The sequence below is a fragment of the Ruditapes philippinarum genome, unplaced genomic scaffold, assembly GCF_026571515.1.
Source record: "Ruditapes philippinarum isolate M1 unplaced genomic scaffold, ASM2657151v2 ctg154_1_1_1_1, whole genome shotgun sequence".
Classification (NCBI taxonomy): Eukaryota; Metazoa; Mollusca; class Bivalvia; order Venerida; family Veneridae; genus Ruditapes; species Ruditapes philippinarum.
In genome coordinates, this window is record NW_026861602.1 from 438145 (window position 1) to 510233 (window position 72089).

At 31.8% G+C, this 72089-nt stretch overlaps 6 protein-coding genes across 10 annotated transcripts in view; 3 read left to right on the plus strand and 3 right to left on the minus strand.

Moving 5' to 3' along the window:
• Positions 1-843: 843 nt before the first annotated feature.
• Positions 844-14995, minus strand: LOC132716287 (26S proteasome regulatory subunit 6A-B). Its single transcript, XM_060699529.1, has 11 exons — positions 14852-14995; positions 12748-12828; positions 12111-12236; positions 11542-11649; positions 10986-11048; positions 10343-10480; positions 7356-7514; positions 5085-5208; positions 2702-2808; positions 1879-2106; positions 844-1309 (listed from the first exon to the last, which is right to left on the minus strand). The coding sequence occupies exons 1-11, from the start codon at positions 14891-14893 to the stop codon at positions 1199-1201; spliced, it is 1287 nt and encodes a 428-aa protein (XP_060555512.1). The 5' UTR covers positions 14894-14995; the 3' UTR covers positions 844-1198.
• Positions 14996-18558: 3563 nt separating this feature from the next.
• Positions 18559-22513, minus strand: LOC132716296 (homeobox protein Meis1-like). Of its 3 annotated transcripts, XM_060699544.1 has the most exons (3): positions 21997-22164; positions 20110-20373; positions 18560-19677 (listed from the first exon to the last, which is right to left on the minus strand). In XM_060699544.1, exons 1-3 carry the CDS (start codon positions 22016-22018, stop codon positions 18806-18808), a joined length of 1158 nt encoding a protein of 385 aa, XP_060555527.1. In that variant the 5' UTR covers positions 22019-22164; the 3' UTR covers positions 18560-18805. The 3 variants fall into 3 exon arrangements, with proteins under 3 accessions (XP_060555526.1, XP_060555525.1, XP_060555527.1); XM_060699543.1 differs by lacking the exon at positions 21997-22164 and adding an exon at positions 22173-22513 and having other exon boundaries at positions 18559-20373; XM_060699542.1 differs by having other exon boundaries at positions 18559-20373.
• Positions 22514-28218: 5705 nt separating this feature from the next.
• On the minus strand, positions 28219-44226 carry LOC132716288 (neuronal acetylcholine receptor subunit alpha-10-like). 3 transcript variants are annotated; one of them, XM_060699530.1, is made up of 9 exons: positions 43925-44226; positions 35851-36008; positions 35198-35242; positions 34035-34144; positions 32900-33114; positions 31217-31555; positions 30713-30818; positions 29877-29961; positions 28219-29294 (listed from the first exon to the last, which is right to left on the minus strand). In XM_060699530.1, the coding sequence occupies exons 1-9, from the start codon at positions 43989-43991 to the stop codon at positions 28920-28922; spliced, it is 1500 nt and encodes a 499-aa protein (XP_060555513.1). In that variant the 5' UTR covers positions 43992-44226; the 3' UTR covers positions 28219-28919. The 3 variants fall into 3 exon arrangements, with proteins under 3 accessions (XP_060555513.1, XP_060555514.1, XP_060555515.1); XM_060699531.1 differs by having other exon boundaries at positions 31217-31543; positions 43925-44224; XM_060699532.1 differs by lacking the exon at positions 43925-44226 and adding an exon at positions 42403-42609.
• Positions 44227-46411: 2185 nt separating this feature from the next.
• On the plus strand, positions 46412-55182 carry LOC132716292 (glucose dehydrogenase [FAD, quinone]-like). The gene is made up of 12 exons (XM_060699535.1): positions 46412-46545; positions 46858-46994; positions 47809-48017; positions 48478-48667; positions 49013-49141; positions 49939-50063; positions 50355-50522; positions 51158-51308; positions 52975-53141; positions 53599-53785; positions 54076-54304; positions 54491-55182. The coding sequence occupies exons 2-12, from the start codon at positions 46871-46873 to the stop codon at positions 54654-54656; spliced, it is 1845 nt and encodes a 614-aa protein (XP_060555518.1). The 5' UTR covers positions 46412-46545; positions 46858-46870; the 3' UTR covers positions 54657-55182.
• Positions 55183-57195: 2013 nt separating this feature from the next.
• LOC132716291 (glucose dehydrogenase [FAD, quinone]-like) lies at positions 57196-65678 on the plus strand. The gene is made up of 12 exons (XM_060699534.1): positions 57196-57346; positions 58874-59012; positions 59388-59596; positions 60064-60253; positions 60613-60741; positions 61513-61637; positions 61932-62099; positions 62343-62493; positions 63144-63310; positions 63717-63903; positions 64217-64445; positions 65001-65678. The coding sequence occupies exons 2-12, from the start codon at positions 58889-58891 to the stop codon at positions 65164-65166; spliced, it is 1845 nt and encodes a 614-aa protein (XP_060555517.1). The 5' UTR covers positions 57196-57346; positions 58874-58888; the 3' UTR covers positions 65167-65678.
• Positions 65679-66504: 826 nt separating this feature from the next.
• Positions 66505-72089, plus strand: part of LOC132716289 (glucose dehydrogenase [FAD, quinone]-like) — a 9892-nt gene continuing 4307 nt past the window's right edge. Inside the window, exons 1-5 of the mRNA XM_060699533.1 lie at positions 66505-66873; positions 67303-67441; positions 67907-68115; positions 68619-68808; positions 71202-71330. Coding sequence (XP_060555516.1) covers positions 67318-67441; positions 67907-68115; positions 68619-68808; positions 71202-71330 — 652 coding nt within the window. The 5' untranslated portion in view covers positions 66505-66873; positions 67303-67317. The remainder of the gene's footprint in view (positions 66874-67302; positions 67442-67906; positions 68116-68618; positions 68809-71201; positions 71331-72089) is intronic.

The window sequence follows — 72089 nt, forward strand, 5'->3', positions numbered from 1 at the left end:
GGTTTTTAACAGGTATAATTACTGGTTTCTTTCATATCAAATATTGCTGCTATGTAAAATAACTTGCCTAAGCAATCTGTGTGTAATGAGGCCAGCTTTCCCATCTTTACAGTCTGATCACACTTTAAAATTGTTGGTGGCTTAATGTAATGATCCATTCACCCACTTAGCTCATTAAGGAGGCCATCAGATTTGTAATTCAGAGATCTCTGCTTCGATCCCCACCTTCATCGGCAAGGTGACAATTGATCTCCGACATTGACTTTAATGGTCATTTGTCTCTCACCGCCAATTTAGAAATCATGTGGAACTAGTAGTCTATGTATGAATTCTAGGGTAAATGAGGGTCTATCCGCCCTTTCAGGCACTGAGAGTACGGACCGGGACTAGTAGTCTGCCACTTTTCAGCTATATATCTGGAGGAAGACCTTGGGTACTCTTTAATGCATTATTTTAGGCATGAGCATGCACCTGAGTAGAATCACCACTTCAACGTATCTGGCAAGCTTCATTGCATAAGATATCCAAAGTCCCTAGTGGGTTTCAAATCCATAGCCAATTAATGACCTTAACAATCAAGGAACTAGATTGCCAACTTCACAAAAACCATGTTACAAATGCTCAGACCCATGCTGATAAATTTTACATAAAAATCCTTCAAATCATGACGACTACATAGTCCAGACACACAGATTTTCATTTCATTTTTAGCTTAATTTTTCCACACAGAAAAAGTGGATGATGATGTTTAAGGCCATGAAATCAATGCATTGTTTTATGTATGAAAAACACAAAATTATTTTGAGCAGCATAAACAGTGCACTAGTTTAACAACAATTGAGATGAAATAACTATTTTTATTCCTCTATTTTAACATGTACAATGTGTTACTCAATTAAATACAATGCAACAACTAATATAGTGTCTCCATGAATTTTGTATAATAAATATATCATTGAACATCACAAATTACATGTACATGTAGCTAGTTATCAACATTTTCAAGCACTTTTATATCAGAATTTTTACAATTCAATTGCTTCTTTGAAAAATGGAAAAAAACAAAACATTTTTCACAGAATGACAATGGTCGATATTTCAAGTTTTAACTTCACTATGACAAAGAGTCAATCAAAGAATATTCAATGTTCACATTTAATGGAACTCATCCTCTGGCACCAGCAAACCACAGGAACAATTAAGCGTAATATTGTAGATTGGCTTTCTTCTTCGCCTGAACTTCAATGATACCATCCATATAATCTTCATGTTGTAACTCGGTAGCTCCTCGTCTCAATGCAATCATTCCCTGTAACATATACAAACATAATAATCAATATTTACATGCTATATTTCAACTCTTATCCCAATGCATCTAAGTTTAGGAAGCAATGGAATAGTGGTTAAGGTGTCTGCCCCTCAAACCAAATATTGTGTGTTCAGGTCCTACAGTGGCAATAACTGTGCTTTTACATATTTCATGGGTAGTTCTAGAAAGCTTTCTTTTGCTGTGAAGAGGATTTTACTCATGTTCTTAAGAAGAGTGAAAGCATGGAGTGTGATCTAGTAAAGAAAAATCTAATAGACATACTTTATAAAGGTCCACTTGTTTTGTTTTACTGAGCACCAACATAGTTGAGGTCATATGGCACCAAACTTAAAGCAACACCAGGGGTCAAAACCACCTCACCTGCTGGAGTTTAGAGATGTACAGACTCCAGTAATATGGACCCTCTTACAATCATGCAGGGTTAATTCTGATGCCTCAACCCATAAAAGCTGAAGTTAATACTGATTATTCAGGTTTATTAATGTTGTAGATACTGCCGTTTGATGGTAAGAAGTGACTTAAATATGAAAGAGAAATTAGTTTCTTACAGCTTCAACACAGACAGCTTTGAGCTGTGCTCCATTAAAATCATCGGTACATCTGGCCAACTCCTCGTAATTCACTTCCTTACTAACGTTCATTTTTCTGGAGTGAATCTGTAAGATTCTTGCCCGAGCCTCTTCGTTAGGGTTGGGGAATTCAATCTTTCTGTCCAATCTACCAGATCTTAGTAAAGCTGGATCCAATATATCTACTCTATTTGTTGCTGCAATAACCTATGTAAGAACAATTACAGATAAAAATATACAATAAAAGAAAGATTTTCAATATTCCTTACTGCAAAGATACAAAACTTAAAGGCCTTTATAGTAACCATAACAAATTTAACTGATCAAATGGGGAGTAAAATATATCTGCCAGAATTTTCAACTTGTCATATGTAATGAGAATAATGATAGATTATAACACTTTTAAAGTTTCTAGGAAATCCCTACAGTCTTGTAAAAGATGTAAATTTAAATGTTTCAATTCAAATGTTTAATTCAATTTTTAAACATACATGTACAAGTTTAGAGTCTTGCTGGACAACTCTTGAAATGAAGGTGCAATAGTTATAAACTTTGACATATGATGTGAGAAACTAAGACATTCAACTATTTAAAGTGGATGTTGATTCATTAAGCAATACAGAGAAATTCTCTTAGCCAATAAAGAAGATGCGGTGTAAAAAAAATGTCACTGTAATGACTGTAAATCTGGCTGCAGACAAGTTTGTTTAGAATAGTCTAAAAATTCTTCCATACACTTTGTTAAGTCTAGTTGAAAAAAATAATGTACAAATTGAAATACAGTTTGGTCTGTTTATAATACCTTGATCATTGAACTGGGCTGGAAACCATCCATCTGGTTAAGTAACTCTAACATAGTTCTCTGTACTTCACGGTCCCCGGCTTTCTCACTATCAAATCTCTTTGTACCTGTATCATAAAAGTTAAGTGAAACAAGATCCTAACAAAAATTGTACCAATGAGCCATTTTATAAAAATTGAAATTTCTTGGTCAAAATATTATCATTCTAAGAAATACATTATACATAGAGAATATTGAATGAGTCAAGATTCAATATTAATTTTATTCAATATGTTAGATATTAAATCTACAAGAATATAATATTCTATTCAAATATCTAAAATAAGAACAGTTTTCAGCTACCAATGATGTGCCTATAGTGTAAGCTAACATTAGTGTGCTTTAACGCTATGTTTGCGTATAATGCAAAGGACATCACATCAAAGTGTTAGTAAACTAGCATAACATAGTTGTTATCAAATGGCTTTATTACACTCCTGCATAGTGGCTTATGTGATAAATATATTTATTGAATAAAATTAAAGATATCAATTTATAATACGAAAGTTGACACATCAAAGACACTTCAGCTAAGTACATTTCAACAATTCATAGTTACACTAGAAATGTGTCCATAGGACACGGGTGCCCCCACCGCGCCACTGTTCTGTCAATCTTTTTACTAAGTCAAGGGAAATAACTCTACAAATACTGGATAAATCCACAAGCGAAACCCCAGGTGCAAATCTAAATATGCTGAGCAACCTGCCCATAAGGTTTAATGACTATGTCAAATCCTTTTTCAGTAACTTGAGACACAAGTTGAAAATTGCAAAAATTTTCTAAGTGAAGGGCAATAACTCTAAAAATACTAAATACATCCAGACGAAAATACCTGGTACACAACTGCACATGCTGATCAATATTCTGTAAAGTTACATGACTCTAAGTCAAATACTTTTTGAGTTACATGCGACACAAGTTGAAAATTGCAAAATTTTACTAAGTCAAGGGCAATAACTCTGAAAATACTCCACACGAAAATACCCAGGTGCACAACAACACATGCTGATCAACATTCCTGTAAAGTTTCATGACTCTAGGTCAAATACTTTTTGAGTTACATGCGACACAAGTTGAAAATTGCAAAATTTTACTAAGTCAAGGGCAATAACTCTAAAAATACTAAAAATATCCACACGAAAATACCCAGGTGCACAACTACACATGCTGATCAACATTCCTGTAAAGTTTCATGACTCTAGGTCAAATACTTTTTGAGTTACATGCGACACAAGTTGAAAATTGCAAAATTTTACTAAGTCAAGGGCAATAACTCTAAAAATACTAAAAATATCCACACGAAAATACCCAGGTGCACAACTACACATGCTGATCAACATTCCTGTAAAGTTTCATGACTCTAGGTCAAATACTTTTTGAGTTACATGCGACACAAGTTGAAAATTGCAAAATTTTACTAAGTCAAGGGCAATAACTCTAAAAATACTAAAAATATCCACACGAAAATACCCAGGTGCACAACTACACATGCTGATCAACATTCCTGTAAAGTTTCATGACTCTATGTCAAATACTTTTTTGAGTTACGTGCGACACAAGTTGAAAATTGCAAATTTTTACTAAGTCAAGGGCAATAACTCTAAAAATACTAAATAAATCCACATGAAAATACCCAGGTGCACAACTACACATGCTGATCAACATTCCTGTAAAGTTTCATGACTCTATGTCAAATACTTTTTGAGTTACATGCGACACAAGTTGAAAATTGCAAATTTTTACTAAGTCAAGGGCAATAACTCTAAAAATACTAAATATTATCCACACGAAAATACCCAGGTGCACAACTACACATGCTGATCAACATTCCTGTAAAGTTTCATGACTCTAGGTCAAATACTTTTTGAGTTACATGCGACACAAGTTGAAAATTGCAAATTTTTACTAAGTCAAGGGCAATAACTCTAAAAATACTAAATATATCCACACGAAAATACCCAGGTGCACAACTACACATGCTGATCAACATTCCTGTAAAGTTTCATGACTCTAGGTCAAATACTTTTTGAGTTACATGCGACACAAGTTGAAAATTGCAAAATTTTACTAAGTCAAGGGCAATAACTCTGAAAATACTAAAAATATCCACACGAAAATACCCAGGTGCACAACTACACATGCTGATCAACATTCCTGTAAAGTTTCATGACTCTAGGTCAAATACTTTTTGAGTTACGTGCGACACAAAAGTGAACGGACGGACGGACGGAAGGACGGACGGACGGAAGGACGGACGGACAAGGGTAAATCTAAATGCCCGCCACTAACGTGGGGGCACAAAAATTGTAGAAAACACCAAGTCTTAAAACAAAATCATTACCTATAGCATCTAACTCATCAATGAATATAATAGCTGGAGCCTTCTCTTTGGCCAGTGCAAAAGCATCTCTAACAAGTTTAGCTCCATCTCCTATAAACATCTGAACTAATTGTGGACCTGCAAGCTATAATCAATAATATTATAAATTTGAGGTAAATGATGGACTGAAAGCTAAAACTCCCGACACTTAATACCTAAACTAGAACTCCGCGAGTCGGATGTGTCGCCTTGTGAACAATGTAGTTTAGGGGAAATGGCCAGGACAAAAATGAAATATGAAAAATAACAAAGGGCAATAACTAAAAAAATAATACGTGCAGAGCAGCAGTTTCTGTACACTGCACTTCATATCAATAAGATCTATCATTCTATGATGTTTCAAGTCCATAACTTTTATACTTTCGGAGAAATGACCAGGACAAAAATAAAGTAAGAAAATCAACAAAGGGCAATAACTCAAAAATAAGAAATGCAGAGTATCAGTTCTTATGCACTGCACTTCTTTTTAATGAGATCTATCATCCTATGAAGTTTCAAGTCCATAACTTTTATACTTTCGGAGAAATGGCCTAGACAAAAATTAAGTATGAAAATTAACAAAGGGCCATAACTCAAAAATTAAGAAATGCAGAGTACCAATTCTTGTGCACTGCACTTCTTAATAATGAGATCTATCATCCTATGAAGTTTCAAGTCCATAGCTTTTATACTTAAGGAGAAATGGCTGGATAAAATTGAAGTATGAAAATAAACAAAGGGCAATAACTCAAAAAATAAGAAATGCAGAGTACCAGTTCCTGCGCACTGCACTTCTTCTTAATGAGACCTATCATCCTATGAAGTTTCAAGTCCATGGCTTTTATACATTAGGAGAAATGGCCCGGACAAAAATAAAGTATGAAAATTAACAAAGGGCAATAACTCAAAAACTAGGAAGTGCAGAGTACTGGTTCTTGTGCACTGCATTTCTTCTTAATGAGATCTATCATCCTATGAAGTTTCAAGTCCATAGCTTTTTTAGTTGAAGAGAAATGGCCCGGACAAAATTAAAGTATGAAAATTAACAAAGGGCAATAACTCAAAAAATAAGAACTGCAGAGTACCGGTCCTTGTGCACTGCACTTCGGGTTATTGAAAGAAGCATGCATACCAAGTTTGAAGTCAATCAGACTTATAGTGACTGAGTTATGCTCCGGACAAGCTTTAGGGGACGCCGACAACGACAAAGACGCCTCCGCCGCCGACACCGCCGACAAAAGTAACCCCTATATGTCACCTTTTCAAGGCGACACAAAAACCTACTTGAGGACACCAGTCGAAATTAGAGCCAGTCTGTACCCGAGGCCACTAAATCTATCACCGGACCTGTGATTATTGACAGGTTGGTGGTCCAACGGCTCAGTGTGTGTTTGAGTTTGTTTACCCTCGCCACCGGAAAGAGACCAAATGGGCGAGCACAACGGCTCAGTAGATGTTTTGGCCATAAAATACTATTTTACAGGCCCAAATGTCTGCTGCTTTTTAAAGTTTTTCATAAAGACTGGGAGATGCAGGCTAAAAGATTTGAACAATATAAAAACACGCAAGCAATCATCAATACCCCCGACAATAAACATCTAAATTTAAGTTTTTAAGTTTGACACTTTAACTGTAATGCAAGACACTACATGTCACATCATGGTTAAATAAGGACTTGAAAGCTCAAATGCTTAACAATATAATTTATACATCTGTGAACTTACTGAGGACAACAAACATCATATATTTAAGCGTAAATACACATATATGGCCATAATCTGTACTAATAATAAAAATAGTTTTACACTGTAAACACATTATTAGTAATATGAATAAAGTTTCATATATTAACAATAATGAATTGAGAAATTGTACATTTCAAAACAATACCATACTTTTTTAATAAAAAAATATTAGTCCAAGCCTGTTACAAATTGTATATGAACATTGCAGATTACTGTGGATTTACTTAATTTCATGAACATGAAATTTTGTGGTTTTGTCATCAAGAGCATTGTCATTTGTGGGTACTTAAATTTGTAGACTGTTTATTTTTCAAATAAGCTAAAATGTTAAAATTTTGTGATGCAAAATAATCTTACAGCGGACGAAATGAAATTTTGTTGGATCTTAAATTCATGGATTGACTCACCCACAAAAATAAGTGCCCAACGAATAATTATAATAATATTGCAGTAACATAACTAATTAACAGCACATAGCACTAACTTGTCACACATTGTAAATACAAACCTTTAAGAAAGTGGATTTAGTCTGTGCAGCACAAGCTCTTGCCAATAGTGTTTTTCCAGTTCCTGGTGGGCCGTATAATAGAACACCTTTAGGTGGCTGTATACCAAGAGCTTCAAACCTCTCTTTGTGTGTCATTGGTAAAACTACAGCCTCAATCAGCTATATAGAATAGAAAAACATTTCAATTAACAGTGTTATAATGAGATGATACTGGAAAAACTGATTAAATTACCATCTACTGGGGGCTTGTCCCAAACTAGTATATACATTATTGGTCTTTTTTCACAGGTTGGGTAAGGAGACTATCCTAAATATTTGGAGAAAAAAGGGAAGAAAAACGCGGCATTAATTGAATATTTAGGGGAATACTGCATGATTTTAAAATTTTCCTGTAAGGGAATCCTTTCAAATTGCCCTTGCTATAAAAGGAAATGACAGGCCTGAATTTTATTTTATTTAGTGTTTGTTTTTTTTTTCTCCATAGAAAAATGCCTGGGCAATAATTTAACTCAATAAATTGCCTGTCCAGCATTGGTCATCTTCCATCCATAAAATCAATTGATGACAGTGTGAAGGACCTCACTGTTGTTTAATGTTACTATTTTTAATCCCTTTCCATCAATTCTTTTTCTTTAAGGATATTAAAATGGAACAAGATGTCTGAGTGCATCTTGAAATTAGACTATCATATAGCAAACTTTGCTAGTGAAAATATGGTAGATCAAATACTATAGTATATAACTCTAAAATTAAAAGATTAATACTTGTTGAAGCATAAACAATTCCCACAAAATAGATGCTATGAAAAGTCAAATTATCATTAAAAGTATGGACAAATCTAGGTTGATACAAAAATCAACAAGAGGGCCATGATGGCCCTGAGGTCGCTCACCTGTATATAGCCCCCCCCCCCCCCCCCCCGCCCAACGTTGCAGGGCCAATTTAACCCAAGGGCTTTTATTTGCACAAACTTGGTAGACACCCATAAGAAGATGTTTCATGCTAAACATCTAAGCTCTAGCTCATCGGGCTTTTTAAAAGAAGATTTTTTTAAAGTTTTTACTATACACATATAGTTAAAAACAATGACACCCCTGGGGCCGGGCCAATTTTGACCCCAGGTCTTTTATTTGAACAAACTTTGTAGACACTCACTAAAAGATGTTTCATGCTTAATATCTTAACTCTAGCTATTTGGGTTTTTTCAAAGAAGATTTTTTAAGTTTTTGCTATACACATATAAGGAAAATCAATGACCCCCAGGGGCGGTGCCAATTTTGACCCCAGGGCTTTTATTTGCACAAACTTGGTAGACACCTATTAGAACATGTTTGATGCTAAATATCTTAGCCATAGCTCTTTGAGTTCTTTAAAAGAAGATTTTTTAAGTTTTTACTATATGCATATAGGGAAAATCAATGACCCCCGGGACGGGGCCAATTTTGACCCCAGGGCTTTTATTTGAACACACTTGGTAGACACTTATTAGAACATGTTTCATGCTAAATATCTTAGCTCTAACTCTTTTGGTTCTTTAAAAGAAGATTTTTTAAGTTTTTACTATATGCATATAGGGAAAATCAATGACCCCCTGGGGCGTGGCCAATTTTGACCCCAGGGCTTTTATTTGAACAAACTTGGTAGACACCTATTAGAACATGTTTGATGCTCAATATCTTAGCCATAGCTCTTTGAGTTCTTTAAACGAAGATTTTTTAAGTTTTTACTATATGCATATAGGGAAAATCAATGACCCCCTGGGGCGGGGCCAATTTTGACCCCAGGGCTTTTATTTGAACAAACTTGGTAGACACTTATTAGAACATGTTTCATGCTAAATATCTTAGCTCTAACTCTTTTGGTTCTTTAAAAGAAGGTTTTTTAAGTTTTTACTATATGCATATAGGGCAAATCAATGACCCACTGGGGCGTGGCCAATTTTGACCCCAGGGCTTTTATTTGAACAAACTTGGTAGACACCTATTAGAACATGTTTGATGCTCAATATCTTAGCCATAGCTCTTTGAGTTCTTTAAAAGAAGATTTTTTAAGTTTTTACTATATGCATATAAGGAAAATCAATGACCCCCCGGGGCGGGGCCAATTTTGACCCCAGGGCTTTTATTTGAACAAACTTGGTAGACACCCATTAGAACATGTTTCATGCTAAATATCTTAGCTCTAGCTCTTTGGGTTCTTTAAAAGAAGATTTTTTAAGTTTTTACTATATGCATATAAGTAAAATCAATGACCCCCCGGGGCGGGGCCAATTTTGACCCCAGGGCTTTTATTTGAACAAACTTGGTAGACACTCACTAGAAGATGTTTGATGCTCAATATCTTAGCCATAGCTCTTTGAGTTCTTTAAAAGAAGATTTTTTAAGTTTTTACTATATGCATATAAGGAAAATCAATGACCCCCCGGGGCGGGGCCAATTTTGACCCCAGGGCTTTTATTTGAACAAACTTGGTAGACACCCATTAGAACATGTTTCATGCTAAATATCTTAGCTCTAGCTCTTTGGGTTCTTTAAAAGAAGATTTTTTAAGTTTTTACTATATGCATATAAGTAAAATCAATGACCCCCCGGGGCGGGGCCAATTTTGACCCCAGGGCTTTTATTTGAACAAACTTGGTAGACACTCACTAGAAGATGTTTCATACCAAATATCTAAGCTCTAGCTCTTATGGTTTTTTAAAAGAAGATATTTAATGTTTTTTCTTTCAGTTGCCATGGCAACCAGAGTTCTGCATGGAATTAAATTCTTTGAACAATTTTTAAAGGTGACCACCAAAGGAACATTCCTGTGAAGTTTGGATGAAATTGGCTTATTGGTTTATGAGGAGATGTCATTTAAAGTAAAAGTTTACGGACGGACGGACGAAAAGTGATCACAAAAGCTCACCCTGTCACTTTGTGACAGGTGAGCTAATAAAATAATAAAGATATTCAGTTTGCTGACTAGAATGAATGACAAGAAATTACCTCCTGAATTTGTTTATCGAGACCACCAATGTCACTGTACTGTTCAGTTGGTCGTTCATCTACCTCCATAGCCTTCACACGAGAATCATATTCTGCTGGTAATGTCTCCAGTATCAGGTACGAGTCTTTATTTACACCCTAAACACACATCAAATACTTCAAATTATTAATATTTTTAACAAAACAATACTTTTATGAAGTTTAACAAACTTCTGGATAAGTTAAGAGTTTGCAAAGAGTAAATCAAGTTCATAGATATTTAATTTTCTATACATTTCTGTAATTTCAGACATAACTGGTAATATCAACAACAATAAAAATATTAAAATTTAATAAAAAAAAAGTTTAGAACTCAAAATCTGTAATTCCATATTACAATTATTTTATCTTTAGCTTTTAAACGTTCTACTGAGTTTTGAAAAAAACCCTGCTTTCTGGTTGCCTGATAGAATTAAGTACACTGTCCTGATAGGGAGACCAGCTTAAAAAAGCATGTTTAATGTAAATCTCAGGAGAAAAGGGTAACAGTACATATATAATGCAATTCTATCTAAAGTCAGACTAACAGATTAAATTGTCTTGATGTAAAAGTTGCAATCGTAGAAATATATACATACAAGTTCGGTAGTAATAAAATACCTACCACAAGATCACCAGGTGTCAGCTTTTCAGCATCTACTAGTCCAATGACAGGTAAGAAGTAAGTCTGAAATATATGACTGAGTGTAAAGCTAAAAAAAATTAACCTGTTTGAAATCTTTTATAGAAAATTATAGCTGTCAAAGAAAAAGATCAGATTCCAAAGATCCAAAGATATGTCATCAATATAGTAAAGAAGAATATTGATGAATTTGTGTCAAATTTACATCGAAGTCAAGAGAGATTGTCCTAGTTTTTAATGTGCATTTATCTGCAATTTTAACTCTAACTGTAAATAAACTAAGTTGTATAACAGGTTAAATGGTTTGTTCCATCATTTTTCCATGGGTGTATTCCAAGATACATAATGTACCATGAGCTATGTATCACTATATACCTTATGAAGTTATGTCATGATATAAATGTCCTTATCACAGTATATAAACATTGTATCAAAATATAAATGCCTTTTATTATTACTTGAACAAACTTTCACACCCTTTAAAATGGGTATAAGAGGAGAGTGTTGTTTAGATTTATGATAAAGGGAGATATTATACCTGTCTGGTAGAAGTTTTAATGACAGCACATTTGCCTTTCCTCTGAGCATCCAGATCTATATTAGCCCCATCTTCCTCTCCCTGGTCTTGAGGATCCATATCTAGCAACTAAAATACAGAATAATGGTATGGTATGGATTTAGACTTTAAACATGAAACATCTTATCATAGTTTTGATGTATTAAAAATTCAATCTTTGTTTATATTCAGGTCCTGATGTCAATGTTAGTAATAGTTTTTTAATAATTTAAATTATCAGGTAATTTTTTCAAGATTAATTTTATCATGCAATTTATATAGTATTCACTATTAGGTTGTAATATCTTTATCTTTATTTTATTCACCGAATCTATTAAATCTAATTAAGATTCAGCCCATACAGAAATTGTTTTAAATTCACAGTGTAGGAAGCTATTAGCATACATACACTCTCGCAAATCTGTTCCTGGAACCAACCAGTACTAAGAATGAGTGTAAAGTCAGTCAGGAATTAAAATACTAGTCTAATGTATAAACTACTTTGCCATACCAACACTACATATAATTTTGAGAAACATTAAAATACCTACCTCAATCACATTTGATACCAAGTACGGTAGTGTTTTATTCACTTTAATCTTCTCTGTGTTTTCCTTGATTTTCTCTTTCTGTGCTTGTAGTTCATGTGAAATTCTCATGATTTCAGACTTCATTATCTACAGTATAAAAATAGTTATTTGGAACAGATTATTTTTTCAAGAATTTAGTCAACTAAAAACAGTCTAGAACTGTCTTCAGAATTTCAGTAAAAATCAACTAGAAGAGGCAATTTCATTATATTAATTTTGTTTTTATATATTTCTTTCACTTTCTTTTTCATTGTAGCAAATATTTAGAAATACCTATTTACTAAATAATTTTGTTTTTGAATTAGATAACTTTTATGAATTACTTTCATCAAATGATAATTTTGTAATTAAGAAAATCTCTGCTTATATTTACCACCTCATGATCTCTATAGCGTAATATATAATTCAATGTAATAAGAATTTATCATGACTTATGACACAACCTTAAAATGTTAAATATTACTTTTTTTGTGATGTGTATTTTGGGCTGATTGCCTTTATAAATTTTACTCAATAAATCTATTGAATTGACTTTCAATTTTGCTTTCATGCTAAATGTGAGCTATAGAAAGACAACTACCACATATATATGATATACCTTTATTTCATTATCTAGGAGTCGTGTTCTGCTAACTATTTCATCATTTGACATTCGTAGCACTTCTTCACCCAAAGACTCCTATAAATAGAACAAATAACCAAATGTAAAAAGGAACGTAATTATGTCACTGTGTGATTAAACAGTTACCACTTGGGCTTAAAAAAATATGAAAAATTATCCGTTTAACGGCGTTATTAATATGTAGTGATATGTCTAAATCACAATGCAGAACATCACTGAACAAACCAGAACAAATTTAAAATTTTCATAAAACTTCTAAAAATAATTTAAACTCTTTTAATTACTTATGTTGACACAATTAATGACCTAGAAAACTTGTGAAACTATGTTGACACAATTAATGACCTAGAAAACTTGTGAAACTAAGTGTTTTGAGCCTATAATATGCTGCTGAAATTGATTAGCATGGAATAGAACAGATTCATGACTGATTTTATCAATAATATGAATTTTGTTGCTGTGGTTGAAACAAAAAACACCATGGATTGGACATGTATGGGGATTTTACTCAAATTTACTTGACTGCGAAAGCTGCTGTAAGTGGCTTAACAGGGAGATGGAGACTCATTAGGCATAGACATCATAGGTACTGTAGTATATCACTGTTTCAAACTGTATTCAACAGTGATAAGTATCCATGGGCCTATTAAAATCTAGATTATCAGGTTTTTTTTCCAGAATTTTGGTAACATGATATTGGGAAATTCAGCGATGTTTTGTTAAAAATTAATTATTTTCAAAGATTTTAGAAATTGTCGTTTAATATTTCTTTTTGTAACTTTCAATTTGGAATTTTTCCTGTGGATACTATTTTCAATTGGCAATATGACCGAATATCGGCTATAAATTAAGCCAAAAAATCCTTGAGACACTTACAAACTTTCGCTATATGTATATGCAGCATTTCAATAGAGTGGAAGTCAGTGGGCGAGCATGCGCTTTGCCATATCTCGTTCAGTTACTGTTCACGTTCTAAACTTGGTTGCTATGAATTGACACTAATATGGCTTTTACAACTAAAATATCGGCCAAACACATTAAAACAATGCACATGAACTACAATAGTTGTTTTCCATATTAATATTTTGCATTTTGAACTGATAGACAAACAAATATCTCAATATTCTTCGTGGTTTAATGTATTGTTTACATGTGATGTGTGTTAGATTACTTCCGGTCTAGAAAATTCCCTTGTTTACCATCAAAACTCATATGTTTACCATAGCAACCATATATAGATAGAAAGCAAATTATACAAGAGTAATGAAAAAATTCTCCGTTTCTAGAAAAAAATCGAATAAATAAATACAAAATATTTTAAAAAGATCCCTTCTTTGAGTTCATTTAAAAGGGGCATAATTTGGTGGGATTTTAGACAAAGAAACAGGTGTTATCATTTGTGGCTAGGGAATATGGCTGACTGAAATCATGCAAGCAAGTTTGTAAGTGAGAGATTGCCGATAGCTTCACCAGGATACTACAAAAACGGACTGAGTCTGCTATATATATTCGGGGCCTCCGTGGCCAAGTGGTTAAGGTCGCTGACTTGAGATCACAGGTCCCTCACCGCTGTAGGTTCGATCCTCACTGTGGTCGAAATCTTTCATGTGAGGAAGCCATCCAGCTGGCTTATGGAAGGTCGGTGGTTCTACCCAGGTGCCCGCTCGTGCCTGAAATAATGCCCGGAGGGGCACCTGAGGTCTTCCTCCACCAATAAAGCTGGAAAAAAATCGACGAAAAAATCTCGGCAGGACGCTCTAGGATGGCCCGACTAGAGTGTACGGTCACCCATGTGGGCTTTCCAGCGGCGATTAAAAAAAATAAAAATATATATATTCCCGGTTTAGACCCCGACGTCTTATCTATGATATCGCCGAATTTTCATAAAGGGACAGTCCGACTAAATGTTGGGAAAATACATGTCAAAATTTGCAAAACAAATACCCCACCCACTTTTTTGAATGGATGATTCAGCATAAGACATGGACTAAATTTACCAAATTTGGAGGATAACTAAACGCTTACATAGAATTTTATACTTAGAATTCAACTATAAATTAAACTGAAATAAAATTCAAACCTCTCCATCATCCCAAATCGCTTTGTCTTCAAGCGTCGGCATTTTCGCTTTTTCTCGTCACCGTAAAATCTACTAAACTGTCACATTTACTAAATCATTTAAATGCCGGTAATCGGTATCCCGTATATTTTTTATCCGGACTATAACCGGATTATTAAAGAAGAATTTACAGTATTGATTTTTATAATTCAAATGTGGACTATATTACCGACCACAGTGTTTTAATATATATATTCAAGAACACTTCAAGCTTGGAATTTTCTTTCATCGCTCTGTACGATCAATAAACACGGACTAGCTTATTTCCCAGCCGATCCATGCTGGCCATATATCCTTTTGATTTAAATAGTTAAGTGTTGTCTTTTTTGCTTTTCCAGTTAAAAGAACAGTCAGAAATTTAATAAAAATTTCATAGTATACATGTATTTACTATGTAACTTGGGTCATTTTAAGTACCAGATGTAACCATGGCTTTAATTACGGCTTTAATTACATTTTGATATTATTTTGAACCAGAACTGGCTGCACACAAGCGTTTAGCACTGAGGGGTTGACTTATGTAACATACTCTGAAAAATTAGAAATTGCGCGATATCCGACTTACTATGCAATATTTTATTTAAAAACTTATGTCCGTAAATATTATTATATATAATAAGTTTATAAAGCGAAATGACAAAAAAATATATAACTACACACAAAACAGAAACTACATTTGCTGTCATAATTATAAACTAGCTCACTTGCGTGCATTTATGTGAATAGAATACCTCTGGTACAATTAGACACACTTATGACCACTGGATAACGTGCATTCATAGAATTGTCACTTAAATTTACTTAACTCGCTTCAGATATTTTTCCTAAAATTGTTACAATTAATGTATATGTTTTGCAATAATACAAAGTATATTTAAAGCTCAAACAAGATCGCCGTACGAGCCCAGTACTATTCAACTTGTATAATCGCATTTAAAGGAACTCGATTTCGGTACAGGCTTGGGGGGGGGTGGGGGGTACATCCATGTGAAAAACGATAATCAATATTGAATTTTTAATATGCTACTATCTTAACTATTCAAACTTGTCCTTAAAACGAGGGTTGTCCCAAAAGTTTGCATAAAAAATCCATTATGAAAAACTATAACGCATTATTTGCATCAAAATATCTGGCCACAAAGCAAATTTAAAGACTTTTTAAAAAAAATTATATTTAAAAAAAAACGTAAAAGGCTTCGCAGCACATAGATAATACCAAATGTACCAGTACTGCATTCCTGAGCGACGAAGAATCGTGCTGCGTTTTAACATGAATAAGTAAATGTTACAATGTACATAATTTTTATTATACTCATATTTGTTGTTCTTAATACATGCTATTGTTTTTTGTTGTTTTGTTTTGCTTTCTTTTACAATTATGCTACAATTAATATTTTGATAATGTCATAGTGTTATTATATTTACGTACGTTATGACCGTGACATCTAAATAAAAGCATGTCGCCAAGAAATTAAACTTACATTGCGGAAGAGTCCACTTTACGTCATTTGCTCTATTGACGTCATATCTTACGTAAGATATCTTACGTATCAACATTCCGTTACAGGTCAAGGGTAATTCACTCCATGAACTAGCACACACTAACTGTACGTTAATGCACGAACTTGAATTGTTAGTTATTTTATTGTTTTTCATGAGCTGTATCGTTTTTTCGGCACTGATTTGTTAAATACAACCTCGCTTCGACAGCGAATCGTAGAGCTCTAAATGTATAAACGGTTTTAACAAACATATTTAATTTTGTTTACACTAACTAACAATTCAAGTAAGGTTAAATTGTTGAAAATAGATTTTGTTCTATAAACTAAAAATCTATTTTCAACCACTTATCCTATAAAAAAGAAGTATGTTAGAATTTGACCTTGAACAAAGCGGATTCAGGCACTTTTCTAATTCTGAAATTCCGAAACGCTATCATATTTAAAAATGTTTTATGAAATAATTATAAGTAACATAATGGCAATGGCATCAATTTAACAAACTATTCAATATGTTAATGAGTTGACTAAGGACGTATTTCAAAGTTGTTTAGAAAATCAAATTATGATTTTCCAAAACTGTAAAGTTTCAATGCTTTTGTAGATGAAATTTGTTATTGATATGCAGTTTAAGATATTTATGTGTGTGCTTTTTTTTTTTAAAAAATGTAACCAATAAGCAATTTGTTAAAAAGTATTTGGAAGTTTATCAGTTGTGCATTTGTATTGATATCATTTTACTATTAGAGCACAGTAGTAAAATACACCCAAATTGAACATTAGAATCAGTATTGTTTATGATTGGTCGAATATCTAATGTTCTATTTAGATCTAATGCAATAAGGCTGTTTAAATAGAATGCCATATACATAAACAATAGACGCTTGTTTACTGGCAAAAAAGTCAACCTCGGCAATAACTTTGTAAAGGAATCCGTGATAAAATTTTGACATATATCATATTGACTATCTGAATGACATGAAGTTTGCAAATTTTGAGAGTTATTGCGGCTTTTTAACATTGTCATTAATGTTTTGCTTATAAATCACGTTGTGTCCTTTTGATTTTATTAAAGCACTTTACTTTGACATGTATACTTTTACGTTTATTTGTTGATTAGTAAGTAATTCAGAAGAAGGATGTTCCAATTTGACAACGTTTAACGGATAAAAATAATATACAAAACAAATGTTTTTTTACTTACGATTTTCACATTAAAAACGTATAAAAAAATACATAAAAACTGAACTTTGTAACGGAATTGTAACAAATGATCAACATAGAAAAGCTCTTTTAAGAGTTAAAGGCCCATTATGCCTCAGAAATGCTTTTCTTTTTTCTTGTCAAAAGCTTTTGTATTTTTGGTATAAAGTTTCCAAAAAAGTTTCTTATAGCAAATTACCACAACCAGTTCGTTCACACACATGCTGCTGTTTTGCAGGCAGAATCTAGCGATTTGGTATTTTGAATGGAAGTCAAAATACTACTTTGTTTAGAATTTGCCACTTTTATGACACATTGTTTTACATTTATAGCTAACAAGCATCTTACTTGCTCTTAAATCATTATTTAAATGTTATAAAACTCATGTTTGCCCTTTTAGAAAATAAAATATGTATTCGTTTTGTGAGGCATAATGTGCCTTTAATGTTTGGTACACAGGTTGGGTATACAAAAACTTTAGAAATATAAACAATAAATTTTTTGAACACAATGAAATGTGAAAGTTATTAAAAATGAGTATCATCTTTGTTTTCACGCAAATCTAAGATCTTTACTTGCACAATGTTCCAAAATAGTAATATACAAGGCCAACTATAGACATGTAAGTTAAAAGATATGAAATCTGCACAAAAATGTACTAATAAGATCAGCTAAATGCACATGACTTTTTTTTAAAGGGGATACGATAAGCAACACATCGAGTTCATACCATGGTACATGTTATTTTAAACTACAATTGAATCACGTTAAATTGTTACCATACCTTAAATATTAGCAATTATTATTTTATAGCATGTTTTGTAGACAAATATTAATATTAAAAGAGGAACCACCATCAATGTGGTTATTTGGCGATAGACACAGAATTCGTGTCAATCTTTTTTTGACTTGAATTAGTAACACTATGAAAAGTGAAATTTGATTATGTCCAGGGAGAGCCTTTATTAAAAAAACAGCAATCATATTTGTATTTAACCTTTTATTTACACATAATTAAAACATATATACATGAAATGCAATTTATAAATAAAGCGTAAATAATCAAGCACTTAGTCAAAATAATGCTACACAACACTGTCAAATATTTGAAAACACTAGTTAAACAATTACACTTTTAATGCTGCTCACAGATATTTTTTTCTATCTGTATTTGGACGTTTGCAACGATTTCTTGATTCGAATATAAAAGTTATTACAGTTCTGTTGGTGGTATGTTGTAATAGGAATTTCCAAGTCCTGGCGGTGGGTACATTTCATTTCCGGTGTAACATGGCATTGAACTAATCATGTTATATCTAGAGAGCGACGAGTCCATGTATGTTGGTGTTGGATATGCAGTCTTCATGGGGTCACTGTACGGGTCACTATGACTTAAACTACTAGTAAAACTACCTGGCATGTGTGACACTACATTGTGTAAAGATCCATATCCGGCTTGAATAGAACTACCCATAGATCCTGGTGCACTTCCGGTAATTTGTCCAGGTAATCTATGCTGTCCTAATTGTGGCATGCTATGACTGTCAATTTGAGAAGCCGGGTCGGAGTAAAAGCTAGGATGTGGATGGGAACCAGGACCACTTCTGTTGGTCTGATCAATCATTGGTTGAACAATACGCCTTCTAGCATTTATAAACCAGTTATTAACTTGAAGAATTGTAAGCCCAGTTTCTGCACCGAGTTGTTTCTTTTGTTCTTCAGACGGGTATGGATGCTGAAGATGTTGAAATAACCAAGCACGAAGTATATTTGTGGCAGTTTTAGAAAATATGCCACGTTTTTTCTGACGTTTAGTTCCCTTACCAGTGGGTTTAGATGCACCTTCACCATCCTCCAGCGGGCTCTCCTCAGACCCTCGACTACTCTCATCATTATCTGGTTCCCTTTCTCTTTTAATACCTTTGGATTTTGGTGCCTTTGGTTCCTTTTTTACCGGTCCTGCAGCCGGCGCCTTGCTGGGTGCTGGTGCCTCATTCGAATGAAGAGAAGCTGCGTCATCAAGTTCCGTCAGCTGTATGGAGCCAGTGGATGAGGGTCTGTGGTCTGAGCCGCTGTCGGTGTCATCTGTAGGATCAAAATTACTATTTGAAAGTTTAGATGTATCATCATCATCTCCTTGAGAATCGACATTAAGATCATTTGGCATTTTGCCTTTTAAACAAGTGATATATCGTTCACAAAAGTTATCACAGAGTTCATGAACTTTTTCCAATTCTAGTAAATGAAATCTAAAGTTTTGAATAGCTTGCACCATTATATTGTCTATTTCTTGATTATGTGTGAATATTGAACCTTCATTTCTTTCAGAAAACTGTTTACTAAACATAAGGAGATCTTCATTAAACGATTCTGATGAACATATAGGATCACCAGCAACTTTACGTGCACAAGTAGCAAGTTCACATTTTTCGAAAATTATTGCTAACAGAGGAAACAAAGGATGTCCGTATAATGCTTCTTTGTCACGTGACGGATCGTTTAATTGAGTTGTCATACCTGACATAGATGGCGCTCCACTCATCAGAGGATACTGTGACATAGATGATGAAGTTGAAAGCGTCTGCGAGTATCCACTCGTCATCGGAAGTGAACTAGCATTTGTCATGGCTACAAGGTGTGAGGCAAACATCGAGTCAATATCTTCTTGTGGCAATCCGAGTGTAGTAATGTTAGGAGGAGGGTGCCCCATTGATGACATCAGTGATCCGCTGTCGTATGTCGGAGGTTGGAGAACGTCATCGAATCTATCAGCCATTGTATCTATAAATAGACAATTTGGAACAATGTATAAATATATTATTAAATTTTTTTATATATAAACGTATGCATTAGTATAAACTGTGGCATATACACGATAAAGGTGATATGTTTCTTTTAAATCTTAACATCTTAATTTTCTTATATGAACTTGTCTTTCTTTCAATCTGGACAAAGCCATTCATCATTTTAGGGATAATTTAAAAATATGTACCGACTAAATAGCTAACAGTGCAGACCAGAATAAGACGGTTGATCTTCGTCTGCTGGTAGAATGATTTTGCCAGCAGACTATAAGTTAATGTAAATCAAAGAAAACAGTAACGGAATGTTTTCATGTTTATTAACATAAATAAAAAAATATTTCTATACTTGTTATATAAAAACTGAATCAAAGATAATTATAACAAAAAATATATCTTTGTAAATGAAACAAACAACAATATATTTCCATGTAAAAGAAAAGCAAAGAAAACAGTAACTGAATGGCCACGTGTATGCTAACATAAATAAAAATATTTCTATGCGTGTTGTACAAAATGAATTAAGTATAATTATAACAAAAAATACATGTTTTTAGTGAAACAAACAACACTATCTTTCATTTTAAACAAACCATTTAACGAACAATATAATACACGAATATTTGTGGGAATGACGAAGACACACATTTTCCCGCATACATAAATAATTTGTATTGACCAGGTAGAGGAAATAACATGATCATGTTTTTTATATATAGAAGAAAGTACGAAAATCATTTATTAATTAATGTAGATATACCTATTTTTTTTTTAAAAATCATTACCGAATATGATACAAAAAACGTGAACTTCCATGAAAAAAAGAAGCGTTTCAAGATTTGGCCTTTATTTCTCTCAATTGTATTTAGAAATAACTTTACCAGGACGGTCATATTAAAGCAAAGACATTAAGTATGGTAAAATGTACGTAAATGACAGAATAGGTAGTAAAAAACCAACAAAATTATTAGAGCGTTTGACATCATATATACTCGCCTGTTAATGAGTATAATGTTAAAATCCAACACAAGTACGTTTATGTGTTTTAATATTAGGAATATATTTATAAAGTAATAAAACTTTTCATTACGTATTGTCAAGGAAACCACATTTTAATGAAATGTTAAAGTACCTTTAATTGTAAAAACTAGATATTATTCGGGATTAAGCGACAATTTTAACTCTCCTTTATTTTTACAACTTCCGCGTTTGTATAAATGTGGTCAAATTTTATTGTATTTAGTTTCTATAGTGACGGGTTGCTCTGACTCCCAAACTAACTTCACTAATTGCCTCTAGATATAAAACTATTTAATGAAATAATTTAAACAACGGACAACAATTTAACAAGGTTTCATCTAGAATAAAATTGTTCGCCATTTTCTTTGTAACTCAACATGTTGGTTTATTTTAAACTTAAGATATAGTTTATGAATAAATTGTTTTGTTAAAGTGTACATTATATTAATAAATCATAAAACTGGCTTTTGTTTTTAGTTTTTTTTTGTTGTTTCGTTTGTTTTTGCTTCATTTCTTACAATGTATGTAACTACATACGATATAATAAATAGAATTAAATAATGTACATGAAGGCAATATTTACCATTTGAATCTAAATCAAACATAATCCAGCTATAACGTTTCTCGCAATTATAAGTTAATTTCCATATGTATGAACGTAAGTTATTTGCAAGTAAGTTTATTCCACGACACAACAAAATATATAAATAGACAAGTGTCCATTTACTATACTATATACATGTAGTTTTGTTTACCTACCAGTTATGAGTATATTCCAGATTTCGTGTTGTATCACTATATTTGTCAGCAGCTGTCGAGTTTTGACAGTGGAATGACGGTTTAAAACACCTCAACCCCTTATATAACAAGTTCTTTAACTCGTCCGCTATGTATATCCCTATCTTTTTTTACATCGGTCACGGTTCCTTTCAGCGGCGCCAATTTCTTATCTGTATCATATAATTTAATAAATTATATTTAGTGTCCGGCCATTGAAAAATAAGATCAAATCCTGATGAAAATCAGTTTAAATTTGATGATATCTTTGAATCATCAGTGAAAATCGTTTAAATTAGTTGACTCTACGTCTTATCTAATCACTCGCGTCGATGACCTCAAGCCCTTAGGGTCCAGAAGAAAATTTTATTGCAGCTATAGTTAAGGGCCTTGAAGCCTGGTAGGGTCAGTTAGACCGATGACATTTATAAATGAGGTACCCTCAGGGTCTCAAACAAACATTTACTTATCTCATCTAACGTAATAATGCGATATGAATCTGTCATAACTCGTGCCATTGTTCCATTTACCCGTGCCATTGTTTAAATTGAAATTAAGGTGTAGATAGGAGGTTAAGTCATTTAATGTGATAAAAAAATTTAATGACCAAATCATTGTATTTTTTATCACCTCAAAACATATGTAAATGTTTAAACTTTAAAAAATATATTTCTTATTGACAGTGACTAAATAAATGAGGTCAACATATAACTAAGTTTACTGAATAATCAGTGTTATACTTTAATATCTTTAAATTAAATTGTAATGTAAACAATGTATTTTAAATGTTATGAAATCTCAACCTTAATACATTTTTAAAGTCTCAGTTTTGATTAAATGTTACAGAAAAAGTAAATAATTTAATAACTTTAAAATGTTACAATAATCATATATACCAAATATCTATAAATTATGAGAAAAATTCATGTATATATTGTCTCCATTTGTTTTTAAATATTTTATGTATTTTAAAATTTCTTATATTCTGATATATATGTACTCGTAAGACTTATATTAATTTGTTACATTATTTCTTCTTGAAATTCATTGATATGTCAAAGAAAATATTGAAATATATTTTGATAATTTTAGTAATTTCATGTATAATAAAAATGATATCATGATGAAATTTTACTTAAAATTCACTCGTTTTGCATTTTACTCCCGATGTTGCCTTTATTAGACTTTTTTTAAAATTGCTATCCACAAAACGCACATGTTTTTCAAGCTTTTTTTGGCATGCATATACGTAATATGTCGTTTACGATTCATTCATTGATTCAATGGAAAAACTGCCATTTTCTCTAAAAAATACTGTTATATACATCTTGACCTATTACACTGTATGAATTATTTTTCATGTTCAAGTTTTCAATGACCACTATCTTTACTTTATTATGTATGTAAGACATTCAGGAGTGTGCAATTTATTGCAACTTAATGATTATAAAAAATCCTTAAAGCTGTATTTCAAGAAAATCAAACTTTAGAAAAATGTACTAAAATTTTAAGAAAAGTAAAAACCTTCCATATTCTAGTAATAATTTACATGCTTAGTGCAATTAATGACTGATTTTTCAGAGTTTATAACCATATTCTACTGCGTGACTACCGCAGTAAGGGGTATTTTTATATATTTTGACCTCTCCCTTTTTGGTGACTTACGTGGATTGTATGTGCTATTTGTAATATGTAAATTACCTTCTTCTTTCACTTCATAAATACATTTTCAAAATTTTCACGAAAATTAAGCATGAATCTGGAGGCATGCTGCTTTAAAACTGTACCATAACATTGGTTTATACAGAATTTATTTTAGTTCGATTATGTAGGAAGCTATAAGCTTATAGACACACTTTCGAATCCGTTCCTGGAACCAACCAGTATTGAGCAATAAGTGTAAAGTTTCTTGCTCAAGGAAACAACGACTTGCCCCTGACGGGGTTTGAACCCATGCGGCTAGCGATCAATAGATTACTAGTCCAAAGCGTTAACCACTCGGCCATGCCGCCACTACCATAACATTAGTTTTATAATTGGAAGAAAAAGTGTCCGTAGTACTTAACGTACAAGAATCAGTTGTGAAATCAGACTAACACCTGTCTTTAACAAAATTAGAAGGTTTGTAGCAATGATTTCGTATACATGTATTCAATAATCACAATATCTTTTTCATTTATGTACGTTTTTAACAAAATATAGCGATTAAAGACCACCTCATATAGCTTTCCACTTATGAAATATATATGTTAAATGAATTTTGAAAACTATAATGACATTGGGGGTGTAAAAACAATGTCATGTTGAACTACGTTGACAATTCGCAAACAAGATAGCAAGTTTTACGCTGATTATGTATGTCACAGTTGTCAGAACGACGCTATATTACCTCATGATAACTTGTGTATTCATGTCCTGATATGATATGTACATACATGTTAACCTCTGCTAAGCAACAGCCTTTTGGATAGAAGATTATATGGTTTTTATTGAGAGGTGTTGCTCTGAAAAGGTGACGTCATACTTTGGAGTAGCTCTGCAGATGCCACATGACATAAGCTGTATTTCATGAAATATAAATTTTCCTCTGGAGATTTATTATTCGACCAATTAATAATAACACCTTAAAATGGGATTTAAAGGCCAAGAAACTTCAATGTTTACCGTTAATTACTGTTTCTGTTCCTAGGAGTTTGGTAAACACAACAAAAACAACAAACAAACAAACAATGAAATCAGATAAATATATGCACTTATCATTTCTGATCGGTCACTTAAAGAATGAAATGATTTTCCTAAATTTTATTCCTATAATCGCACATGTATTATAAGTAAAAGTGTCACCTATTTCCGCACTGAACATAAATTGAGCGTGAAAATCATATGCATAAAAATTTAGAAAAAAATGTCTACAAATACAGTTAAGAGTAGATCTATATAGACGTAACCTTTGATGAAGTATTTGCTGTACTGTCGTCATGACTAGCGATCACATTAAAAAATCTAATCAGCGCGCTATGTTAATAAACATACAAGTAATTAGAAACTTATATGTTCGATTTATGTTACACACATTCCCGGTATATATGTTCTACTTAAGTTACAAAAATATATGTTCAACTTAAGTGACATTTTATATACATATGTTCGAATTGTGTAACCAAATAAAAATCACAGCTTGGCAACAGAATCTGAATTAGTGAAACATATCACCTCGTTGAAATTGAGCGCATGCTTTAACCATTACTTTAGTATCTTATCATAAACAATAGTCATAAAGAAAGGCATTTCTTAAATGTACCACGATGCGATGTAAGTCTATATATTTTGTTGACCTGCGGTCGACTTCTAATGAAAAAAAACTTTGTCCACTACATATTCATAAAGGACAATGTAGCGTGACTTATTTTATTTACTTAACAAAATATTATGCGAACTCTTTCTTTATTTCATGATTTACACTTGTCGCCAGACAAGTTTGATGGATGTGTGGTCCATAAATTCAGGTTTGATTACGGGGACGTTACGCAATACGGCGTTTAGACTCCCCGGGCATATCAAAGTATCATTTGTCACTTGTCAGCGGCAACCTTTAGTTAAGAAAAACAACAATAGCTCACATTTTCATTATCAGATGAAACTGTCTGACTCTATTATTTGTTGTTTCAACAAGTTCTTAAATATAAAGAACAAATAAGGATCAATGCAGCAAAAAGTAGAGTAAAGTACATCCCAGACCACCTTATTAATAATCATTCAAATCAAATGTAAAACATCACATTACTTATTTCCCATGCTTCTTCATAGAGATAAGAATTCGACCGTTAAAGTCTTAGATTTCATTCATACATCATAAGGGGCCTTTTAGCGATATAGCGACGTAATATTCATATGCATGGATGGTCGTTCGTTTGCTTAGAATGTTGACAGAGTCCTTAAGATTTTAATTAAATTTTACAGAATTTATCATATAATAATAAATATAGTTAAACTAATCAAACTAAAATAGCCTATGAGCGAATTCGTTGCAATGAGCATTATTATCGTTTAATCCAAATTGACCATCATAATGTATACATAAAAATGAATAGTTTTACGTAGAATATGTTGATACGTATTAACTGGAACATAGTACATCCCAGGTATTAACATTGTTTCCGTGGGAAACAACATATTGTTTCCTTGGGATACATATAAACATTGTTTCCGTGGGATAAATATATATTGCTTCAGTGGGATTCACATAAACATTGTTTCCGAGGCATACATAAGCTTTTAAGGTTTGTTAAGTACCGCTTGCGTGATTTTGTGCACTTATGGTTAACGAAGACCACGATGAATATGATATCTGACTACAATAAAATTAATATCTATTATCTTCGTTGTTACTAAATTGTTTTAATGATTAACTCTTTTCTGTATGTGCTGTACCTGTTATCTAAACATCCCTTAAACAATAGTTTAATCTGTGAGTACGTGTACAACCAATACAACATGCACAAAATTAAAACTCTGAATGACTTTGATGATGGTTGAAGCTCGCGGCGCAATGAATGGCGAGTGTGTACATTTGTGTGCTTTACATGCTGAGACACAGAAACTCAGAACGAACATTACAATAATCAAAGATGGCACTAGTATTTATTTAGTAATTTCATTTATATTTCCATATAAAACATATGAGTTACCAAGACTGTTAATCCCTTTTTTCATCTCGCACTAACATTCAGTGTACAAATACGGCCTATGGGACCCTATGACTGACTAAAACAATAATGAAATTTTATGTAAAATATTCATGAATAAAAGGTGATTAAAGGTTGGTAGCTTTGGTCTTCTCACTTGACACACTTTTCGTGGATTTAAAAATCTTGTTTATTTTATGTAGCATTTATGTTTACATCCTTCGTGGATATAAAAGTCACTTTTTATTTTCCGTTACATTTATCAGATAGATCTTCTTATTTAAGTTATATAAAACAAACAGATGTTCGTTATCACTTGACAATTTTTTGTTTAATATTTGACTCATTTTAGGAAAAGTGATTTTTTAGTGATTTTTACTCGTATTTAGAGATTGTCATTTTAGTCACAATTAACGAAGTTATTTCAGTACAGAGGTTGCAGTTTCTATAATATACTTTTGAGACCATGATTAAATAGACAGGCATATGAAAGACGAAATGTGGTGTGTACGAGTTGGGCTCAATATTCTATTTAAATGAACACTGAAGTCGGCGGATAATCAGGTCACATGATCGACGTCCGGTATGTGGTCAGATGACGTCTACAGCGTTACATATCTGATTTAGACACTTTATTTAATTAACTTATCAATGGTGATGTACATATTGTACGGCTGAACGTAGGTTATGGAGAAAATAAATTTGATTTCAGATTTCCATTCCGATTCCTTATTTCCATTTTTTTTATCATTTTCATATTGTTTTTGAAATAGTTGATTCCAGTGTTCCTGTCATTTTCTGTTTCTTTCTCAGAATATATCGCGTAAGCTTACCCAAATATTCTAGGCATTTCCGCCGTTATTACTTTTTCTGTATTGGGCCAATATACTGAAGCTACATGTATGTATATATATATATATATATATATTTCGAACTATACTCAGTTTCTCACCGGATGGTACTGGTATTTGTAAACTTTTTACATAAAGGCAGCTCCTTAGGTAACCAACGAAATGTGTTCCGTCAGCATATAGAAACTCTGCTTAATATACTTTTCTGAAGTTTATCTCCATCACCACACCAGGTTTCAGATTGCCTGCCAAGATTTTCCGTTGTTCTTACGCGTCTGGGATAAGTCAACAAATGAACAGCGAGGGAAGCAGACTCGGGGACAAGAAATACAATAAAGATACTTGCCATTATTTTGTAAGATTCAAACAGTTGACGGCCGAGGCTATACACATTATTAAATCACATTCTTGCCAAGACTAGATGACGTCTAAGTTTATATACATTATTAAATAAAATGTACATTATTAACAGACAAAATCAGAACGCTGGAAAACCGACACAACTTATTATTAAAACAAGTTTATGAACGATAAAAACAGATTATCAGATTATTGCAAAGCAAGGTCATACAAATTATAAACAAATGTTCAGAAGTTAAAGTACACAAGTATTAGTTAAAGATCTGTTATAAATTTAGAAAACTCTTTGAAAGTTGAAAAAGAGTTTCTTTTATTTGTACCAGACGTGGTTCCAAGCAAAACTTATAAACTTAGAACTGATTTAACGATAATTGCACTGATGTTAGCATAAACTCGACGACAACGTCACAGTTATATAGAAATTGCATTGTAGCTTTAATTGTCACATCAGCTTACGCTGCAGCAACAAAACAGGTAGAAACAGTTTTGTGATTCCACTGTTACAATTTAACAATGTTATAGTTACAGCCATGACAACGTTGCTACAAAAACTAAAGCAATGTTTTATGTCAAACACATTAGCAATGTCACATGTACATGATGTACAAGAAATGCAACAATGTCACAATTACAAACACTGTAAACATGTCACAGTTATCAGAATGTATGAATGTCATTTGAAGTGAAATGTCACAGTTTAAACACTGTAGAAATGTCACAATTACAAACACTGCAAAATCAATGACAATGCTTTTGTCATACTAATTTGCAATGTTACATGTACAATCAGTAAAACAATGTCGAAATTAACAAACACTTTAGAAATGTCACAATTACAAACACTGCAAAATCAATGACAATGTTGTAATTATTGTTACAAGGAGATACATAATCAGGAAAACCCTGTCTAAAATGTTTGACAAATCCCTCCACTCGGAATTTATGTCATCCTCTTTTTTCTGATCAATAAAATGTTCTTCAATGTTTCTGATGCACTGTGTTTGTTCTTTTAATGCATCTATTGTAGGATCTCGGATAACAAAGTTTGGTAACACGTTATTTCTTTTCATCGTTTGGTTATGCGAGTGAGAATTGTTCGGTGAGTCCGCCATTTTTTCACAGTTTTCGCGCATGCGTGTATCGGTGTCAGTATTGCTTTCATAATGTTCAAACGAAGGATCAAGTTTTGACGAACGTACTTTTAATTCCTGAAATGAAAATATTTGATATAATATATATTAATCTATTTTGGGACCTCTATCTGATACTATTCAAGAACAAAACTCATAATAAATGGGCATGAAATTATTAAATGAATAAAACGTTCACAAGATAAAATTCAAATCACATTAATGTACAAAACAGAATTTTAATTTTCAGGGTCTTTCATATAGAAAGATTGCTAATTAACCGACTTAAGTGTTAAGTGCACCATTGCGTTAGCTTTGACAGGAATTCCTTAGTAAATCGAGACAGCTTAATTCCCAAAACACATCCGATTCCGGACCTTTCTTTTGGAATAACTTCGTTCGAATCATTGAGGTAGAGCACATCATCTCATCATTCTGTCGTAAAATTTTGATGGAAGACAACATGGTCTAACGGTTTTAACATGTTTTCTGAATAACATTTGATGTACTTGATTAATACATGTATAAAGTCTGATTACGAATACTTGAGGGAAAAAAGCAAGAGTCTCCTTGAACCGAATATAAGAACATTGGTTATTCACCAATAAATGTCTAAAATGCCAACATTATCTGGTTCTAGACTAAAACAAACATGCTCACCTCATCATCATTGACAGTCTCTACTTTATTTGATTTTATACACAGAAATCTTGCCAAATATTGATAGCACAACTTTCTAGCCCACCTGTATATAAAGATTAAATTAGGTTTGGATTAATTTGGTTCAACGAATGCATGTACAATAACAACGACAACAAAACAAAACAACACGAATAGTAGGATTTGAACAAAACAGTTCAAGATATCCTAGAATATTTCAGACGTTGAATGATTCAGTATTTGATAACACCAACCTATTGAACTACACAATGTTATCATACAAATCATAAATGAACATTCTGCTTTCATGTTATATCAGGTACTTTGGTGTATAAACCATTTTGTAAGAGGCATACAAATTATAATTTATGATAATAACTTCTAATGACACAACTAAAGCCTTGCCATATATTATAACAAAAGTTGTTGCCATAGTGAATTTATATTGCGCCGAAGGTCTTAGGCCTCTGTTGTCGAGTTGTTGAGGTACCGGACTTTAAATCACTTGCCCCTCAATGTTGCGAACTTTGCACTTTGAATCTCTTTATGTGAGAAAGCTATGCAGCTAGCTTACGGAATGATGATGGTTTTACTCAGAAACATGCCTGTACATGAAATAATGCAAGGAGGGTCACCTGAAGTCTTCTTCCACCAGTAAAACTTAAATAGTCACCATATGAACTTTGAAATGTCAGCGTGACTTACATTTTAATAAAACAGAACAATAAGAGAAAAAGAAGTAATGTATAATTCAATATCAGCTTGTTGTAGAATTGAAAAAGTTATCTTAAATGTTAAAAATATTGACGGTACAGTAAGGTAAGTAAAACACATACGTTGGTACTTTTCGACCATTAGTGCCCCTGTAGAAAACATTTATGACCAACACCGTCTGTAACAACGAAAGTGATACAAGTACCATCGAACTGGCAAAATAAGACCCTGAAACATATAAAATATACATGGATTTATTTGAAGAAAATCATGATCGTTGTAAAATGACTGCACTGTTGGCTATTCAGTCGGAACATATTTTAAAATTTACCCTATAAATGATGAATAGTTTTGAACAGATGGAAAGATAAACATGCCCATTTAAGAGATTTAGCGCCGTATGAATAGCAGCGTTTGTGTATTTGTTCTCGTTATATCTTCATGTTTAATTTTACGTACCTTCATAATAACTTTAAAGTTTATCACGTCACCTCTATTAGACACACACAATGACAGTAATATCCAGACATAATTTCACACAAGTTTGTGTGTTTCATCCTTTTTTAATCAATTTATCCGATTCTTGTTATTTTGATGAATAAAAATAATATTAATTAAAATTTTACCTATAATCGGAAAATTATCTGATGATGGTGGCAAAGATTCTGAGACAAGTAGCAGAAACACAGCGAGGGAAAGAAGCACGGTGATTTCGAGCGACACTTTCTCCCCAGATTCTGTTGGCAGGAGGAACCCCATCGCAGCAACACATGACGTCAATATACAAGGAAATATCATAGTGAGGAGGTAAAACGCCGGGCGTCTCTTCATGACGATATAGAACGTGACGTCAGGATATGGTTCAGGACAACAGTTGTAATATAGCACGTGGCGTTCCACGGGAATAGTCTGCACGGTCCATTCAGCATTATCAATGTAGTTGTCAAGGTCACCTGCAACACCAACTATTATGACAGAAGTTACAACAGTTTCATTTATATTTTATATTTTATAGATAAATGCCGCTTAATCATGCATAAAATATTATTTAAATTTTGAATTCCATTTTTTATAGTCAGCAAAACACCCAAAAAAATTGTCATAGCAAAGAAAACAAAATACAACAATATCATGCATACATATTTACTAGTTACAAGTTACAAGATTTACCCTGGCTAATATACCGATTATAGACTACAGAAACATGCAAGCTACAGTCCATTAATTACTCATGTAATAAATTCTTCAATTTTGCTATTTTTAAAGATTACAATTACATGTAAGTGACCACGCTTTCTGCTGTTTGATAGAAGCAATGCTCCTTTATTTAATTCTTATTATAAGTTGTTAACACTAAAAGACAGTGATCATTTATTTCACTGTTAATTATTAATTATTAGGAGTAACGATTGTTAAGTGCAAGAAGCAGTGATCATTTATAAAACGTTAATTGTTTTAGGGAAGATATCGTTAAAAGCATACGTTAGGGTCATATATACAAAAAGTAGAATGAAAAACTGTGCTATAGAATTTAAAATATGATTACAGAAACATTTTAGGTGAAAATAAAACTTGGGGTCACAGACCTCGATTTCGAGTACTAGTAATCTGCCCTTGAATTTGATTTTTGTTGTTATTTCAGTTTGACTTTTGTTGTTATTTCAGGTCACTTTATGGACCGGTATGCATAAATCTTACAAACCTACATGAATTGAACTACATGAAAAAGCAGGATAAATAGACCATGTGAATTGTCTGCCCTTGAAATAAGTAAAATTTTAGAATTCAAGAACAGATAACTCGGAATCAATGTCTTTTCTGTTTCTATTATCATAATTCTAAGAACATGCAAGTTTTGAATAATTTTTACTATACGTTTTCATTCTACTACATGTATATATGTCTATATGTAAACCCTAGCATATGCCTTTTATTGACTGATTATTGATTATTGTTTTAAGTGATCCTTTATTTTAATATGTTTATTGTTAATTGTTAAATGTTAGGGCAAATTTTCGTTATCTGAATATTAATTGTAAGTATCAGCGGTAGTTTTTATATATTTTTTCATCGGCTTAATAATTTCAAATTTATTTTCTCGTGATTAATGCTTTGATCATGTTTAGTGATTAGTTGTTATATACAAATATTATTCACAGTTCAATGTTATAATCAATTTGTGTTATTTTTTGGAATCGAATATTGGCAGTGCTATATGAAATGAAAGCAGTCCAGTATCAGAACCATTATTAGAGTATCAGATATCCATGTTAATAAAGCCAACACCAACATTTAAACGAAGCGCATACCGTTTGCGTTTCTATTTACAATATCGATTTCATTTCCGTGATGTGACCACGACCCAAATTGTAACGCGCACTCCTGAGTATCGAATGGGAAGTATTTGACATTAACTCGGCATATAGATTTGGCGACGGTGGGGAAGTTGTAAGACACCATCCCAGTGGGGGAGACATATGCTCGGAAACTCTCCACTCCCGGAAACATCACCTCGTCCGCTGCGCTGTAAAATACAAATAAATAACCTATAAAACCAATGAAATATTTGAAATTCAACCTCAGTAGAGCCACGTGTTTTCTAAGCAAAAGTACCGACCAGGATCAATTGATCCTGATATTATTTTCATTGCTTTATGAAACTAAAACTGATTGTATTAGGCTAAAATAAAATGGTACATAACCGAAATGTAAAAATCATTCTGATTTGCAAAGAAACAACCATATTATCTTTGGATAAATTTGAGGAATAAGGATACAAATACAGGGATAATCGGATCAAAATAAACATCAATGTATGGATTACGATAAATATTTGGATCAACTGTCTAAACCCAAAACCAAAAGCCCAAATCTTGCGAAGTATTTTTGTTTCTAAAAATTCATAAGCATGTTATTTCAAGTCCAATTAATTAAGTTAATATTAAAGATTATATCTATGAGAATTAACAATGGATAGCTTTTAAGTTTTTACGTTTGATGCTGATATTGAACCATAGTTAAAACGGGGCCTGGAATACTTTAATGATGTCTGAACCATAAGTACAAGGAAAACGATTGAAAGGGGAGGTAATTGTAATTCCAGCGCCATGGTTATTTAGCTTTAAAATGTGAACACGAATAATCATATTTTAAAATAATATGTATTAGTTTAAATAAACAAAGAATATCAGTTTGCCTTTGGGTAAAATATAGTAAATCTGACTTCTGAACAAGGGTTCAAGTAAGAACCTTAAGTTTATGTAGAAAAGTTAAAGTAGAATGAATAATTCATTCATCTCCAAACTAGATCATATCACCAAGGAAAATATTGTATTTTATTCATTTGCATAATCACATTCAGCAACTACAATCGACTATCACAAAACAAATTGGCCATAGTGAAACCTGGTGAGCAAGGTTGAAGACCTCTAAATCAGTACGCACCTGTCGTAAAGTGTGATATCCGGCAGCCAAACGTCGGGATACGTAAACATTATGCTGCTTATGTTGCTGTAAGAATTTGGGTCCCATTGCAGACGACAGTCGTTCCATTTCTATAGCATAAAATATGTTTGTTTAATTTTTCAATCTTAAAGCGTCCTTCAGCTTTTATAAAGGTTAATTTGTTATGTTTAGATAAATCGTTTCATATAATTGTCAAATCAAAAGAATTAAGGTGCTGACGATAAAATACAATAAATAATAAGGAATTATCTCGATACCTGTAACTACAGGGCCGCTTTCAATATTTAAATTAGTAAATTTTAGAAACGATAAATAAATAATTATAAATAGCTCTCGGCTCGGGACACTGTTTTGAAGAAGGCTAACAGTAAAATGATGCACTTTTCCAAGATAAAATTACTGAATAACTAAAAAGCTTAGTTTGAAACAACACACACTTGTTTTTTCAACAAAAAATAAAAGCTGAAGGCCGCTTTAAGAATAGCTTCCCTGTACAAGGGGGTACATTTTATTGTCCCTATTATTTCAGTTTGAATAGGCAAATAATAGTGTCTATCTTGTTATTTTTGTTATCGAGAAAGGAGTGGTAAAATGCTTTTGAACGATAATATGGATTCAATTAAAAAGAGTGGTTGTTATTTGTTCCCGGATATATAAAGCAACTAATAACCGTATATTTACTACAATACCATGAACACAACAAACAAATCAAAGTTTGTGATCTAATTTAAACAGAAACATAGACGAACTACTGTTATGTTATGTAACAATATTGGTAAGGTTCTATGGCGCAACTTTATATTCATAAAATAACAATATTGAAAAGGTAGCAGTAGAAAGCGTTAAATCAGAAAATGTATCAAATTTCTGTAATGATTGAGCATTTAAAAGGCTTTATTAAAAGGCCTTTTTATGTATTAGAAAAGTTAACGAGTCATTTCGCAAGTAAAATCAAATAGTTGTTCCATTGTGCAATTTAAAAAAATAAATATTTAAGGTATATAAAGACATGTTTATCTTTATCGTTATAAACACTTTAGAATTTGTAGAGTGTATTCCAAATACTTTAAATAGTATACTTGATACCTTAATAACTTTAGTAAATATTATAAAAGAAAATCTACAAATGTAGCGTAGCTTACCAGACGTAACCAAATATTTGTTGTAAGTATTTGCTCCCGTTCATTCTAAAAAATCAATAAAGATCACATAATTCATATACAAGGGTGTCTGTTTATATTTTATCAAGTTTTGACTTATTATTATATGCATGAGTCAATAGTAACCCCGTCTCAATACCGGGGCCATGTCAGAGATAGGGGGACACATAAGTCTAGCATTTACATCCTCCTCGCACATACAGTGTCAAAATATTAGGAAAGATCCATCTTGCAGTGCGAGGTCATTCAACCGTAATTAATCATCGAACTGTGGCTTGGCCTTTATCAATGATTTGATGTTCAAAAAGTCAAGTTTTCGCTATTCCCCCAGATTAAATTTGGAGTTACAATTGACCGGTACATAATAGTTATAAAGTTTTAATATTAAAACAATCACCGTAACCTCAGTTGAAAGTACAGTTGTCTTTAATTATATGTACTTTTGTAACAGTTTTTCGATTAAAACAGCAGGTCAAGGTTTAGGCAGGGTCTTTCCTTTCAAATGCAAGGGTTTACATAGCGCGTTTCCAGACCATTCTATTTGAAAGACCCTGGTTTAGGTAATAAATGATAAAAACTTAAAAAGATCTAATTATTTTGTTCATTTATCAAAGGTTTAATTTATTCATATTTACCAAGTCCATGATCTGTCTAAGTGCCAGGTCCATGTCTAAAGTTACATTATCGCCCGTGGCACAGACAGGTAAGAGGTTCGAGTCATAATCTGTGAGTAGGTAATCATGCAGGGTTTTAGTGATGACCTGCTGGGAAACACACGTCACATTTATTACGTCTGCAAAAAATAGTAATATCATAACATTATGAGTGAACAACAAACTTATAGATGTACATTTTTTTTTATAATCTTATAACGGTAGAATGATGGCGTTTTTCGAAAATGTTATTGGCTATTGTAAATAAACGTAGATATTGATAAATTTTACTTCTAAGTGCAAATATTTTCCATCCATTTAAATATTATCAGATGGTAAAAACATCAATCTCAATATCGCGTAATTGACGTCATAGAAATAAACCTTACTCATTGCCGTACGTCAATCACAATTTTTGAATGTACCCAGGAATTAATTATACGAGCCGTATAACATAATCTTAGTGATGTAGGCTTGTTTTTTTTGTATGCTTTTTTTACGTGAAAACATTTTGGATTGTGCTTGAAGTGACAACGATATATATATATCATTTCTAGACTGATATTCATAATTCTACAATGCATCTTATTATTTGTATTAAAATGTAAATAGATAAAACGTTAATTTACAAAACGTGTATGTCAACAATGTAATACCTTTATATTGTTTATAAATGTCGGCATTTTTATATTTTCGAATTTTGAAACGTTTAATATGAACTCTAATTTTTGAATCTTTGTTCAGAAGATTTAGTCTTATTTAGTAATTATAGGCTAGATGCATACAATTGTGCTTTATTTGTTTTACAATTTTTAAGTTAAAAGGCACAAATAAATTGGTAAGGTCATATATTTGAGTTTGAATTTAACATAATTTAAATATTTCCTTATTAAACAAATACTTTGAGAGCGCAATTGCACGACGCACGGTGTCAAAAAGGTGCATGCAAGTTGACTTGTGGCAAATACTACGTAAAATATGGCGTGAATCAACCAACTTATCTTAACTTAATAACCTTTCCCATGATCCTAGTTCATTATATTTACATTAAATCTCTCCTATTAAGGCAATAAAATAAAGCAAATATATAAATATATTTTTATTTAAAATATGATATATACACTTGGTGTAATTGATAATTTAAGTCTTCAACTTTCAAAATCACGTTACAACTCCAGCGCAGATCTAAAGTTGAACCCATTTATGATATATCTAACGACAATACACTATATTTTTCAAATTTTGATGTATCGATATATTTCACTAATAATTTTAAAGGCCCATCAAGCAGTAAAAATGTGTTTAAGTTTTATTTATCAAAAACTTTTTTAAATTGTGTGGTCTATTGTGAACAGTTTCCGAAACTATACTCATTGGCAATACAACCGAGCAATATTTTACTTCCTTTGTTTTTCGGCAATCAGTAATGTTACACTAATTTTGCATGGAAGACAAAATGCAACTTTGTTTACGTTTTGATGCTTTTATGGCCTTTTTCATATTCAATTCTAACATGAATCACAGAGCTTTACATCTGTTATAAACGTATATGACATGATAAGCATCTAACTTGCTCTTAATCAGTTTTAAGTATAAACTGAATTATTTAAATTTTTTTAACTTATACTGCGTCGTGAGGGCGTGGCTGAGTAATTAACGCGTCGGACAAGTAATCTAAGGATTGCTGGCCGCGTGGGTTCAAACCCCGTCAGGGGCCAGTCGTTTCCGTGAGCAAGAAAGTTTACACTCATTGCTTAGTACTGGTTGGTTCCGGGAATGGATTCGAAAGTGTTTCAATAAGCTTATAGCTTTCAGCAAAATCGAACTAAATAAATTAGTATAAACTTAATCAGTTATTAAAATAAATAGCATATGTTTGCCCTTCTTATTCATTTCTGTGGCTCCATCTGCCTTAAATATATGAAATTTAAACTTACAGTTCGTATTTATCTTTAAAATCATTTTCAATATAATTTATATTGATTATTAAAACTGTAACATGATATTGTTATACCAATAAAACTACATACAGATGATAAATATCTATTTTTATATCAATACAAAGCAGACTTGTCAAGTAGAAACGTATGTTAACAAAAGTGACACCCTCTATTTAACTTGATCGGTTCATTTCACTTCATTAAAAATACATTAAGATGCGTTGAAATATTATCTATTTCTAATACTTGCAAACAATGATATAGTAATTGGAAGAGGTAAATGTATGCACACAAATATAAACATTTTTAAAGGGAACCCGATAACACAAAGAGACTGAATTGATTACATAATACTTGTCAAATCAAGGCATTCAGTAATATATTTTTCTGATATGGTAATGGGAATTACATGTACTGTAAAAGTACAACATCTCTCACGCCCTCACCCCGGCACCGGCATAAGATGTTTTCATTATAACAGGATTTATTTATTTTAACTGACCGGAAAGAGACACGAATCTGTATTTGTTTTGATGTCAGGTAAAACTCTTATTTAAACTTTTGACCTGAGAAATGTCTAAAAAGGTCATGCCCAGCTTCCATTTGTGGACCTGTCCTTGTCATTTTAGGGGACATGAAGTTAGTCAGCCAACAGTACAAAACCTATGAACATTGCATGGATGTGCAAGCCTGTCTTGCTCTGTACTGATGGCAAATGATATTAATGATAACCCGGTTATATCAGTAGTTATTAAGATTTTTGATAGGTTATATTGTCCTATATAATTATACGATAGTTCGGAAATATAACCCGAGCCGCGAGACGAGTGTTATATTGTAAACAACCGTTTATATGAGGCCATATAACGTGTCAAGGATCTTTATAACGAATTTATAAAACAGCAAAACTTCCTTTTTAGAGTTGCTTTATAAACAGACAGCAGCCGTGCATATAAAACTGTATAAACGTCACGATTATCCAATTAAAAGCGATGTTACAAACTTGCAGTATTATGAAATGTTTTATATGTTGATTTGTGCGTTGAAAGTTGTATGCAAAAAAGTACGCCAAAGATTATAATCTTGATTCTGTGATGCGTATCATATTTAATGGAAATCACTAAAATCGCTTATCAAAAGGTTCATCACAGGGGTATGTGAAATACAGCATAGAATATCATTAATATGGATCTGATAAAGTCAATACCTAATGCAAAATAAGCTTATACAAAATGAATATCATAATGCATTCTAATCTGTTCTGTGTTTTTTTTTATCAGTGTATACAACAGTAGGAGAGATAATATTCTAATTCTGAACTGTATAAATTTGATGTCTCTAATATTATTGTAAAATTAATGTTTACATTGTGGTTGAAATGATTACAGAATATCTAGAATGATATTTCAGTATACAGTTCAACCTCCCTACAACAGCCAGCAGCCGGAGAGTCCAAAATTGACGTTTGTAAAGAGGTGGCTGGCTTGGAGGTTTTGTTTCACGAATAAATTTTTTAATAAGTAACACACTTTCTGTAATATGGTGCCGAACAGGAAATATATTTTGTGCTAAACTCGGGTGTTACAAACTCAAGGCAACACTAGAGGGTCAAAACCATCTCACCTGCTTGAGCTAAAAGATCACTCTAATAATGTTGAACCCATTTAGTCCCCTCTTCCGATAACACAGGATGCCTCAACCCTGAGCCACAAGTGGTATTGAATTATGTAGGGTGCAGAGAAATAAAAAAAAGATGGAAATACATGACCCTTTCAAGTGGTTAGCACCTGAGGTCTTCCTCTTACTGCTATGTAAAACTCCACGAGTTTATATAAGGAAGTTTGGCTTTCCATCATTATGTACATGTGCTAGTTTAATTATAGATAGCATAATTAGGGAAAATTCGATATGCTCAAATAACACATTTTGCTGGCAGTTCGAGAGGTATTTTCCCCTCTTTGGGAAAAATAAATGGCTATTGGCTGGAGCTGAGAGGTGATTGTTGGGAAGAGTTAAATCATATAGTTAATACTATTCTGAAGAATTGAAACTGGCTGTTGTTAGGGGATGGCTATTGATGGGAGGTTTCACTGTATTTCATAGAAAACGAGTTATGCATGAACAAAATTATCGCTAAATCTGCTAAAATAAAATCATCATATTTTATTCTGGGACATTTTATTCTTTTTTACGTATAGAATTCATGCATATTAAATAACACAGACAGTTTTACGACCGTAAGATTATGAAAACAACTTAATTTTACTGTTTACAAAATATTTTATCAGTTAATACTTTAAACGGTTTAAGTGCACCTGTAAAGTGTGAATATAAATAAACAATATTATGAATTAAGGGAGACGTGGCGATAATGATATCTAAAATAACACTGACTGAAAACAAACCCAAACCCAAAGATTGTCCTCAAGTTGATGCAAGTAATGTTAAGGCATAAGAAATACACATATTAAAGTTATATTATACTCATTTTACGCTGTCAAGTTGACCCGAATAAGCTATGTATTTTAAAAGATTGACTATTATAATATGGTTATTGACCAATAATTGATTATTATTAGGATAAAATATAAAAACTGCCCTAAATATATAAAAAGACTGCCCAACTTGTGTTAGCAAATGAGCATAACCGTTAAATAACGAAGGTTGTCTGAAAAAGTTTGGTGGGTCACGTCAGTAGATTTTTGTTTGAAGCTTGTTAATATGATACTGAAGACAATTGTGGCAAAATATGAAATTGTTTTCTCTCACCATTTACACTTTGATGGGCATGATTTAAATTTAATCAAATAAATTTTATTTTTCTTTCTAGGTCAAGTAACATCTAAAATATACTTTGTATATTTTTTTTAATGAATTGCAATTTACGCTATCTGTCTCCAGATAAGCCAAAATATTACAAGAATCAAACTTGAGAAAAATGTACTAGGATTTTAAGTAAAAGGTTCAAATGATAATTAACATTTTGTGTGTGTTATAATTGACTCATTTTGCAGTATTTATGATTAGATTTTTACAGTGAGACTAACGCAGTAATTTTTTGCATATTTTGACCTTTTTTGGTAATTTACGTGGTTTGCAATGTGTTAATTACGATTTTTGTTCACCACACAATATTTAACTTTTAAATTCATTTGCAAAAAATCATGAAAATAAGCATGAATCATGAGGCATGTTTCTTTGAGAGCAACACAATATGATGCTAAAACACAATTGTTCCAAATCGCTTTGCTATATTTTGATATACGTTGTTTGTGCGACTTCTATCTTAGAATATATCCGTATATTGACTTCTTTAGACTGAACAGCCCTGTACTGGATAACATTTGAGAATGGTTTAAGAGCAAGTCAAATGCTTTTTGTTGGAGAATAGACCTTTAACTACTTCTCTATTCTGCTGACATTTTCTGTATTTATGTGTTATGTGGACCAAATCATAAAATGTGCAATATGATAACATACGCGAAAGGGACTGAAATACTGTTGGAAAAAGGCGTAAAATGAAACAAACAAACAAACATACACGAAAGGTCCATTTCGGATGACTAAACATAAAGACCTTTTTACGACGCGGTCCGTTGCTATGAAAAATTGACCGGCAGTAGTAGTTTTTCGCGCATGCGCAATTTGCGTAGGGAAAAAAGCCCTGCCCTACATAGAAATGTAGTAGAAATTCATAGACAATTCCGAGTTAATTGAAGGTAAAATATAGAAAATCATATAAAATAGCTTTTAACAGAAACCCAAAAGATGCCTTCATAGCTTTATGGCCAAGATTGCCCAAAAGGCATGGAAAGACCTGACACTGAGATTATGTGGAAATATATATATAAGCAAATAAAGAAGTCAATTTAATTCTTGTTGAAATCGTCCATATAAAAACTATTTTATAACATAAATTATAATATATAACATTTTTATATAAATTTTATAACATTTAAAATCGAGGTTAATTATCATTCTGAAAAAAGTCGGAACACGTGTTATAATGCATTTTAGTTTTCAGTTTAGCTAATTTTATCCTTTATCCGACTTGAGTGAGATGCCAAACAGAAATGTTTTAAGTCACATATATTTTTAAATAATTTTTCAAACTCTTGAGAAGTTAAGATGGGTGGTGGAATAACACTTATTTTGTCCGGTTCCTTGTGGCACATGTAGATGATGCACGTCACGTACACTATTTGTCACTACACAAAATGAATAAACATTGATGAAATTGGTATAAATAAAAGTTACTTAAATTACGATTAATCATTTTCATAGTTTTAAATATTAACTATGTCATGTTACTCTTAAACGACCCTGTTGATTGATAAACTAGCTGGCAAATAACAACCGGTCACGTGTCAATCTGTTTGACTCTTACCGCCTTGGCAATCCACTTTCAAAGGAATACCAATTGTGTAATATTATGTAATACATGGGTTATAAAATGTGATCTTTAACACCCTGCTGTTTAAGTGAAAAAGTCACCTAATGATACATTGAACAGAGAACTTTTGGTCGTTAAATTATAAGTCACGCTAATTTTGTATATCTGTTATAAATATAAATTCACCTTTTAAGTACTTACCGCTTTAATTCATCCCAACATTTCTTTTTTCTGGGTGACATAACTTGAAATCACGCCTTTTAAATCCTTTAAGTACACTTAAAATGTATTATATCTTAATTGCGCTTTTGTCCTACGCAGAATGCGCATGCGCAAAATGCAACATACGTTGCTATGGAAAAATCGTACTGCAAAAAGGTCTATAGTCGATACCGGGTACACGGAAACGTTGTTTCACATGCTAGTGTTAGTCTATATATTCCTGACTGAACTTTTTGCATGGCAATAAAACTTTACAACGTGAGAAACCCATAAACTCTAAACAGATGAGAAACTGAATTATTACTGTAGTTAACAGGCCGTTTTATGTCTTTTCTAAAATCACCATGTATACAATACGTTATGAAACACAAAAATAATATCGTAAGGAAAAGGATTGAAATTATAACACAAATCAGAATTGTTCTCATATAAACATACAGTCATGGTATTTTAATGCATGTTTAGCTAATGATCATGACGTCAATTTGTTAAACTGTGACGTCAATTTTACACGTTCTAAGTCCGTTGTTTGCTTTTTTCTCATTCGAATTAAAACAAAAAATAATTAGTTTTACATGATTCAATAAAAATGAAATAACAACAACAGCTACATAAAAATAAATAAATAAATAAATAAATAAATAAATAAATAAATAAATAAATAAATAAATAAATAAATAAATAAATAAATAAATAAATAAATAAATAAATAAATAAATAAATAAACAAACAAACATAATCATAGGTAATATAATGGTCTTAATTGAAAATTTGTTATCAAATTGTTATTTTAAAAACGATACAATGCCTTCAGTGACGATAGATTATAAGATCATTGGTTATATTGTTTTGGAAACTTAAAATGTATATCTTCTAACTTCAACATAAAATGGACTCAGCCGAAGATCTCAGTGTCTAGTATTTAAATAAAAAAACCCATAAAAACAAGTGTTTTACCAAAAAAATAAAGGGATAGTTAATGAGCAGATTGCATGCAATAAAAGGAAAAATTTTCCAAATTCCAACATTTTATCATTTGCGGCGGATGCGTTTGCGACTTCGACGTTTGTTTAGATATCTTTTTTCTAAATTTCCAACATTTTATCGTTTGCGGCGGATGCGTTCGCGACTTCGACGCTTGTTTAGAAAAGATTTTTTCAAATTTCCAACATTTTATCGTTTGCGGCGAATACGTTCGCAACTAAGATGGTTGTTGAGTAAATTTTCCAAATTGCCAGCATTTTATAGTTTGCGGCGGATGCGTTCTAGGTTTAGGCTCTTGTTCAATCGTTCGATCTTGTTTAAAAAAGGCCCATCTGTCCTCCCATGTTTCCAGTGGAGATATTTTACAGTACTGTTATACAAGAAATTTGAGAACTTTCAATGAATTCTATATGCATTACATTTTGCGTGATTAAATAATGTATTGTAGGGAAAAAACACACACACAAAAAACAACAAACAAACAAACAAACAAAATTAAAGAAAACACAACACTTACTGTATGTAAGAATAACTGTTGCCAGAACTAACTGTTGCCATGACAATTGGCATTGATTAACATCCATCTTCAGAGATATATTTCATATCATTTTTTTAAAAAATATGTGATTTTTTTAGTAATTTTCTATTTCCCTTTTGTATTTAACCTTTAAAATCACAGCACAAAATATATTTATTTATTTTCTGGCAGATTATTATAGAGCATTATCCCTTTTTAAAATGTTTAACATAAACGTTGATTTACAAACTTTCTCTGGATGAAACGTAAAATGTTATATCTGTTTAAAGCATTGTAGATACCTAGCGGAAATAATCGTTTTATGTTTATTGATCACGTGGTTCGAATACGAGTTAAAACGTAGGTAATATATGATAGAATTGAACTATTGTACCCGTACTTTCATTTAGACAAAGATGACACATAATGATAGTTTCTATACCGTCATTAAATCCTAAATGTAAATTCGAGCGGTCACATTCTTGTTTAATGGCCCATTCTTACTAAATAAAGGTCTTTACTTTTAAATGTGAAATGGCAATGGACGGTTCAATCAATAAGTATCCGTTTGAAATTAAACTACAATTAAAATCGAGGATCTTAATTTCACTTACAACAGCTGTTATTTCATTGTTAATTAAAAAATCGTAAATATCATTGGACTTCGATCAACAGCAGTTATAGTTTAATTATATGGTTAAGCTATATAGTTAGAAGGAAATGATCTTCCTGTTGTTCTTTTACGTGTATTTTGTACAGGAAGAACGCGATGATCTCCCTAGAATGATGATAATAGAACAGAACATCATTTCATTTTTAGACGTGAGCTCGCCGATTCTCGTTTATATTGATAGTTATATTTCTATGACAGGTTATATAGCCCTATACAAACGGTTTTATTGCAAACAACCATTTATATTCGGCCATATAACCTCTCAGAAATAGTTATAACACATTTATAATACAAAAATATCGTCTTTTAGAGAAAAAGGTAATATTTCTCGATAAATTGACAGTAGCCTTGTATAGTTTTAAAACTATACGTAGAAATGTCATGATTATCCAATGAAAAGCGACGTTACAAACGACAGTATAATATAAAAATAGATATATCCACATAGAGATAAAATCATTTACAAATAATGATTTAGGTTTCACAACATTAAAATGAGACTGTCAATTGCAACTATATATTTCTGCATTAATATATCTAAGTTTTTGCTAATAAGTGTATAAAACAGATATAACAACTATTCAAGTTATTATGTCTAGTTTGCTTTTATGTTTATTTCATGCTTAATGTCCGGCTGCTTATTGTATGCAAGAATATCTTCATATCAAATTGAAGAAATTAATGCAGTTAAAACTGAAATTTTATGATAGAATGTGTGGCAAAAAGAGGGAAAAAAATTCTTCAATTTTTGTCGTTTTGAAGCTCTTTTGGGATTCCGTTTTTCTCTATTTTATTATATACATGGCCAACACCGGGACATGTGTTTGACAAACTCGAGTAAAGAACGATATAAATCCCATTTGAACAAATGAACTGGTAAAATTGTCATTTTGAAAGTAATCTGATGCTAATTTATTTTCTTTCCATTCATGCAATGGCAATGCATTGATTCAATGTTGACAATGTTTACAAAATCAATCCCATCGACTGCATCCCCACATGCAACAAAAACAACAACCTCAGTAAATAAATAAATAAATAAATAAATAAATAAATAAATAAATAAATAAATAAATAAATAAATAAATAAATAAATATACAAGAAAAGAGAAACATTCATGTATTTTTTCTGTGTAGTTTACATACATACCATCGACAACTTGAAACCTCATATTTGTTATGACAATAAATGACCAATCAATGCAAGCAATCTTTGTAAAAATATTTCGACCCCTGCATCCCTGACTGTCATATGAAAAAGGAGAAAAAGGTGGAATTATATTTCTTCATATTATATTAATTATCATATTATTAAAACAATATGCATCACCCACTGAACTGATATAAATTAAACCAAAAAAGTGATAAATTAAAATGAAATATAGATTGAGTATAAATTATTCGAAAAAGAGGAAAAAAAAAGAAAAAAATTGAAGATGGAACGGCTATAAACATTAAAGATTAAAACTGTTGTGCATGTAAATTGTTTGTTATAATATTGATACTGTTAAATGACCCTAGTAGCTACTTATCCATTAAACTAAAGCCATTTTACGACAAGTGTTTCATTGCGATTACAATATTTATATTAATAAATCAATTCAAAGCGATTATATAAACATGCGATTATATCCCCACCTCTACTCCCCGCTCGGTCCAACCCACGCATGGTCCCACCCAACAACCGAACACTTAAATTTATAAAAAACTAATACAAGATATAAAAATATCAAAAATGTAAAAACTGATCAACACTTTTATTTTAGTTTAAACCGAACAATATTTGCAGCTCTACATATTAAAGTTGTTCGTTCCGCACTAAATACTGTAACTCATAGGCTACATGTATTTATTTTGAACAGCGAGGTCACAGCTGATAAGTCAGAATACAATCATTTTATTTGATGTAGAAAAGTTTAAAGTTGAATCTGGATATTTCCAGTTAAAGGTAAACATTTCTTTTTAAAACTGTTGAACGATGTTCGTTGTTCCAAAACCGGTTTTAATAAATTTTAAATCAGTTTAAATTTGACCGCCATTTTGTTTTTTGTAATGGTTATATACATGTAGTACATGTATGTTGGCCTTTATAAACTGCTTGTTAACTAAGTCCTCCTCAATTTAAATCTTGGAGGTTTAAGAAAGGCTGCGCAATACTAACAAGCTGCCGATATTTAGTCTATTAGAATAGAATAAAAATGTATGTTTTGATCAACTGATGCGTATTTTTACTTTAAGTGAATTGTACGATTATTTTTAGAACGAATCAAAGGATGGTGAGGAACATTGGTATATTTCTTGTTGGTTTAATTGCTGTTTTATCTACCTATATAATATCATGGAGGAAAGGAACGAAAGTTGTAGACAAACTTCTTGAAGAATATGACTATATTGTCGGTAAGTTCGTGAATTAGTAGAACTTTGGAAACAGTACTAAACAGCTAAATATTGCCCGACATATGATGCATGAATCACCTTTAGTAATTCAGTGTTGTTATATTTTTCTGGTCCTTCGGGATCATTCATGCCAGCACTATTGAGTGTTGAGAATTGAGTACCTCTCCTCATGTACAGACTCAATCAAACTGAGTCTACAATTCTCTTGTATTTTTGTTGTGATTAATGCTTCCGAAGGATCACTTTGTTTCCAGATTTTTATACTTCACAACAGCAGGTGTCAAGTGTTGTTTGGCAACTGTAAAAGTTGCCCTGTACTTCACTTCAGTGTTGTTATATTTTTTCTGGTCCTTCGGGATCATTCATGCCAGCACTATTAAGTGTTGAGAATTCAGTACCGCTCCTCATGTACAGACTCAATCAAACCGAGTCTGCAATTCTCTTGTAATTTTATTGTGATCAATGCTTCCGAGGGATCACTTTGTTTCCAAATTTTTAGTGATAGCTCTATTATTTTTTTCTGTGATGTACAGCTCCCATCATAAACAGATCCTTTCAAAATGATATTTTACAAAACTTACTGACACAATGATTGGATTATAAAACGACTGAAGATTTACCATACTACTAAAAGCATTATTTCAGTTCAGGTTTCTACTTACAACTTTCAATTATAGAATTATAGGACATTGTTAAATAAAGTGACACTAACTACTACAGGTTCATGAAAGCAAAATAATATTACTATTATTTAAGTGACACATTTGCACATAACTAATCTAACTCTGACCTTATGACTATTTCAATATTACAGTTGGGGCAGGATCAGCCGGTTCCGTCCTCGCTTCAAGGTTATCGGAAGAGCCAGAAAACTCGGTTCTTCTTCTAGAATCTGGCGGAGACGATATGGGTGATATAATGTTGTCTACCCCATTTTTATATGTAATGCTTCAACATTCAAAACATGACTGGGACTTATATGCAGTTAAACAAGATAACAGATTTTTGGGTCATAAAGAAGAGGTAATCAATTTGTATTACAAACAAACCTTTGGGCTATGTCTTGTAATTTACCAACAGAAACAACAAATAAAGTCTTTAAAGTCCAGAGTTTGGATTTTACTCTATGTAAGATCAAACAGATAATCGCGACATAGATACTTAGTCATTGTCATGTAAAAACTATTGCTCGAGAAAAACATAAAGTATAATTGAGTGTGTATTAAGTTCGAAGCTTGCCAATATTGTTCTACTACAGTAAAGTCGGATTATATTTATTCAAAATATCATACATACATACAAACAAACAAACATGTGGTCACAACATAAATTTCATTAAAAATAATCAAGGCTCAAACACTAAGTAAATTTTTGAAATACACAACCATAAAGTTATTGCTGTTATAAATGATGTCTGAAAACAAAATCATAATCATAAATGGTACTACAATATATATTGAATGTGAGTAACGCCTATTTGCAGAAACCATTTTGGCCAAGAGGGAAATGTTTAGGCGGTTCCAGCAATTTGAACGCGATGGTTTATGTACGCGGAAGCCGGCATGATTTTGATGAGTGGGCGTCCGAGGGATGTGAAGGCTGGGCGTATGAAGATGTTCTACCATACTTTCTTAAATCAGAAGATATTCTGATTGATGATCTTAAAGATTCAAGTAAGTTTTACAATCATAGCATAAGATTACAGTAAAAGTACTAAATGTGCCTAAAACTAGTAAGGACCACTATTATTTTGAACAAGATATAATTGATTTATATAGAAAGGGGAATCGATATAAATAATGTAATACTATTTTGTCTAAATGCCGATATTTTGTTTATAAGTTCTGATTAACTCTAAGGGTGTTAAACAAGTAGAAGATGTGTAAATGATCGTCATGCATTTCATGTTTGTTTGAATGTTTAAATGTTACACAATCATTTACGAACTGTCATTATAATATTTTGGCCGTTTTTGTTTTATAAATACATGATACTTTTTTTAATTATAATTATTATAGAATATCATAATACGGGAGGTATGTTGCCAATAACTTACAACAACATTACGTCATTATCTGACACAATATCTGAGGCTGGAACAGAGATAGGATATATGACAAAAGATTGCAACGGTGCTGACATGATTGGTAAGTACTGACTGGGGTATCTGAAATTAAGTTGAGATCTATATGTTGTTGAAAGGTTTCTGATCTTATTGTGCCGATAAAGAAAAATGCAATCAAATTCTTTATCAAAAGCCTGAAATTAAAAACGTACATGTATATAAATATTAACACCAAACACTTTATTCTTTGTATGATAAGTTATTTTGTAAAAACTATCTCTGAAATGACAGTTAACTTCTACCAATAGTACATGAAATGTAAATCAGCTTCTGTTCTGTTGCCTAAAGGGATACCTCTATTCATTAAATGTATACGTTTAATAGGCGTGTACTCCTGAAATGATTGTTGAATTGCACTTTTTCATTATCCCTCATATACAGACTCAATCAAACCGAGTCTGATATATTCATGTAATTTTGTTGTTATTAATGTTTCCGAGGGATCACCATTTTTTCCAGATTGGAATCCCTGTGATGAATGACATTTTTGCTTAATGCATGTAATGGGAAAATATCATTTGATATAAGATTTGTTATTGAAATGTAAAATACATATATCCCTTTTGCACATAACTTGACATCACAAAAAGCTTATCACGAAAAGTGTGTCGAATTGCTTCTAAAATTCACCATCGGAACAAGGAAAATACTGAGAGATATTAAAATAATAAAGTGTTTTCTGTAAACGGTTATTTTAACTGACAAACGACATATTTCTTAATCATTCGTCTTTACTTGTTTTGCTATTGTCTATAATTTTAATGTATTTAAAGTAGAAGTGAATACATTATTTTACAAAACGCACTGGTACAATTTTAGGTATATGTCACATACAAGGAACGGTTACAGCGAACGGACTTCGTGCGAGTACATCAAGAAGTTTTATCTGGCCAGTCATGTATAGAAACAATCTACATATATCATTACATTCACATGTTCAAAAGGTTATATTTACTTTTTATTTTTTGCTAGAAAAAAATGTTTAACTAGTTCTTCTTTATATTTCTTTCATAGCAAGAAAATGCTTAAGAACTAATCACATTAATATCAGATCATTGTTTTCGCTCCTTTACTCGACACTACCAAGCAAGGGGAGCGTCAGTTAGAATTAATTTGTTTTTAATAAGATTGACTTAAGAACTAAGTTTGCCTTGTTTATGACAGTGTCAGTGTCATATATTTATTTAAATATGCAGGTCAAACTGATTTTCATTATGATAACATTATGATCCCAGGTTCTTATAGAAAACAAGAGAGCAACTGGTGTGTCTGTGACAAAAAATAACGAGACATTGACAGTGAAGGCAAGGAAAGAAGTTATTTTGTCAGCCGGTACTGTAATGTCCCCACAGATTCTCATGCTGTCTGGTATTGGTCCGAAAACGCATTTAGAAGATATCGGGGTAAGTGTATTCAGGTTCTGTCCCAACTGAACAATCTTCTTCCTAATTCATATTTATGTAGTGAAATAAATAAACACAACCTACATTTTCACTCATTTGTCAGTATGAATTACAAAACATTTAATAAAAAGTAACTGAAAACAGAAATTCGTCTGATATTGAGAAAAAAGATTTCTTCACTTTCCATTAAATCCTCTACACTACCTAGCAAAATTAGGATCGTCAGTTAGGATACGATTTAAATAAGATTGACCAAAACGGAAGTAGTGTGTGTTAAATATATCAGTATATGTGGAACGAAATTTAGACGGCGACAGAATCACCGAGTAGTTTTAAAACAAGTCATGTGACTTGAACAAACCATGGAAGTTATAATAACAGACATTGTGGTGAAACAAGTCTAAGTCTCTCAGTTGACATGTTCTTTAACGTATTCAGAGTTCACTGTGACAACTATTGTGAAATCTAAACGCTCTAACCTGACCCACGTGGGTCAAGTTAGGAAACCAGCATTTTATATTTTATCAGGTCAAGTTTTGTTCCTGTAATTCATTTAGAGGACATTTACAGAAAAATGAATGAACAATTTAAAACGAAGACACGAAAAGTTTGCCTGTGTCTCCTTTTAATTTTAGATCAATGTTATTGCTGACTTACCAGTCGGACAAAACTTACAAGACCACCTGTATGTTGGCTTATCGTGTACTACAAACACAACTGATCTCTTTTCAAATTCAAAGATTTCTCTGCTGTCTAGTATTCTAGAGTACCTATGGAATGGAAAAGGTAACGCATGCTCTGATATTTTTAAGTTCTGCAATGTGTGTCAAAAAGTTTGATTCAATTAATGTGACATTGTCAATGTGATTTGAAAAATAATTCGTCCTCTCAATGAGAAATTTATCAAGAGATGTTTTTTGTGCAAAACTTGCAGTTTTTACAAAGGTTATTTATTTCGATTGTGAAAGATGAAATTTTATTTCATCGAGTGACCTTTGAAAAATTACCGTTTTTGAATTTCACGAAATGAAGTAAAATAACATGTTACACAACAAACAAACATTTTTTTTAAATTCATGCTTAAATGAAATTTAAACAATATTAACTTGATTATCAAAATTTGTTTTCCCTTCTGGTTACCTCAACTTCAGACGAACCTTTCATAAATGTATGACGTATACAGCAAAACATTAGTTCAAATATCAACGTTAGATGATGATGATATTTATTTAAACAAAAAATATGAAGCGACTAGGAATTCGGAAAACATTTTTTTTGAAAGCCTTTCTTACTAGGAATATGGAACATTATTTTGAAAGCCTTTTTTACTAGGAATATGGAAACATTTTTTGAAAGCCTGTCTTTCTAGGAATATTGAAACATTTTTTTTTGAAAGCCTGTCTTACTAGGAATATGGAAACATTTTTTTGAAAGCCTGTCTTACTAGGAATATGAAAACATTTTTTGAAAGCCTTTCTTACTAGGAATATGGAAACATTTTTTTGAAAGCCTTTCTTACTAGGAATATGGAAACATTTTTTAAAAGCCGTTCTTACTAGGAATATGGAAACATTTTTTGAAAGCCTTTCTTACTAGGAATATGGAAACATTTTTTTGAAAGCCTTTCTTACTAGGAATATGGAAACATTTTTTTAAAAGCCGGTCTTACTAGGAATATGGAAACATTTTTTGAAAGCCTTTCTTACTAGGAATATGGAAACATTGTTTTTGAAAGCCATTCTTACTAGGAATATGGACAGCCTTTCTTACTAGGAATATGGAAACATTTTTTCGAAAGCCTTTCTTACTAGGAATATATAAACATTTTTTGAAAGCCTGTCTTATTAGGAATATGGAAACATTTTTTTTGAAAGCCTGTCTTACTAGGAATATGGAAACATTTTTTTGAAAGCCTGTCTTACTAGGAATATGGAAACATTTTTTGAAAGCCTGTCTTACGAATGCTGTGTTGTTCACTTATCTTTTGGGATTGTGTCTGTCATTGCTTTTACATATTGTTATACAGTTATTGCTCGTAGGAAACCCACAAAATGCCCAAATGTCATCAAGAGTAGTTTTACATGGGGAAGGAAGTGTAATTTGTCAGACTGTCAAAATGAAATGGAAAACTAGAGTCGATATTTGGTGATTGGTAAATTGAATAAATTGAAGTAAGGTTTATTTTTTCCTTACGTTTAAGATATTTATCAATTTCAGATTTTATTTGCTCTAAAAAGCCCTGATAATTTCGGGATTGTAAGCAAAAATAAAAATGAAGTGGGGAAAGTCTCTTCTTGAAAAATGTGAAAATATATTTTAATGATTTTCACTTTGAAATTATCAAATGAAATTTTCACGGATAAGTCAGTAATCCACTCAAAAGCATAAAATAAAATAATATTTCTTTGCATATAATTTGTCATGCTTTAACATCAGAATATATTTTATCAAGGTTGGATGAGGAACACCGGTCTTCTTACAGATTTGGCGTTCTTTCAACTTGATGAAGAAACAAGGAAAATCAGACCTGGTCAACCGGACGTACAGTTACACTTCATACCTCTGTTGGTAGAAAATAGTGACGATGAAGTAAAACAGTTTCTGACCTTCAATGATGAGGTGATTTTTATATCTCCAATAAGACTCATTTGCAATGTATAAAAATTCTCAAACGAAAGTAAGGCAAGATGATAACCAATGTGTTTAAACAGGGAGTTAAACAAGTGTAATGTTAAGCGTGTGTTTCTCACGTAGGATGTAACATGCAAAGATAATGTGCTCAAACAACTGAATAAAACACAAGCAGGCCAAACAAATAAAACATGCATTAAAAACAAATGATATACTGAAATTTAATATTAGTTTAAATGAGTTCTTTTTGTGTAACATGACTTCTTTACTTGAAATGAAAATGTAAAAATGTTGAATTGTGTAATAATTGTATGAATCATAATGGCTGTATGGTTTATGCTTGCTATCTTTGTATATGGTTTGATAACCATGGATCATAGTTAAGTTTCCTTTTTTTTTGTTTGAAGACACGGCACCTTGAATACTGCAATAATTACTTTTATAGACTTGGGAGTACCTCGATAGTTTAAAAGAAAACATTGATGGGAAGCAAGGATTTTCTGTCGTTGTTACTGATTTACATCCAAGAAGTCGTGGTGAAATTAAACTTAATAAAAGCGACCCATTTAGTGTCCCGGAAATCATTCCAAACTACCTCCAGCATCCAAACGACATTAAAATGCTTATTAAAGGTTGGTGAACAAGCAGGATCTTCAGTTTAGTATTAAAACCTAGAAATTATACAAGTAAATTATTGCAATTGATAAAAAATTTTCACAATTGAAAAAGTGATTGAATACCTGGATCAGTAATATATTATAGCCTTTATAATTCAACCCTTTAAGCTGTAACTACTAAGGGCCACTGAAATAGTTATATCAAACTATTTTAAATTTTATTTCACATTCGAAAATATAACCAAGTTGTATTATCAATATCAACATTGAAATTATTATATTTTGCAAATATTTATCTTTAATAGGAATAAAAGAAACTATTCGTCTTCTTAAAACAAAAGCAATGAGGAGTATTGGAGTGAATATTGAAGACAAAAACAGGGCATATCCAAAGTGTGCACATCACGGGTTTCTTTCTGACGCTTACTTTGAATGTATCATCAGGCATTTTGGAACAACCGTGTACCACCCAACATCTACCTGTAAAATGGGTAGAACTAAAGACCCGACAACAGTTGTTGATAATAAACTCAGGTATTGTATATTCCTGTGAAATAATTAATGTACCCGTAAATTTGATTGAACTTTAATTCATTAAAATGTGTTAGCATTTCTAGAGCTTTTAAGATAAAGTATTAACAATTAGCTCTTTTATATCTGAATGTATTTTATTTCTAGACCCAACAGTTATTCACTTTCTTATAATCTTTTGTTTTAAAGGGTAAAAGGTATCCAAGGTTTACGAGTAGCAGACGCCTCTGTGATGCCAAAAGTAACTTCCGGTAACACAAACGCCCCAACAATCATGATTGCAGAGAAAGCAGCCGATCTTATCAGAAATATTGATACCGTTTCAGAAATTCGTAGGAAGTTGAAAAACGTTTAAGTGTTAGGTGTAAAGCCATATGTGATTGTTTCAACTTCAGGTATCAAATCACCTCAGAGAAATCCAAGAAATATATTAGGAAGATAAAGACATCGTTTATTGTACAGTCGTATTTATTGCTTTTAATTGATCTGATAGTTCTTGAAGAAATTGTGATATGATATGTGCCTGTGATTACATATACAGATTGTTTGTAGCGCTTGTGGTGCTAACCCTATTACCTTTAATGAATTGCACTTAACCTCATGACGTTAAACTATTTTCTGCATGCTTCCTTGATTGTAAACGTATACAAGGAAAAAGTCAATTTCATAAAGAAATGAAAGTTGTATTAAAATAAGAAAATGTCAGATATTTATTCACAATCTTGATGTGTTCAAAGATTTACTTTAATTTTACTTGTAATACTATCAGCTGTTAGCAATAGCTTATAAATATATACACATTGAGCATGCTTAGTAAGATGTCATGCCAGCGTATCGATGTTAAGTATTTGGAAAATAAACTTACATCTTTTATATTATAAGCGTGTCTGTTTAAATCACTATTTGAAGCCTACTTGATTTGATTAAATTAGATTAAGACGACACTAAACTTCAAGCATAACATGACAAAATTATATACACAGGCACAACCTGTGGTAAATACATTCCCGCCCGACGCAAGCAAAACACTTTTCTATCCTACCCTATAAATAAATACTAATTCAAACAAATGAATGATAAACGAGTAAATATTTTCCATGATAACTCAACAGTTCATTTAAACTTGTCTACATATGTAGATTCATTTCAATTACGTATTGAGCTTTAAATACTTATATTCAATAAGTGTTTTACTATTGTCATATATTCGTCTGAAACGAAATAGCTATATGACGAAAATACAATTTAAAGTTGATAGGACGTAACAAGTTAAAGGTAAATGTTTTATTTTGATATAATCAAAAAGTTTGAATCCTGCCTTTAGTTCGAAAACATTTTTACTGTTTGAATGTAATCACCGTTGCTTTTGTTTTTAACAGTATCTGCAACAGACGAATCGCGGACTCAGATCATTGTTTTCAGGTATAAAGTAAAGGTACTTCTTGCAGCTTTTACTGACAATGTAACCTTTACCTTTAAATTTGAATGGTTTGCCGTTAAAGCTTTATACATGTATCTCCACTATTGCCGAATTTTGGTTAAAACAGGTACAAATGTGTGCAAAACGATTCCTAAATACACCGCCTGTATCACATCGTATGGATGACACTTAGACAAAGCAACCATATTTTGGAAATTGTTATTGGCGTTTTATAAAATAATTGACAAAAATGATTACAAAGCAGACGGCGGTGGATTTGATTGCCATGCAGTGCAATGGGCTCGATATCATTACTATCTATTTTGAGGGTTTAACTTGGTATAACGCACTTTTCAATTGAGTAAAACTCTTTTCTAACTTTGACATCAGAGAGACGTGTTTATTTCGTGTTTAAATACAAATAGATGTCCGAGTTCCGCTTCAATTTTCCTTCCTTTGACCGATATAATCATAGAAAAGTCCACGTTCATCCTGAGACTTAAAAAGTTCCAGGTTCTCATACAAACATATAAAAGATACACGTAAAGACTTACAGAACTCACTGTTTTACTGAAAACACCAATTTATATAAATTTTAGCTTTATAGCGGAAGTGTTAATTGAGAAAAAGTTTTTTATTTATTACTTTTTGTAAACACCTGCCTGTGATATAGCTTTTTTCTTCTTTTTCTTAAATTGTGACATTTAACAAAGAAAACTGGTTTAAAATAGCATTTTTAAGAATTTAAAGTACCCCCTATGATTTTCTTTAAAAAGTAACAAAAATATTTCAAGGAATTTAATGTTGTTTTTAGAGAATGTGCAAAAATACCGGTATACTGAAAAACAACAGAAACGAAAACGATTTTCAGACGTATGTATAAGTTATCTGCCCCTGAAATAACACCAAATAAAAAGTAAAATAATAAAATCGGGACCTCTAAGTTGTGTTTGCTTGAAATGGTTCTTTTATCATATTTTAACATCATACCAAGTTAAAAAATACATTTGAGCCGAGACATGACATTTCCAACATAGTGGTCAAATGACGTTATCGTAGAAACGCATATATAAGGAAGAGAATTTCAAGGAAAATTATAAGTTCATAAAACTTATTTCATCTATTCAAACGACACTTGACATATTGGTCTTGAAACAGAAAACACTTTCAGGGCCTAACTACTTTAAACAATTAAACAACAATCAAAATTACTCTTTTGGTTGTTATTTTATTTCCAGTGTCAAGATGTTTTCGTTTAACAATAGAAACATGTCGCGGTTGATTTAGATACATTAGAATGAACACTTCAATGTTAATAGCATAAGGAAGATATCACATCATGTGGAAATCATTGTTTAAGATAACAAACACTCCAAATAAAAGTATTTTATTTAGACAGAATTGTTCTTGGAAGTAGATGTGTGTGTCAGATTTTTGAAGTTGTTGAAATACGATGTTCTGCTTTAAATATATAAATAAGTAGGGGTGGGGGGGAAGTAAACAGAAATATTTGTCCTGTTTTTGATGTTAAACTCGTTCCTTGAAATACCAGTTTTGGTTACAGGAATCTCTGAGTAGATGATATCTTAAGTTGTTAAAAGAAACGGGAAATAGATGATAATCAGGTAAATACTGAGTGAAAATTTATTCATTCTGTTAAAATGAGCTAATTTCAAAAAAAGTAAAATTATTGAATAAATATGTGTTTATAATATTGCACGTTTGTTATGTCACTTTTCATTAGATAATCGTGACATTTATATAGTTTTATATTAACGGCTGTTGTCAATATATAAAGAAAATGTGTCATCGACAAGGATTTTTGTATCGATATATCGGTAATGAATTATCGCCGATACAGCGATATATCGATTGCAAGGCAAAATTAAGCTTTCAAGTATGTTTTAATTTGTTATGTTAAAAAAATAAATAACTATAAAAAGTGAACAATTTGTTTCTTTTTTATCATTATCACTTTTAATGACAACTAATGACTAGTAAATATAATGTTTAAAGCCTTTTCAATTTTACTTTTGTTGTTGCTATTACGGATTATGCTAAATCCCGTCCTTGCAGTTCCATTAGTAAGCTGGGGTTTAATTGGCAAATTATAGTGTTTAGAACCGGAATAATTATCAAAGTTTCATATATGTAATCCTAATTTTTACAAAGAAACACTAACAAAAATTTACTTGGCATTTTCCCCTTTTAAAAATCTGAATTAGGGGGTCTTGACCCCCCACTTAGCAGACATGCCAGATTACAACGAAATTCGGCAGCATTCGTTAGAGACACTGGGAGGTAACTCTGGTGTTGATTTCCGCTTTTGTTTTAGAAAAAAAAATGTTTGAAATATGTTAGTTCTGGCTTCAATTACTTTATATGTCGCTTTTATTTTGACGTTTGGTCTATCAGTACTATAAAACCTATTTGCTGAAGTTAGAAATATGTGTGCATTCGATATCCGATATTTAAAAAATGGAATCGATATCGAATAGGATAACAAAGATCGTTGATACACAGATATCGACTAAATCGATTACACCCCTAGTTCAAGAAATCTCACTTTTTTTTCTCTAAAAAAAGCTTGCTTTATTATAAATTCTTTATATAAATATTTCTAGCAGGGTTATATGACCGTATATAAACGTTGTTTCCATTATTACCGTTCATAAAGGGTCGTTTTAAAAATCTGCCGTCTGCGTTGTTATCATTTTTTGGTTATTTATTTTATAAACAGACAATTATAATTTCAAAATATTCAAAAATATGGTTGTTTTTGTACGTGTTTTTAGTCGGCAAAAGTGGCCTCCCCTCGTCAAACTGTACAGAAGTGTTTGCATAAATCTCAATGAATTGCATGGTGTGCGTGTAATAAGTTGAAAGAATACATATGTTGGCTCCAGTATCACTATGTCTTTCCCGTAAAACGTTAAAACATAAAGTAAAATTCAGTCATAAACTTACCGACAACAGCATACGGCCATTTTCTATGTCGCTTCTGCGACGAATACTTCACTGCCGCTCCGACGGACCCACGGCTTCTGCGAAAGCTATGGCCAGTTTGTGTATATAACTATGAAATACAAAGTTTGACCGTATGATACGTTTTACATAAAATTATAAGTAAAAAATAAATATAATATTTTCAGGACAAATAAAAAAGAATGGGAAGAAACATTGTTATATTTCTTGTTGGTTTACTTGCTGTTTTGTCTACCTATATAATATCATGGAGGAGAGGGACGAAAGTAGCGGACAAACTTTTAGAGGAATATGACTATATTGTCGGTGAGATTGTGATTTGGTTAAAATTAATCACCTTGTTTACTATATAAGAAATAATGAACTCGTCATTGTAGACCTACTGACAGAAGGTGACCGATTATTGAGCGCCAACAGACATTAGAAATAGCTTTGCTGAAGGTCGTTTCTAAATGTAATTTTAGCAACTTGTTGATTATAATCAAGTTATGAAATGGGTCATAATAACCTAACAATAAACACAATATTTCAGTTGTCATTACACTTGTAAATTTCAATAACTAAAATAGAAAAAAGTCATCATTAAATAAAATCACACAGGTTACTAAAATAGCTCAACATAACAAACTTACAATGTTTCACTAAACCAATTTTAATGTTCATTGTCAATTACTATAACAGTTGGGGCAGGATCAGCCGGTTCCGTGCTTGCCTCAAGGTTATCGGAAGATCCGGAAAACTCGGTTCTTCTTCTAGAAGCTGGCGGAGACGATATGGGTGATATAATGTTGTCTACCCCATTTTTATACGCACTCCTTCAACATTCTAAATATGACTGGGACTTATATACAGTTAAACAAGATAACAGTTGTTTGGGTCATAAGGAAGAGGTAAACATTTCCTATTATTAACAATCCACAGAGTTATGTTCTTGTCTTTAGCAAATGACCAAATAAGTTTTTAAGCTTAGAGATTGATTTAATTACTTTTTTAACATAAACTTAAATATAAGAATATTATTTACAAATTCATGCAATAAGAATTGAAAGTATACTGATGCAATAATCTTTACAGTAGCAACTTAAAATTTGAAATCTTCGAATTCGTTTAAAAATTAGAGTAAGAAAAAAAGTTTAATTGACTGCATTTTAAATTTGGAATCTGCAAAGTTTATACTTCTTAAAAGTCATATTAGATTGTAAACAATCTAGTGCTCTCTGTAAATGCTTTTCATATAATTTACATTGCTCAAGTACATGCAACGCTCAAACCGATTCAACTACTTTTGTTTAATTTCTGCTTTACATGAACTCTTAATTATCGCATTTCAAGACAAAACATTTAAAACACTTTGCAGAAAGCATTTTGGCCACGAGGGAAATGTTTAGGCGGAAGCAGTAATCTGAACGGTATGGCTTATGTTCGTGGCAGTAGACATGATTTTGATGAGTGGGCGTCCATGGGGTGTGAAGGCTGGGCATATGATGATGTTCTACCATACTTCCTTAAATCAGAAGATATTCTTATTGATGATCTAAAAGATTCAAGTAAGTTTTACGTTTTACAATAGTAGGATATGATGACAGTAAAAGTACTATAAAATGTGCTTAAAAAATAGTAAGGAAGACTATTATTTTGAACAAGATATAATTGATTTATATAGAAAGGGGAATCAATATCAAAATGCAATACTATTTTGTCCTAATGTCGATATGTTGTTTTTAAGTTCTGATTCACTCTAAATGTGCTAAACAAGTAAAAGATGTGTGAATGAGCGTCATGCATTTCATGTTTGTTTAAATGTTTAAATGTTACACAATCATTTACGAACTGTCATTATAATATTTTGGCCGTTTTCGTTTTATAAATACATAATAAAATTATATTTTAATTATAATTATTATAGAATATCATAATACGGGAGGTATGTTGCCAATAACTTACAACAACATTACGTCATTATCTGACACAATATCTGAGGCTGGAGCAGAGATAGGATATATGACAAAAGATTGCAACGGTGCTGACATGATAGGTAAGTACTGACTTGGGAATCTGAAATTAAGTTTAGATCTATATGTTGTTGAGGTTTCCGAACTTATTGTGCCGATAAAGAAAAGTATAGTCAAATTCTTTGTCATAAGCCTGAAATTAAAAACGTATATAAATGTGTACACCAAACACACGATTCTTTGTAAAATAAGATATTTTGTAAAAATTATGTCTGAAATGACAGATAACTTCTACCAATAGTACATGAAATTAAAATCAGTCTCGGTTCTCTTGCATAAAGGGATACATCTATTTATTAAATTTAATAGGCGTGTACGCCTTAAATGATTGTTGAGTTGCACTTCATTATCCCTCATGTACAGACTAAATCAAACCGAGTCTGCAATATTCATGCAATTTTGTTGTGATTAATGTTTCCGAGGGATCATCTTTTTTCCAGATTTGAATCCTTGTTGGGAACTGTTTAAATCATATTCTTAATGGGAAAATATCATTTGATATTATTTTTGTTATTGAAATGTAAAATACATATTTCCATTTTGCACAACTTGACATCACAAAAAGCTTATCACAAGACGTGTGACATCTAAGATTTTGCTTCTAAAATAACCTTTGGAACTAGGAAAATACTCAGGAACAATAAAAATAATAAAGTGTTCTGTCAACGGTAATTTTAACTGACCAACGACATATTTCTCAATCTATCGTCTTTATTTTGTTTGTCTGTATTTTTAAGGTATTTAAAGTAGAAGCGAATTACATTATTTTACAAAACGCACTGGTACAATTTTAGGTATATGTCACATACAAGGAACGGTTACAGCGAACGGACTTCGTGCGAGTACATCAAGAAGTTTTATCTGGCCAGTCATGTATAGAAACAATCTACATATATCATTACATTCACATGTTCAAAAGGTTATATTTACTTTTTATTATCTGCTAGAAAAAAAATGTTTAATTAGTTCTTCTTTTTTATTTTCTTTCATAGAATGAATAAGCTTTAGAACTAATCACATTAATATCAGATCCTGGGTTTCACTCCTTTACTCCACACTACGAAGCAAAATGTAGTGGAGCGTCAGTTAGCATGTAGTTTTAATAAGACTGGCTTTAGAACTAAGTTTGCATTGTTTATCACTGATTCAGTCTCATATCTTTATTAAAATATGCAGATAACTGATTTTCATTATGATAACTTTTTGATCCCAGGTTCTTATAGAAAACAAGAGAGCAATTGGTGTGTCTGTGATAAAAAATAACGAGACATTGACAGTGAAGGCAAGGAAAGAAGTTATTTTGTCAGCCGGTACTGTAATGTCCCCACAGATTCTCATGTTGTCTGGTATTGGTCCGAAAACGCATTTAGAAGATATCGGGGTAAGTGATTCAGGGTCTGTCTCAACTGAACCATCTTCTTCTTAATTCATATTTATGTAGTGAAATAGATAAACAAAACCTCCATTTCCACTCACATGGCAGTAATTTTAAAACATTTTATAAAAAGTAACTGGAAACAGAAATCTGTCTGATATAAAATTGACCAAAACTGAAGTAGTGTGTTAATTATGATATGATTATATTATACTTTTTATCGAACATAACTTTTTCTTTTAATTTTAGATCAAAGTTATTGCTGACTTACTAGTCGGACAAAACTTACAAGATCACCTCTATGTTGGCTTATCGTGTACTACAAACACAACTGATCTCTTTTCAAATTCAAAGATTTCTCTGCTGTCTAGTATTCTAGAGTACCTATGGAATGGAAAAGGTTATTTATGCTCTGTTATTTCTGAAGTTCTGCAATAAGTGTCAAAAACTTTGATCAAATTAATGTGACATTGTCAATGTGATTTGAACACATTTCCATCCTCTCAATGAGAATTTATCAAGATATGTTTTTCAAAATTTGCAGTTTATATAGAAGATATTGTTTGTTTTTGAGTAAAATGAAATTTTATTTCATCAAGTGAGCTTTAATATCTTACTGTTTTTGAATTTCACGAGATGAAATATAATTAAATGCATTAATGTCATGAAGAGCAGTTTTGCATGAGAGAAGAAGTGTCATTTTCATAGGGTTAAAATGAAATTAAAATATAGAGTCGATATTTGGTGATTGGTAAATTGAATTAATTCAAGTTTTTTTATTACGTTTGGTTTGAAATTTTAATTATTTATCAATTTGTGATTTGCTTGCTCTTAACAGCCCTGATAATGTCGGAATTGTAAGCAAAATTAAAAGTGAGGTACCACATTGGAAAACTCTTGAAAGTGTGCAATTATATTTTAATAATCTCACTTTGAAATAATCAAATGCAATTTTCACGGATAAGTTAGTAATCCACACGAAAGCATAAAATAAAATAATATTTCTTAGTTAATAATATGTCATGTTTTAACATCAGCGTTTATATTAAGGTTGGCTTCGGAACACTGGCATTCTTAAAGATTTAGCGTTCTTTCAACTTGATGATGAAATAAGAAAGATCAGACCTGGTCAACCGGACGTACAGGTACACTTCGTACCCCTGTTGGTAGAAAATAGTGACGATGAAGTAAAACAGTTGCTGACCTTCAATGATGAGGTGATATGTATATCTCCAATGTTTCTCATTTGCAATATAACGAAAGTAAGGCGGTTCGACTTGTCAAGGTGTAAAACATGAAATTAAAAAGTGTAATGTTACTCACGTTTTTCTCACGTAGGGTGTTTCAAGCATAGATAATGTGCTCAAACCACTGAATAAAACGCAAAAGCAGGCTAAACAAATTTGATATAAAACATGCATTAAAACAAATGATATACTTAAATTTGAATATGAGTTTAAATGAGTTCTTTTTGTGAAACATTATTTCCTTAATAATTATATGAATCATAATGGCTGTATGGTTTATGCTTGCTATCTTTGTATACGCTTTAATGACCATGAATCATAGTTAAGTTTTTTTCTAAGACACCGCACCTTTAATACTGCCATAATTACTTTATAGACTTGGGAGTACCTCGATAGTTTAAAAGAAAGCAGCGATGGGAAGCTAGGATTTTCTGTCGCTGTTACTGATTTACATCCAAGAAGTCGTGGTGAAATTAAACTTAATAAAAGCGACCCATTTGGAGTCCCGATAATCATTCCAAACTACCTCCAGCATCCAAACGACATTAAAATGCTTATTAAAGGTTGGTGAACAAGCAGTATCTTCAGTTCAGTATTGAAACATAGAAATTGTACAAGTAAATTATTGCAATTGCTAAAACTGATCAGTTTTGTTCACAATGGAATGAGTTAGTTAATCGAGTCAGTAAACTATATAAGCCTTTATAATTCAACACGAATAAAAATACCTTTTAGCTGTAACTATTAAAAGACACTGATCTTGTTATACCAAACTATTTTTAATTTTAATTCACATTCAAAAAAAAAAATAACCACGTTTTATTATGAATATTAACCTTGAAATTATTATATTTTGCAAATATTTATCTTTAATAGGAATAAAAGAAACTATTCGACTTCTTAAAACAAAAGCAATGAGGAGTATTGGAGTGAATATTGAAGACAAAAACAGGGCATATCCAAAGTGTGCACATCACGGGTTTCTTTCTGACTCTTACATTGAATGTATCATCAGGCATTTTGGAACTACAATGTACCACCCAACATCTACTTGTAAAATGGGTAGAACGGAAGACCCGACAACAGTTGTTGATAATAAACTCAGGTATTGTCTATTCCTGTGAAATAATTAATGTACCCGTAAATTTGATTGAACTCAAATTCATTAAAATGTCTTGATATTAGAACTGTTTATATATGTTCAGATGTATTTTGCGAAATCTGCTTTCTTTTTCAATATTGTCACAAAATATATAAATTGTTAGTGATTAATGTTCTACCGAACCGCCATGATAAAAGGTATATTTTGCCTCCCCCCTACCTCCCCCCTAAAAAATAAAATTGTTTGGCCAAACATGTGTTCAATAATGTTATAATAATGGATTTAGAACATGTTTGCTAAGAAAGTAGGTAGGTTAACGTGCAGTAATGTGACGTAAAGTTAGCAAAATATAAACAAAGTGGTATGTTGACTCTTTAGGAAATAAATATCTTTTTGAAAAATGTAACACAAGATACCAAAAATAAAAAAAGTTTTTGAGAAAACAGTCAAAAATGATAGCATTTCAGGGGCTTTTAAGATAAAGTATTAACAGTCTGCTCTCTATGTTATTTTTAGACATAACATTTATTCACTTTCTAATAATCTTTTATTTTAAAGGGTAAAAGGTATCCAAGGTTTACGAGTAGCAGACGCCTCTGTGATGCCAAAAGTAACTTCCGGTAACACAAACGCCCCAACGATCATGATTGCGGAGAAAGCAGCCGATCTTATCAGAAACATCGATTCCGTCTCAGAAATTCGTAGAAAGTTGAAAAATGTTTAAGTGTTAAGTGTAAAAACATAAGTGATTTCCTTTTATGGATTTAACGGAACACCTTCAAGTATCAAAGCACCTCAGAAAAATCCAAGGAATGTAGTAGCGTGATAAAAACAACATTTATTGTACTTACGTATTTATTGCTTTCACTAGACCTGATAGTTCTTGACGAATTTGTGATATGATATGTGCCAGTTATTACATATATAGATTGTTTGTAGCGCTTGTGGTTCTAAGCCTATTTCCTTTACTGAATTGCATCTGATGTCTTTTTCTGCATGCCTAGTTTGATTGTAAACGTATATTAGGATAAAATCAATCTTTATAAAGAAATGAAAGTTGTATCAAAATAAGAAAATGTCAGATATTTGTGCACAATAATGATGTGTTTAAAGATTTAGTTATATCAGCTGTTAGCAGTAGCTTATAAATATATACACATTGCGCATGCTTAGTAAGATGTCATGCCAGCGTCTCGATGTTAAGGATTTGGAAAATAAACTTAATCTTTTATATTACGCGTGTCTTTGTTAATCACTATTTTTGAAGCACTACCTATTTCATGGAATTAAATTAAATTTAATTAATGTATGATCCCCTAATGCACTTCCTTTGCTTTGAAGAGTATTCAGACAGGCTAGAATTAATGTAAACTTCATTGGGCGAGGGTTCAAACCACAGAAGAGAATTTTAAAATATGTCTTAGATCCCTCTTGGAAAGAAAAATGAGTTTAATTATAATGACATAATTATTATAGGTATTTATTGGCTAAAAATGCCAAATTTAATAACAAATATATGGTACCTGATATTTTCAAAGTCTAATAAAATAAAAACTACACGGTAAATGTAGTTTATTTTTGATAAGATTATTCATTATACTTTTAAGAAAAGTTAGGTAAACTTTTTGGTAAATTTTAGGGATATTTTGAATGAGGCATTCTAAGTAGGAAAACGGTCAAACCAGTGTTTAAAATGGGTGGGATAGGGAAACATGTTTGTACATATTTCAAACATTTAAAGTAGAAACAATCGTTTTGCTTGTGTGAATGCTATTACTGGTTTCTTAACATAGACCATTAGAAAAACATTTTTCATAATGATGCTATTACAGATTATTTAGAGTTTCCTGATTCCTGAAAAAGAACCCTTCTTATAGCAAAGCTCTAGATCAGAAAAATGTTCATAACTCGTAACCGTAGGTAAACTTTGTTTTAGTTTTGCATACATATGCCCTTTATGGCATATAACTGACCTATGTTGTCAATTTTACAGTTTCTTATAGTGCCCATTCGTGGGTCATACCTTAAGACGACATTTTACTACAAGCATAACATTACAAAAATTATATACACATGCACAAGTACCTCTGGTAACTCCACTTCGACTGACGCAAACAACATACATTTCTATCCTACCCTATAAATACACATTAAAACAAACAAATGAATGATAAACAAGTACTAGATGTAAATATTCCCCATGAAAAAACAGTTAATTTTAAACTTGTCTACATAGGTAGATTCATTTCAAGTATTGAGCTTTAAATACTGTAATTCAACACATGTTTTACTATTATCATATATTCCTACACTGTAATTCAATACGTGGTTTACTATTGTCATATATATTCGTCTAAAACGAAATAGCTGAATAATGTAAATACAATCCTTTTGTGGGGTCTTAAAGTTGATAGGACTTAACAAGATAAAGGTAAATGTTTTATTTTGATATAATCAAAAAGTTTGAGTGCTTCTTAAAAAACACATTTTTATATATGTTTCAATGTAACCATCGTTTTGTTTTGAACAGTATCTGCACAAAAAAACGAACTAGAGCGAACTCAGATCATTGGGTTCAGGAAATTTAAAGGGAAGTCTTGTATTTGTCACTAACAATGTAGGCACCTTTACCAAAGTTTGAATGTTTTGCAGTTTTAGATACCGCAATGCTTGTATGCTACCCATATATAACAATGAAATACAAAATATTACCGCATGATACGCTTGTCACATAAGATGTGGATGATGATCAGGTACATAATTATATTTGAAGTATGAAGCTGATCCCTTAACAAATAAAGAGGTAACAGTAAAAAATAGTATTTTTAAGGAATAAATAAAAAATAAGTAATATTTTCAGGTCAAATAAAAAAGAATGGGAAGAAACATTGTTAGATTTCTTGTTGGTTTACTTGCTGTTATGTCCACCTATATAATATCATGGAGGAGAGGGACGAAAGTAGCGGACAAACTTTTAAAGGAATATGACTATATTGTCGGTGAGATTGTGATTTGGTTAAAATTAATCACCTTGTTTACTATATAAGAAATAATGAACTCGTCATTGTAGACCTACTGACAGAAGGTGACCGATTATTGAGCGCCAACATTCATTAGAAATAGAATTGCTGAACAGCTATTGATGTTTTGTCATATATTGATTAATAAAACAATGTACAAGATTCCATCATAAGTTCGTCTGATTAAGTTGTCATTGTTGAAGATCGTTATTATATGTAATTTTAGCAACGAGCTGATTACAATACAATTATGAAATGGGTCCTTATAACCTAACAATAATACCAATATTTCAGTTGTCATTACACTTGTAAATTTAACAAACTAAAAATACAAAAACTCATCATTAAATAAAATTACACAGGTGACTAAAAATAGCTGAACATAACAAATTTACAATGTTTCACTTAACAAATTGTGATGTTAATAGTCAATTACTTTAACAGTTGGGACAGGATCAGCCGGTTCCGTCCTCGCCTCAAGGTTATCGGAAGATCCGGAAAACTCGGTTCTTCTTCTAGAAGCTGGCGGAGACGATATGGGTGATATAATGTTGTCTACTCCATTTTTATACGCACTCCTTCAACATTCTAAATATGACTGGGATTTCTATACAGTTAAACAAGATAACAGTTTTTTGGGTCATAAAGAAGAGGTAAACATTTCCTATTACTAATAATACGTCGAGTTATGTCCTGGTCTTTAGCAAATGACCAAATAAGTTTTTAAGCCTATATATTGTTTTTTTTTACGTTTTTAAACGTAGAATTAAATATAGGAGTATTATTTACAAATACATGAAATTAGAAATGTAAAGTACACTGATGCAATAATCTTTACAGTAGCAACCTTTAAATTTGAAACGGTTGTACTCGTTTAAAAATTAGAGTTAGAAAACAGTTTAATTGATTGCATTCTATATTTGGAATCTGCAAAGTGTATACTTCTTGCATGTCATATTATATTGTTTTTAGTCAAAATGGACCATACATGCAAAGATCCTAGTGTCTCTCTTTGATTGCTTTTCATATAATTTACATTGATTAAGTACTTTAAACGCACAAATGCATTCAAATTCTTATGTTGCATATCTTCTTTAAATGAATTCTAAATTATCTTACTACATGTATATATCAAAATATTTTAACACTTTTGCAGAAAGCATTTTGGCCACGAGGGAAATGTTTAGGCGGAAGCAGTAATCTGAACGGTATGGTTCATGTTCGTGGCAGTAGACATGATTTTGATGAGTGGGCGTCCATGGGGTGTGAGGGCTGGTCGTATGAAGATGTTCTACCATACTTCCTTAAGTCAGAAGATATTTTAATTGATGACCTTAAAGATTCAAGTAAGTTTTCAATAATAGTTTAAGAATACTGTATACTAAATACTAAATATGCCTAACTTTATATCAGTAAAAATATCATTTTGACCAAGAAAAAGATTTATTTGTACTATTTTGTTTACAGATTCATATTTTACTATTTTGTCAACATCCGTATTTATAACGATATTTAAGAGGATATACTGTTTTGTATTTATTCTTATAAACTACACGCTCTTTATTAAGGTGACAACGGAGTCAATTATCACTGAAAATACCTAAAATGAGATTTTTTGCTTAGTAGATTTATCAACCTTTTCTGAACACATTCGTGATTTAATTTTGGAAGCAGTTAGTCCAAAAACTGTGTTTTTTAACGTTTTAAAACGACACCTGTACCATTTTTATCTGCTATTCGCGTAACCTGTCAATTATCGATAACGCTCCGCCCCCTGTTGAGGCATCAATGAGGGAAATCGGTAGTTCCATATATGCGTGAATTACCGATCCATGCAGGTCCATACCACTCGTAATTCATGTATCGTACAAATACCGTACCTCTTTTATGAATATCGTCTACCTTTTATTTAGCCTTTTTTTTATAAAATAAGAAATTGTCGGCCAATGTACGTAACATAATGTATGAAACATAAATAATTAAGCATAGCGGCAAATCGCACGACCACGGGGTTGATTAAAAATATAGTTGCTAAAATATCCATTATGTGTGAAAATAATTTGTCTGTCCCGTTAATCTGATAGATATTACATTGAGTTTATGGACTTTAGTACGGATTCAAGGGCTTGCTTTACATTCAACCTCGTTTTCTAACAATGTCAAGTAAAACAACAACAAAAACAGACAACATTTTTTATGTGAACGCCTATATGACTTGTGGTAAGGGGTCCCTAACAAATTTCTAAACCATTTTAGGTTGTCTGATTATTTCTCTATGAATCAATAAAAAAAGATAATAAAATATATTATCAGTGAATGCTTTGAATAAATTGTTCGCCAGTAAATCAAAAACAGTACTAATAAACCTGGGACAAAGTATGGAATTTATTGTATATCCCAGTAGAAACTGGATCTCTATGTCGTGCCACGGATTAATTATATTACATATAATATAAATCCGTGGTCGTGCATAGATGATACGTGTATTCATGATAATAGAAGTCAAGAAGGTCAGATCATAATGATCGAGTGATACCTTTTATTTCTATTAAAATATGTGAAGCATTTATATCAATTTGGAGGAAAAATATATAATATCCCGTTCTTATTTGTACATGGACTTTAAAAGACCGTCAGAAGCTCAGTTTTTTGTTATTTTAATTTATATTTTAACGGAATTTCATACGCGAATACACAGACAGATTGACACTGGTATTATATAATGATAATGCTGATGATAATAATAATAACCTTCAAAAGTGAAACAATTAAATACCCCGCTAGCGGTGCGCAAATACGTTCCATTTCCCCCCATCGAGTGCCTCAAATTTTACCGAAAGTCACGTGACATGTGCGACCGATACCAGACGAGCGGTAAATCACATTAAGATTTGAAGAAATTTCTGTTATAAACTGATATTAATCAGCAACTTTTTAATTGGTCAGATGTCACTGGGTCATAAAATGTTGTTAGAGTATGTTACCGCAACTTGTGACCCTCTCTGGTGCGATATTTGTGTATTATGCAATTATTTAGCGTGAAACGTAGGGGTCCGAGAGAGAACAGCCGATTTATGACACTTCGTTTGATGCGGGTCGGACTAACTTTGAATCGGCATAACTTTTTTAATAATAAAGCAATTAACATGCGGTTTAAAGCACATGAAAGGGAATTCATTTACGGAGGGAACCGTGTCAGGGATTTTTGTTTGCTCAATCAGCGACTTAATTATCTTTAATTACGTAATATGTATGGTGAAAAAAGTCGCATAAAATGTTTGACGTTACGTAATATTTTTTTGAGAAAAGATAGAAAAAATTTGAGACACGGTTCCCCAGATATTATAAGTATGTTTATTTTCCAAAAGTTTGATGACAAAAAAATAAAAAATGACTTTGATATGACGATTTAAAATTTTAGGATTTTTATGAAAAATCAATCATTTACAAAGGCATTTTTTTCAAATATGTTATTTTTTATGATGATCAACGACATTTAATGCACAAAGATTAAATAAATAACAATTATTACTAAAATAAGTTGATTTAAATTACATTTATGTTAGTACCACGGAAAGTGTCTGTTGTCACCTTAAATAGAAAATGTTTGTATCAGCTTAATTTTCTTGAGTGATGGAATGAAAGTCGTTAATACTTGTAACAATTTCACGAAAGCTGTAATTTTGATGCCGTTTTCTTTAATATCGATTATTCCTTTTCTATCCTTATTTGTTACCAGAGTATCATAATTCGGGAGGTATGTTGCCAATAACTTACAACAACATTACGTCATTATCTGAAACAATATCTGAGGCTGGTGCAGAGATAGGATATATGACAAAAGATTGTAACGGTGCTGACATGATAGGTAAGTACTGACTGTGGTATCTGAAATAAAAATATTTAACAGATGAAGTAACGTTATCTGAAACAGTTGTATCACTAAAGAAAACGGCAAGGATCCTGAAATAGAATAATTTATATCTAATTATCACATTACCGTGCCGTAAAAACGGAAATACAATTACGTCTGTGCATATATTTTGACGTGACACCATTTGCGTTAAACTAACATAGCGTAAAGAAGCGCAAAATGTTAGCGTTTCAGTTTTAAAATGTGTTTTATTCTCTGCAAACATTTCTTATTTGAGGTATAAGATAAATAGAATATTATATTCGTTTAGCGTTGTTACTAAATTAATTGAACTCGTTGAATGCTCGCCATAATATATATCTTTTATTCAACGAGTTCAATAAATTCAGTATTGAACCTACATTCGTTTAATATCCTTACTGTCTCGTTTACAAGTTATCCAATATGATTGTTTCTTCGAGTACCGAAAGGAATCAATTTTAATTCTTAAAATTGCGGTCAAACTTTCTTGTAGCACATTTTGTGTATTAAACATCTTGCTTATATATTCTGCGCTACTGTCACACCAAAGTAATACATAATCAAATACTGGTTGAATATATGCATTAAAATACAAGTTCCGGATCTTGACTTAATTTGGGTTAAATTCGGCGGAATAAAGATAATTTTGTAAAAGTTATCAATCTGAATAATGTTTATAACTGAAAATGTGGCATTAAAAGTTTAGCTAAAATATACTGGCTATCCAGGGCG

Coding starts and splice junctions, on each gene's coding strand:
- LOC132716296 (XM_060699542.1), bottom strand. CDS start 22,018: ATGTTTGATTTAGATTCAAATG. Junction 20,374..21,996: donor GTTTGATTTAGATTCAAATG/GTAAATATTGCC, acceptor GTCTATTTATAG/ATACAATGGCTGATAGATTC.
- LOC132716287 (XM_060699529.1), bottom strand. CDS start 14,893: ATGCCGACGCTTGAAGACAAAGCGATTTGGGATGATGGAGAG. Junction 10,481..10,985: donor TGACACCTGGTGATCTTGTG/GTAGGTATTTTA, acceptor ATGTGTGTTTAG/GGTGTAAATAAAGACTCGTA. Junction 1,310..1,878: donor AAGCTGTCTGTGTTGAAGCT/GTAAGAAACTAA, acceptor TATATGTTACAG/GGAATGATTGCATTGAGACG.
- LOC132716291 (XM_060699534.1), top strand. CDS start 58,889: ATGGGAAGAAACATTGTTATATTTCTTGTTGGTTTACTTGCTGTTTTG. Junction 59,013..59,387: donor GGAATATGACTATATTGTCG/GTGAGATTGTGA, acceptor TTACTATAACAG/TTGGGGCAGGATCAGCCGGT. Junction 60,742..61,512: donor CAACGGTGCTGACATGATAG/GTAAGTACTGAC, acceptor GTACAATTTTAG/GTATATGTCACATACAAGGA.
- LOC132716292 (XM_060699535.1), top strand. CDS start 46,871: ATGGTGAGGAACATTGGTATATTTCTTGTTGGTTTAATTGCTGTTTTA. Junction 48,668..49,012: donor TGATGATCTTAAAGATTCAA/GTAAGTTTTACA, acceptor TAATTATTATAG/AATATCATAATACGGGAGGT. Junction 51,309..52,974: donor GTACCTATGGAATGGAAAAG/GTAACGCATGCT, acceptor TATTTTATCAAG/GTTGGATGAGGAACACCGGT.
- LOC132716288 (XM_060699530.1), bottom strand. CDS start 43,991: ATGGATGTTAATCAATGCCAATTGTCATGGCAACAGTTAGTTCTGGCA. Junction 31,556..32,899: donor TGTAAATAGAAACGCAAACG/GTATGCGCTTCG, acceptor CTGTCATAATAG/TTGGTGTTGCAGGTGACCTT. Junction 30,819..31,216: donor AGATAATTTTCCGATTATAG/GTAAAATTTTAA, acceptor TATATGTTTCAG/GGTCTTATTTTGCCAGTTCG.